Consider the following 72089-nt stretch of genomic DNA (forward strand, 5'->3'; position numbering starts at 1 on the left):
CAGATGCTTAAGGGATTGAGCCACCTAGGTGCCCTGAATTCCTTTTTTTTTTCCTTTAGACGTTTACTTATTTTGAGAAAGAATGAGCAGAGAGATAATTCCCAAGCATGTTCCAAGCGAAAACCATACAGCCTGACATGGGCCTCTATCTCATGAACCATGAGATCATGATCTGTACTGACACCAAGAGTTAAGGCTTAACTGAGCAAGCCACCCAGGGGGCCCCACATTGAAAGCTTTTGTTTCAATCATTATTTGTGCTCTATTGTATTTCAGGATTTTAAGACACTCAAACATGCTAATTATGTGATTTGTCTTTTTCTGAATATCCAAAAAGTAAATACAGGAATATGTCTGTGTCATGACTATGGAGTGAAATAAAAACCTATGGGATGAAGGAGCTCCTGGGTGGCTTAGTCAGTTGAGCGTCTGACTTCCTCTCAGGTCATGATCTCATGGTTTGTGAGTTCAAGCCTCACATCGGGCTCTGTGCTGACAGCTCAGAGCCTGAAGCCTGATTCAGATTCTGTGTCTCCTTCTCTGCTTCTCTCCTGCTCACGCTGTCTCTCTCTCAAATAATAAATAAACATTAAAAAAAAAAACCTATGGGATGAAGGTCTGTTTGATTTAGAACCTCTACTCCCAAAAGTCAATAGCTCTACTACATAAAGGTGAGGGGCTTCGTTGCCCAATGGAAACTGATGTGACATGGGCCAAGAGTAAATGCTCAAAGTATCTTGAGGCCTTTTTGCTGAAAGAGACTTTTTATTAAAGCACAAGGATAGGATCCAGGGGAAGAATTGCAATGTGATTGGGAGGAACCACTGATTATATACTTCTAAGGGAGAGGGGGGAGGGAGCTGTGGGGGAAGCCGAGCTATCCCAGTCTGATGGCAACGCCAAGGCTGTGGACAGATTGGTGACTGCAAGGTGGCCTGCCGACAGTGAAGCTTCTTGTACTCCAGGTTTTAGGTAATTTGGCCTTACTAAAAGTACCTGGGGTATTGTCTGTTGGGGAACTGCCCTCGACAGGCCCCCTGGGAAAAGAACCATTAGGAAATAAAACAAGGTTCTGCAAGAAATTGTGCAGCCCTATATTTAGCCCTTGCCATCCCCTATGGAGACTCCTCTATGTACAGGAAGGATAGCCTCATACATTTGCCAGCAAAGGAGGCCAATAAAGGAGAGACATGGATTTGAAAGCCTCACTCTGGCAACTAAGGACTGTATCTACAGGCACAAGTCACTCTAACCCTAGTCCCACTTGGCCCCCAGGAGGCATTCCAGATGATGATAATGATTGAACCTAGTAGGTTAAGGTAACAGGATGGTTCATTAGTTCCTAGGCTCATTGTCTCTCTGAGAATCTATGAGGCATGGGTTTCTAAGGCTTTTTCGGCCCCTTCCCCGCACCTCGGATGGAGGCAAACACATTGTTCTTCTGGCTTCAAGTGGTTCAGGAAAAACAACTAGGAGGTCATGTCCCTGTAACTGTTCCACTTGAGGTGTTGAGAGATAGATGACCTTTCATGAAAACAGCAAAGCAAATGCTTTATAGATTATAGATAAACATAGACGCATAATGGAATAATGTAAGAAATTAAACAACAATCAAAGGGTATGAGGGAACATTATGAGAAAATCGCCATGCTATTTCTTAAAGGTTGATCACACATAGGAACATTTTCAAAATTAGGTAATGTTAGAAAAACACAGATGACGTATGCTACAAGGAAATCACTAGCAAATATAATGCCACGTTTGCTACAATAAATCGGTCAGTTCAACATACTGCTGTTGTCCGTGTCCATTTTTATTTTTTGTTTTTATTTTAGTTTTTTATTTTAGTTTTGTTTTATCTTCACTTTCTCCCCAACGCCATTCATCCTTCAGGAACCCTGGTTGCTGGAGCTGGACTCCAGCAGTTGGGGGTGGGAGGGGGAAGGGGTGGAAATAATAGATGTTTCTAAAGGATTTTTATATGTTAAGGACTTACAGGATACTGGAAGTCTGGCTATTGTCAAGCTAAGGTTGCTTTTGCCTCTATAAAAGCATTAACATTAAAGCAGTTGTGAATTCCTTGAGGAATATCTTCCTCTGCCAGCCTCAAGTATTTGTCAATGGGTTGCAAGTTGTAAGAAAACTTATTTTTATCTGCATTTCTTTTGCCTTTGTTTTCCTCATCAGAAACTACAAAGAAGTGGTTCCTGGGTGGCTCAGGCAGCTAAGGGTCTGACTAGATTTCAGCTCAGGTCAAGGTCTCATGGTTTCATGAGTTCCAGCCTTGAGTCTGGGTCTGCACTGACTCTGTAAAGTCTGCTTGTGATTTGCACATTCTCTTTGCAACTCCCCTGCTCCCGCTGTTTCTCAAAATAAACAAACTTAAAAAAAAAATACAAGGAAAGAGAAACTAGGAGAAAGAAGGTTCCAATTTAAATGTGATGGTGTCTGGAAATCGCTCAGGGAATCTGCCTGAAATCATTACAACAGATAAGAAGGAAAATATGAACGTTGGGGGGGGGGGTAATCTGGCAGAAAGCCGAAAGCCAAGTAAAAACAAAAGGTAACATCAACTGTAAGGAAACAAATTGATATCAGTGCCTATAGCTCTGGACATGGAATCACTGGTATGTTCTTGAGACCCACAAACAGTAAATCAGAATATAAACAACTTTGAGGATACAGTGGATTTATACAGACTTCAATCACATATACTTTCCATTTCCTGTAATATCTAGTATATCTTAAATAGAGTATGTTTTCCACATATTAAAAAGCAAGAATTTCTTTTTATAGAATGTTCCAAGTTATTCTGTGCCTCATATCCACCTTGTGTATTTGTGAGTTTTCATAATCCTACTCTACCCAGAGCAGAGAAAGCATTCAGATTAGACCTAAATGGGAACTGTTTTCCTTGAGTGCTATCCCAGAACCAGCAAAAAGACACTTGGATTCAACACCTTCCCCTCTGGATCTGTCACAAAGGGAATATTTTCAATACTTGCAGGAATTTAATTCTAAGTGACAACTGTTGTTGCCCTACTGGAAGCCATGTCGGAGAGAAGGGAGAGAAGTCTATGGGATATGGGGGAGGAGTGTTCTAAAGACATAATCTAGATTATCATTTCTGAAAGGTTAAGTATTAGGTGAAAACATAAAGCAGAACCATCAGAACTAGAAAGAAAGAAAGAAAGAAAGAAAGAAAGAAAGAAAGAAAGAAAGAAAGAAAGAAAGAAAGAAAGAAATCATTGGCTTTTTTTTTTTTAATTTTCTTTCAGAGAGAGAGTGTATGTGCATGCAAACAGAGGAGAGAAATAGAGAGAGAGAATGGAATCTTAAGCAGGCTCCATGCTCAGCACTAACCCCGATGCAGGGATGGATGGCAGGATCCTGGGATCAGGACCTGAGCTGAAATGAAGAGTCTGATGCTCTCTGAACTGAGCCACAAAGGTGCTTTGCAATTTCTACATGCATGGAATTTCCTGAGAAAAAGACAACTGGGCCTCTAGCCTGGGAAGCAAGGCTTACCTGAGAACAGGCCATTTCTTCTTTCACCTCCTCCATTAAATTTCTTTCTCAGAAGATCTTTGTGGAGAAATCGCGGCTGAATGAGATGTCTTTAAAGCCACCAACACAGCCTCTGCACCTATAAACTGCTCACCTGCAGGCAGCACTTTGAAATGCAAAAAAAGGCCCAACTTCCAGTCCTTTGTGTCCTGAGCTATTCAGAAACTATGAGCTTCTACTTGGGGACAAATTTCTGAGTTTCCCTTACCTTCTTTCAGGGGACCTCCCCTCCCACAGATGCCCACAAATTCTGCTTGAGCATAGGAACAGTGTGTTACATGGACCTGACCCTCCCCAACTCCTATGGAGGAGACCCTGTTACCTCCCCTTGAGCAAAAGCCTGCACTCAACTCTCATAAATTAATGGGAAGACTTCCTGCTTAACTCTGGGCCTAAGAATTATGATAGGAAAAGATAGGATTCTGGAAGCAGAAAGGGAAAGATTAGGACATGAGGTCCCTGGGTGGGGAAAAACACATTTTAGAACAAGGCTGGGAGTGTCCAAACACAGCAAACCCCTTCAGGCATAAGGTTCCTTTTAAGACTGTAACAAACACTACCTACTCACCCCCAGGTTTCCCTCAAGAGTTTGACTAAAAGACCTAACTAAAAATAAGTAATAGACCCAAGACTTAGAACCCCCAAGAAACACTATGGCCATAAACCACACCTCATACAATGGAAACACACCAATAAAATGTCCCCTCTCTCTAAACAGAGATTTTCTACTACACTTACTTTCTTATATTCTAATAAATTTTTTCCTGTTGCTCATTTTGTGTCCACCTCTTCATTCTTTGAAGCGAGAAGACCAGGAATCCCGGGTAGTGAGGGAAAAAATCCTGCAACAGAATTCCCTGGAGCACTTCAATAGAACAACACTGTGGTTTCCACCCACTTAGTTGAGGGAATCTGGGGGGGGGAGGGCAGCAGCAATGATCCTTCTTGAAACTCCACACGTGATCCTATTGGGAAGCATTTGGGGAAGTGACCACGCAAAAAACGGTCACCAAGTCTGTGGTTGTTATCCAGATTTAAATCCTTTCCCTCTCCACTGATCAGTTTCTGGAGATTTATACATTCTCCCTCTTTCTGCTTCACAGAGAAAGAGACCCTTCTAAATGGCACTTTCCGGCTTTCCCTTATACATGCAAATGTCTCTTACAAAAGGAAACTATACTTTTATAAGTTTCCTTTGTAAGTACAAAGTCGAACGAAAATCAAAATGGCAGCATTAAACCATCAGCGAGGCTTGTTATTAAATGTATAACTTCTTTTTCCCTTTTGAAAACCGGCCCCCCTTATGTCTTCTTAGCCTTAAACAAAATGTTTTTTAATGTTTATTTATTTGTGTGTGTGAGAGAGAGAAAGAGAGAGAGAGAGAGAGAGAGAGAGAGAGAGAGAGAGAGCTGGGAAAGAGCAGAGAGGGAGATATGGCTCCAAAACTGACAGCAGAGAGACTGATGTAGGGCTCGAACTCACTGTGAGATCATGACCTAAACCAAAGTGGGATACTTAACTGAGCCACCCAGGCGCCCCTCTTAGCCTTTTTTTTTTTTTTTTTTTAATGAGAAATCGAGGACCACACTGAAAACATGATGAACAAGGCTGGTAGGGCATACACAATTCCTGTCAAAACCGGATGGATCCTTTATTTCCCTACACCCCACTGGCCCCTTCCTGGAGGTGGGCTTGCAGTTCTGAAGGCCCTAACCTGCCTCAGCCCCCCAAAGCAAGAAAGCTACTCTTTCTTTTTATCCCAAACTCTGTCTTCATGTTTTATGTTGACTCTGAAGCACCAAGGTCAGTTTTCAATGGAATGAATGTGTAAGAGAGGAACATATTTTTTTTCTTAATTTGTTTTCTACTCTTTGGCTAGTTTAATAATTCAACTGACAAGACAGTTGCACAAGAGAAAAAGTATTCTTAATTATAGGAACATCAATTATTTGAGGCTCAAAGACAGGGGATTGATGTTTATGTGCCATTGTGACTTAAGGAGAAGGGGGTAGGGATTCAGAATTTCAAAAAGGGTCAAGTACATTCACAAGAAAAAGGAAAGAGTAAAATTTGCCAAACAAATATTTGCCATGCCAGGCCAGTAGCTCTTTATAAAAAGTTCCTCTCTGGTATTAGCTCTTTTCTCAAAAGAGGTCCCTCATCTAATTTATATTTGGTATAGCAGGCTCAGAAATGGAAGACATCTCCCTTTGCTGCAGCAGAATAATCCTAGAGAAAATTCTGTTTTCACACTGGGTTCCTTCCAGCTTGTCTCTTGGCTCAGGAGGGAGACCCTGAGGAGAAAGCAAACCTGAGGGGAACAGGAACTACCCCCTCAAGCCACAAGGACTGCCCTGAACCAGAAAGACCCCACCCCTGATCGAATCCTAGACAATTACATATTTAATCTGCACTGTCTACCTGCAGGTACCCACTCACTTTTGCTCCCGTTTCCCTTATATAAACCTGTGTCTCCAGCACATTGGAGACAATCTGTGAGACATTAGTCAGCCATCTTCCCAGTGTTGACCTCTCTGAAATAACTTCCTTTCTTAACTCACCACTTCTCATCTCTCTGCCTTTGGATTTTTGTATGTCAAGTGGCTGAACTTGATCTGTTTGGGACCCCAGAGACAGGCGCTCTTGCACCCCTTCCTGCACACCAGGTAGCAGAAGAGAGATGAGTGGTGGCAAAACCAGAATAGGATTTTTGTCAAAGGCCAATACTGAGAAGGCAGTGGACTAATGTCTCAAACACGGTCTCCAAACTGCTGAACATTCTTCCAGGTTCATACAAAGAAAATGTAGGACAAAGGGTGGTGGTACATGCAGATGGTGAAGGTCAGGCCGATCACTGCATTGTTGTCAGGGATGTGGGGTCTTGCTCTTTCAGGGCAGTCCCTATTGCTGGGGGGGAGGGGGGGAGTTTCCTTTCCGATCCTGGGATGCTTTGCCTACTGGGGCTTCTACAGGAGCTAAAAGATGAGCTGGAAAGGAGTGAATCAGGAAATATAGATGAAGGTCAAAGTGGAGACAGTTGAAGGCACTGCTGGGTCCTCTTTCCATTTCACAAAGTCTATGTATATTTATTTTTTAAAACTTGAGTGACCATTAGATGTTCAGAAATGGAAAACAGGGGGCTCAGTGGGTTGGCTCTTGAAGCTACCATGGCATAAATTTGGAGAGTCCACATACACATGGACATTCCAAAGTCAGGCAGGCAAAATGAGGTATAGCTCTCATCCTGAACTAAGGAGAAGGGAGTAGGAGTCTGGGATTTCAAAATAAAGAAATGCATTGACAGGCTGAATAGGAGAGGAGCAGGTGTTTGGTGAAGAGGTTCAGGACAGTCACTCCCATCCCCACCCAGAATGTCCCACTTTGGCATGTGGATTATTCTGAGCTGAAAGTACTTGAAAGCCCCCATGGTCTCAGGGGAAAGGTTTGTTCTTCCCCTCACCATACAGAAGAATCTAAATTGAAGGTCCTTTCCAGAATAAAGGTTATTAATGAATAAATTTTCTCTGAGCGACTCATCTCTATGGTAGGGCAAATGTCTCATCACTAAACTTCTACTCTTCCTATCACCCTGTGAAGTACATTCCTTTCCTTGAAATCCCAGGCACCTACCCCCTTCTCCTCAGTTCAGAATACCTGTATACCTCATTTTGCCTGCCTTAAAATGTCCATGTCTAGGTGGATTCCTTGTACACATGCCATTACACTTGATTTTCTCCTGTTAATCTGTCTTCAGTCAATTAGACCCTTGAAGGGGACATAAATTCTTGCCATGTGACATAGGTAATTAGATGTTTGCTCTGCCATACACATGGATCACTCAGATAAAATTTATCCTGGGTAATAATCCTTGTTTTGGAAAGGGCACACAATTTGGAATCCTGCATGTAGTTAAGGAAGGTACCAAAGTTTCTCTGGAGCCCACAGGGTCTTGACTGCCTCCAGCTCCAAATAATCCTAATATGCCAAAGTGGAACATTCTGGTGGGGCCTGTCCCAACCCCTTTCAAAGCATATTATGTAATGAGAAATTATGAGATTAAGGCACCAAAACATACAGCATTTCCTTCAATGTATCTGACTTGGGGTTTCAGCAAAATATTAGCGTCTACCATTGAGGCATGGGAGGAGCAGTGAGCCAAACCTCTGACCTCCTTTAATCTGTTCAGTGAGGGGAGAGCCCAGGGTAGGGCCAGACCTGGAAAAGCTTAACAACAGAGGGTTCTGGATGAGCTGTGGAGGCAGAGGGCTCTAGACTACTAATCTCCCTGCCTGTGGGATATTGTCAGTTTTGTCTCTCTAAATTTGTCTAAAAAAAACTTTGTACAATTCTACTCTACTTAAGTCAATCCCCTATTTTATGACATGAAATGATAAGTGATTTAACAAACACTTAGAGGTTTCTGGGACAATACTATAGTTGGCCCTTGAAACACAGGTTTGAAGTGCATGCCTCTTTCTGCATACAGTTTTTGTTTGCATAAACACAGAATACTGTAAATGTATTTCCTTATGATTTCATTAATATTTCTCTACCTTACTTTTATTGCAAGACTGTGTGTGTGTGTGTGTGTGTGTGTGTGTGTGTGTGTGTATAAAATACAAAATGTGTAATTGACTATGTTATCCATAAGGTTTCCAGTCAACAGTTGTCGGTTAAGAATTATGTTTTCGAAGTGTCATAAGTGATACAGGGATTTTTCACCTGTATAGCGGTGTTGGTGCCTCTAACCACTACATCGTTTAAGGGTCAACTACATTTTATTCTTTACAAGGTAAACAAATACAAGTATTACTACTACTAACAACTAGTTTCTTTGTGGATGGCCTTCAGGGGCCACCTTTGTACTCACAAAACCACAGAGAAAAGAAGTCATAATCCCCCATTAATCATCCCTTCCTTGCAGTTACCCCAAAACCTTAAATTCAACCATTTAAACATTTGCTCTGTGAGACTGGAAGTCTCTCAATTATAGAGGTCATGGCACTTCATCTATGTTTTTCTAATAACCATATTAAATATAAACCATCACTTTCTCTATCAGTTTGCATCTCCAAACCTCCTCAGAGTTTGTCACGGTACCTATAAACACATTTTAATCCTGACAAAAACATCAAATTCCATATTACAGATTAAAAAAACAAAAACAAAATAAAACAAAACAAACAAACAAAAAAACCCACCAAACCAGGGTTTCTCAAACCTGAATTGTATAGAAACTTGGGAAAGAATGAAAAACTGATACAGAGCAAAGGATATTGCAGGGAGATAATGACTATAAATTGCTATTTTGGATAACATCCTTGTGGAGGAAAAAAAAATAATTGAAATTAGTGAAATAATAATTCTGTAATTCTATAATATTAAGGTGCCTTGTTAGTTGTATGTTTTGTCAAAAGTACCAGAGCAATGTCTGACGTCAAGAACAGGGAACAGGATGAGGAGTATATGAGAACTGTGTTCTCTCTGCCACACTTCTGCAATATTAATTTCTTACATAAAAAAAATTCACATTAGGGGCGCCTGGGTGGCTCAGTCGGTTAAGCGGCCGACTTCAGCTCAGGTCATGATCTCGCGGTCCGTGAGTTCGAGCCCCGCGTCGGGCTCTGTGCTGACGGCTCGGAGCCTGGAGCCTGTTTCAGATTCTGTGTCTCCCTCTCTCTGACCCTCCCCCGTTCATGCTTTGTCTCTCTCTGTCTCAAAAATAAATAAACGTTAAAAAAAAATTTAAAAAAAAAAAAAAAAATTCACATTAAAATTATAACTTTATAGGGTCCCCTGGACTGCCCAGTCTATTAAGCCCCTGACTCTCTTTTTCAGCTCACTTCATGATTTCACAGTTCAAGAAACAGAGCCCACCCTGGGCTTAAAGGCTTTGTCATAGTCTCTGCACTTGTTGGGTTTCAACCCAAGGATATACACTCTGATGTGAAGGAAAGTCTGAGCAATGGTTAAAGGCTTCAGCAAATTCTTTACGTTTCCAAGGTTTTTTCCCAGTATGAATTATCTGATACCCATGAAGGCATCAACTCCAGGTATAGACTTTGCCACATTCTTTACATTTGTAAGGTTTTTCTCCAGTATAAACTCTATGATGTGAAAAAAATGTAAGTACTGGTGAAGGGCTTTGCCACATTCTTTACATATGTAAGGTTTTTTCTCAGGTTGGAAACTTTTTTTTTAATGTTTATTTTTGAAGGAGTGAGAGACAGAGCGTGCGTGGGGGAGGGGCAGAGAGAGACACAGAATCTGAAGCAGGCCCCAGGCTCTGAGCTGTCAGCACAGAGCCCAAAGTGGGGCTCCAGCTCACAGACTGCGAGATCATGACCTGAGCAGAAGAAGGACTCTCAACTGACTGAGCCACCCAGGTGCCCCTCAGGTTGAAAACTCTTGAGCAAGTTGTGAAGGCTGCTTAAAAACTTTGCCACATTTACTACATTTCTAAGTGTTCTCTCCAGTCAGGAAAGAATGACATTTAATAAAGTTTGAGCTTTGATGGAAGACTTCCCCAGATTTATTTATTTTATACTCATTCTCTAGAAACTGAATGCTCTGCTGTTTATTAGGATTTGATGCACAGTTAACCTTTTTCCCAGATTCATTTCATTAAGTTGTCTCCATGGTAAACACCTTGGTAGTTATTGAAGACAGAGTCCTCACTAAAGATCTTCCCTAATTCACAATATGTGAAAAGTTGTTCCAAACTCAGTATTATGTGATCTTATTGAACAGCAATGCTTGGATAAAGACCTTCTCATAATTATCAAAATTAGAGACTTTGGAACAAAGAGGTATTATTTATTGGTGAAACAATAAAAAACTCTCAAAAAGAATACCTCAAACTGATCATATTTAGAAATTTTATCTTCACTTTTAATTTTTGAGAAATCAGAAATGTCGGAATAATTGATCCAATCCTATATTTGAAATGGTTGCAATGGTTACTTTTGGCATGCACTTGGTGACTTTCTAGATTTTTCAAATTTCCTGTCAGAGCATATACATGTTTAGAAAATGGACTTGGGTCTTTGTATTCATAAAGACATTGTTCCACAAAGATAGCTGTCTTAAAGTGGAATTCCCCCAAATGTTTTATATCTTCAAATTTTTTTTAATGTGTGTGTGTGTTTGTTTGTTTGTGTGTGTATGTATGTATGTATGTATGTATGTATGTATGTATGTATGTATTTAGGAAGCGAAGGCATAAAGAGAGGGAGAGAGAGAAACCCAAGGAGGCTCCACACTTTCAGTGCACAGCTTAACACAGGGTTCGAATCATAAACCATGAGATCATGACCTGAGGCAAAACCAAGAGCGATACTTAACTGACTGATCCCACCAGGTGCCCCTCATCAATTTCTTTAGGCAGTAAGGATTTCATTGTGGGTAAATGCCCAGTTTGGTTCTATCCATCATAATACTCCTTCTGCTCTTCCTTCTCCCCTTCACCTTCCCAATCTTTCATTAACTGTGAATTCTCAAAAGTCACATATCTTCCCAATAGCACCTCATGGAAAGAATCTCCTTTGCCTGTCTTTGTCAACAAGCCCAGGGCATAACTGAAAAATACCAAATAAATGATCCCACAACTGCACTTGCATCAATATACGGTAAGGTGCTAATGCAAAAACTTAATACCCATCACCAGACAGCAGACTTGAGAAATAAGAGGCACAGAGACTTTGCTCCCCCAAGGAGAAACAGACTGACCAAATTGCCTTTTCAAGTGCCCCAGAATCCAGTTGGGAGAACAAAGCACTTCCAGGCAAGGACAAACTGAAAAAGACTCACATCAAAGAGGAAAGAAAAGTTAGTGACACTTTCCCCCAATAGCTCTTCTAGTACTCTACCTAGTACTCCATGGCAAGATTATGAGAAAATGCTCAACTCTGTGCAAGAAATAAGACATGAGTGACCTGTGTAAAGATCTGGCTCTTTTGTAGCTACCTGAGGGGACTGGATCCTGTCATACAGGACACTGAGGGCTCAAGGAATGGAAGCATATTATGAAAGCATTATGCTGGCTGCTCAGAAAAAAAGCTGAGTATTTCTTCAAACACCAGAGACTGCAGAACTTAAACCAAACAACAGGAGAGAGAGGTGAATCATGTGCTCTAAATAAGACCCAACACACACTTTCTTAACTGGGAAATTACAAAAGCTCAGACTTTATACATCCTCAGAATATGTTTCATAAGACCCAGGATTTACTAGCACAGCTTTTATTTGTGTTCTCCTTTACAAGGCAAGTTCATAAAGCCTGGGACCAGAGGCTGGGTTTTAAATTCTCAATTCTCAGTGAAAAATCATAAGGCATAGCAAGAAACAGAAAAATGTGTTCCAATTGAAGGAATGAAGTAAAGCTCCAAAACTTACCATAAATTTATACATAACTATTCATTACCTGACAAAGAACTCAAATTAATCATCATAACCATGCATATGGAGAATGAAGAGAGAACAAATGGGGAACTAAATGATATCAGAAAAACTATGTATGGCCAAAATAAAATTCAAACTAACAGAAAGTATGCAAAACAATGAAACAAAAATTAGGAGCTAAAGAGTCCAGTAAATACATTTTAAAGACCAGTAAAAAGGGGGTGCACGACTGGTTCAGTTGGTACAGCATGCAACGTTTGATCTCGGGGTTCTCGGTTTGAGCCCCATGTTGGGTATAGAGATTACTTTAAAAAATTATATATTAAAGGGGCGCCTGGGTGGCGCAGTCGGTTAAGTGTCCGACTTCAGCCAGGTCACGATCTCGCGGTCTGTGAGTTCGAGCCCCGCGTCAGGCTCTGGGCTGATGGCTGGGAGCCTGGAGCCTGTTTCCGATTCTGTGTCTCCCTCTCTCTCTGCCCCTCCCCCGTTCATGCTATGTCTCTCTCTGTCCCAAAAATAAATAAAAAACGTTGAAAAAATTAAAATAAAAAATTATATATTAAAAAAAAAAATAGTAGGGGCACCTGGGTGGCTCAGTCGGTTAAGCGGCTGACCTCTGCTCAGGTCATGATCTCATGGTCCGTGAGTTTGAGTTCCATATCGGGCCCTGTGCTGACAGCTCAGAGCCTGGAGCCTGTTTCAGATTGTGTGTCTCCCTCTCTTTCTGCCCCTCCCCCGTTCATGCTCTGTGTCTCTCTGTCTCAAAAATAAACAAACATTATTTTTTTTAAATAGTAAAGGGTTAACAAAAGTCTTAATCAATCATAAAAAAAAAATCAGAGAACTTAAAGGTCACTTGTTTTAAATTGTCCACTGAAGGACCAAGGCAAAAACAAACACACAAAAATTAACAAAGGACAGAGTCCAATGAACTTTTGGAACACTAACAAGTGAACCAATATACATATTAAGAGGACCCCATATGAGAGGAGAGTGAAAGGGAACAGAGAGCTTACATGAAAAACTAATGGCTCATAATTCCCATATTTGTGGAAAGAAACAAGCCAGAAGCTCAGTGAATTTTTATGCAGGATAAATGCCAAGTCTTAAATTTATATCTTAAATTATAGTGACACACTATAATTAACTTATCACAAATCAGAGGTGAACAGAAAACTTTGAAACACTATGAGGAAAGCAACTCATCTTGTCCAACAGATCCAGTGTAAGATACTAGCAGTTTCCCCACATGCCTTTTAGGAAGCAGTGCATAGGATAATATATTCAAGTACTGAAATATCAAAAAATATCAACCAAGGGGTGCCTTGGTGGCTCAGTCAGGTAAGTGTCCAGCTACAGCTCAGGCCATTATATCAAGGTTCCCAAGTTCGAGCTCCATTGTCAGACTCTGTGCTGACAGCTCAGAGCCTGGAGCCTGCTTTAGATTCTGTGTCCCCCTCTCTGTCTGCCCCTCCCCCACTCATGCTCTGTCTCTATCTCTCTCTCAAAAATAAATAAACGTTCAAAAAAAAGAAAGAAAGAAATGGAGAAAGGAAGACTTTCTCAGGAAAAACCACTAGAAGTTTAGCAGTAAGCTGGCCCTATAAGAAACATTAAAGGGAGAGTCTTGTTAAAATACGATTCTAAAAGTAACTGAAGTGTAATGAACATATAAAACTCTGCTCAATATATTTAAACAAATATAGAAACCTGGAGTTCGTAATGAGGAACCAAAAATCAGTTTTATTTCTGTGACAGAGTATTTTAAACAAATAATAAAAGCATAAAATCACAAACCCATGTCATAGAGTATACAACATAAAAAGCAGAATTTAGGATATTGGTAAGACAAAGTAGGTGCAGTGGTGAACATGATATGTCTGAGAGATTTTAAGTCCTTCTCATGGTAACCACAAAGAAAATTCCTATAGAATACAGAAAGCAGATGAGAATGTCATGAAAGCATATTATTACAAACATCAAAGAAACAAAATGGGATACAGGAAGAGAAGAAAAGTGTCATAAAATAGCCACAAGTACAGAAAACTATTTAAAAATGGCAATAGTAGTGGTTACCTTTCAGTAATACTTTGATTGTAAATACATGAAAGTCTCCCAATGAAAAGATATAGATTGGCTGACAGTAACAACAAACTCCTACAATCTCTTGTCTATAAGAGATTCACCATAGATCTAAGATCACACACAGGATTCAAGTAAAAGTATGTAAAAAGACATTGTGTGCAAATGGGAGCCAAAAGACAGCATTGGTGTGTCTATAGCAATACCAAATGACTAATGCCAAACAAATACACATTAAAGGTTAAAAATTTTCATGACAGAGGCTCCTATGTGGCACAGTTGGGTAAGTGTCCATCTCTTGGTTTCTGTTCAGGTCATGATCTCATGGTTCGTGGGTTTGAGCCCTGCCTAGGGTTCCACACTGACAGTGTAGAACCTGCTCAGGATTCTGTCTCTCTTCCGCTCTCTGCGCCCCCCCCCACTCTCTTCCTCTCTTCTTTTCTCTCAAAATAAATAAACTTAAAAAAATATTTTAAAAAGTATTTAAAAAATTTTTTTAAATGTCATGACAGAAAAAGGACATAATATAAAGACTTGAAATTACAGGACACTATAACAATTATAATTATGTGGGCACCTAACATCAAGATCCCATACAGGTGAAGTACCAATGACAGAATTGAAGCAAGAAATAAACAGCATCCTAAGAGCAGCAGAGGTCAACACTCCAGTTTAACTGGATAGAAGGACCACATTCAACTTCAGTAAGAAGCGCCCTGAAGCAACATTAGAGACCAATTTCATATAACAAACATAAACAGATCGCTCCACCAAGGAAGAATATATTACACAATAATCTCCATTGAACATTGATCATCCTGTATAGATGATAGTATACAAAACCAGTGTTAAGAAATTTGGAAAGATTAAAATCATACAAGCATGTTTTTTGGCCACCATGGAATGAAACTAAGTTTTAAGAACAGATGGAAAATTGGAAATTCTACAAACATTTAGAAACTGAACAATACGCTCTTAAACAATCAATGAATCAAAAGATATTGAAGAAAAGGACCAGAAAATGCCTTGAGCCAAGTGAAATGACACACAATATACTCAAACATATGGAATTGAAAGAAAGTAATTCTAAGGAAATAGTGGAGTGAATAGGCAACTTGTGAAATGGAAGGAAACTTTTTACAGAGCATTTAAAGCATAAGGAGTTAATATCCAGAATATAGAAAGAACTTGTGCACCAACAACCAAAAAGCAAATAACACGATTTAAATTTGGAGGGAGGATAGAATGAGCATCATCCAGTGATGATATACAAGTGGCCAACCATACGAAAGAGACTCAAAACCATTATTCCTTAGAGAAATACAAATCTGACCACAGTGGGTTATCACATTACACCACTTCACATCCCACTATTAAGCAAATAAAAACAACACATGTTGGAAAAGATGTGGAGAAATTGGAACCTTTATGCACTGCTAGAGGAAATGCAAATGATGCAACCACAATGGAAAACAAGATGAGAGTTTGAGAAAAAAAAATTTCAATAGTATTATCATAAAATCCAGCATCCCACTTGTGGGAATATAACCAGAAGAATTCAAAGTTGGGTCTCCAAGAGAGGTCTTATTCAGAAAAGCCAGTAACAGGAGAAAGCAACAGAAATGTCCATGGGTGCATGAATAAAGAAAATGTAGCATATACACACAATGAAATAACATTCAGCTTTGAAAGAAAGAACACATCTCGTCACATTAACTATAAAACTTAAAGTTGATACAAAGTTATGAGTTTAAAAAAATTACCTTCAATGGGGCACCTGGTTGGCTCAATTAAGTGTCCGACTTTAGCTCAGGTCATGATCTCTCATTTTGTGAGTTCAAGCCACTCATCACGCTCTGTGCTGACAGCTCAGAGCCTAGAGCCTTCTTCAGATTCTGTGTCTCCCTCTCGCTCTCTGACCCTCCTCCACTCATACTCTTGTCTCTGTGTCTCTCTCAAGAATAAATCAACATTAAAACAAAATTAAAATATTACCTTCAAGAGGTATTTCTCTCACAAAGGGCATACACATTCATCCATAAATTATGACCTTAATTTTGTTGTAACAACTCACCAAGATAGGAAAAAACCACTGACCACTAACCAAGAAAAGAAACAAGGTAAGTCATGACCAAAGAATGTATTGGTAATATTTATACAGACAAATACAGAAGTAATTTTATTGGCAATTGACATATGGCAGATTCCTATTTGAATTAAACCCTAAACTGTCTTCAAACGTATTCAGTTGAAAATTGTTATCCACAAACATAAAATATAGATAAGAAACAAAAACGAAATTAAATTAATGTTGTGGAACCTATCATACAGGAGGAAGCATGGTTACAGAATTGTCAGACAAGAATAAGAGAAATTTTAACCTTCAAAATCCTGAATATCATAGATATTTATTGATAAAAAGGATCCCACTACAACAAAACAAAAACAAAAACAAAAAAACCCCTCCACTTCCAAATATTATTGATACAATAACAAGGAGTGGAGATGAGAATTTAAGAAGTAGTCAATACCATTTAATGTCACTATTTAGAGTTGTCACTCATCATCAGTAAAGGATGATGGTACCTTAAGAACGGGGACACTAAATATCAAGATGAAACATCGGGAGGACTTTTATCTCAACATCTACAAATTCCCACTTCTTTCCCCCGCAGCAGGGATCTGAATTCCAGTCATGCAACAAGTAATCTTCCAACAGACGTTCCTCCAAGGAAGGAAAAAACCCCCAGGTTTGGCCAGCATAGACCAGTTTGAGCTCTAGTATAGTTTCATGTAGGCGATGGACTGTAAAGTGTCAGACACTTGCCTGTACCTCAGTATAATGTTAAAATCTCCACCTATAGAGGGGCACAGCCTTCATTAATACAACATAGGACACACGTTTAGGCTTGTTTCCTAAGTACACATGGGCTTGAGCCTACCTTATTCCTACCTTTACATAGGATGACAAAACTCCCCTTTAAGATATTCATCCTAACCCTAAATAAAAAGAAGCCACTCACCCCTGCTCTTCAATATACAACTTTGAAAGTTATTTCCCTCATCTCCTTATTTGTTGAAAATAAAGTTTCCTTTGAGTGACAATTCCACCTAGTGTAGTCTCAACGTGTAACTCACCATGGAGGAAATTCGCGTTAGTTCAGATACAGGAAGTCAGCCCCACCCAAGAAGAGGAGGCTTCCATATTTTTGTAAGCTCACATCCCTGTACAATTCCCACTGAGGGAAGCTCAGGCATTCCCACTCCCTCTGAGGGAATTCTATGGCCACATCCCTGAATATCATCAACCCCTGCAATAAATGCTACAATTGCCAACTGGCCATTGGCAGTGTTCATTATGATACCTAAGATGAAAGGAAAGAGCTGGGACAAATGGTCCTGTCTTAAGTGAGTTTCTTGCCTTACTCAGTAAGATAATTTTTAACACAGCTATATACTTTCATATATTCTCTACCTTTGAGATAAGAAGATGGCATAATATTCACAGAACCACTATAAACACTCTATAAACACTCAGATCAGCTGTAAACTGAAGGCGTCAACAGAGACACATGCATATTTGAGGACTTGCATTTACATCATATAGTTTAAGTTGTATACATTTCTTAGATGGAAAGTTTTAGTGGGTCAGAAATGTTATCGAATTCTAATGAATTTCACAACAGTGATTTGGAGATGGTATTAAAATGCAGGCTCTGATTCAGGAGTTGGGATGGGAACTGAGTCTGCATCTCTAACAAGGTATTAATTAGCCTATGTGGGAAGGTATTCACTTTTGAATAACAAAGGAGCAGAAGAACCAGGAAAGAATTATCAGAGTACATGAAATGAATGGGTTCTATAGCAATTATAGATTCTACAGGTTAAAGCAAGAAAGGCAACACCAATACATTCTAAGCATTAATAATTACTAGATTCTAAAAGTTTTCATAGATCAACACACACACACACACACACACACACAAATAATCTAGGGGATGAAACATTATTTTTTCCCTTTACAGAATATTTTTTCATACTTCCAGTAAATGTAAAAAACTAGATATTCTTAAATTAACCATTTTATTTATTTATTTATTTATTTATTTATTTATTTATTTATTTATTTAAGTCAGAGAAAGTGGAAGTGAGGAGAAGGGCATACAGAAAAGCTGAGAATCTTAAGCGGACTCCACACTCAGTACAGAACCCCACGCGGAATTCCATCCTACATCCCTGGGATGACCTGAGCCAAAATCAAGAGTCAGACACTCAACCTACGGAACCACCCACGTATCCCATGAAACTGAATTTTAACCTGGGTTCCCTGACCTAGAATTTATCTAACAAAAAACATTAATCAATAGACACCAATGTAAAGTTACATTCATAGCAGGTTTCAAAACTGAGAATGGTGATAAAAACAAGAAGGTATCCACACAAAACTAATCTACCTTTTACATTTTATGCACATATGCATTTTATCTTCAAGAATTTTGAAGAAAAATATACACCCATGTGTGGCTTGAGCTTACAACCCTGAGATCAAAAGTTTCATGCTCTACTGACTGAGCCAGCCAGAAACCCCTGCACATATCTAAACTTTTCAAAAGGGCAATATACACATTGAAAGTGAGAGAGCAAAATGTTGTCTTGGTGACTTAAATTAAGAAACATTCTCCCAAAACAATACCTCAATGGCATAAAACTTATAATTCTATTTGTGGATGATTATGTTTCTGTCATTTAATCACACTACGGACACACACACACAGAGTGATACAAAGAAAATAGCTAATATTCCTGAGTCTTGTATTTCTCTGTAATTTTTCATTTCAATCAGCATTTGTGCTATATTGTATCTTAAGATTTTGACACTCTACCCTGTTAACTATGTGATCCTTGTTTTTTAGATTCAATGCCCTCCCCCACAGACCTCTCCCAAAAGGAACATTTTTAAAAGTTGCAGGACAGTAATTCAAAATGACAGTTTTCATGTCCTATTGGAAGCCACTTTGGAAAGAATGGCAAGAAGGCTCTAGAATAAAGCAAAGAAATGCTCAAAAGAGATAACATTCAATATCATGTTTTTAAAGTAGGTGAAAAGACTCATAAGACAGTAATATCAGAACTAGAGAAACAAATTTTTGCAATTTTTGAATGCATAGAACTTCAGGAGGAAAAAATGACACATAGCCTCTAACCTGGGAGGCAAGGCTTACCAGAGAACCAGCCGTTTCATACTCTTCCTCCTGTGCCCTAGCTTTCTTTCTCAGGAGATACTTGTGGGGAAGTCATGGCCTGAACGTGAGCATTTGCCTTTAAGGTAAAGTCTCTTCACCTGTTAACTAGTCAACTACAGTCAGGACATTGAAATACTAAAAAGGCCCAACTTCCTACTCTTTTCTGTGTCAGGAGCTATTCAAAACCTATGAGCTCCTACAACAAGATCAATTCTCCCAGTTTCTCTTTCCTGTATTCATACAGCCTCCTCTCCAACCGACATCCACACAATCTACTACAGCATAGGAAATCTGTGCTGTGTGGACCTGACCCCTCCAGACTCATGTAGAGGAGACAGTGTTATGTCCCTCTCCCTGTGTTGAGGAGCAAAGCCAGCACTCAACTCTAATAAGTTTCTGAGGGGCCCTCATGTTTTACCATAGCCTCACTTAGAATCACCTGGAGCACTTAATTAAAAGAACCCTGAGGCTCCTATGGAGACCTATTGGCAGAATCTGTGGGCAAGGTTACCAGTGATGATTATATTTAAAACACCATGTTATTCTAATGGAAAGACTGAGCTCAGAATCAAGTAACTAAGGCTCCTTGAGCTTTAGTGTGCATAGAAATTATGTATTCCAGAAATCCACTAGGTATTTATAATGTTGCAAGTTTGGGGTGGGAGCCAAGAAGTAGCATCCTAGAAGTTCCATGCTAGTCATAGTGTCGCACCACATAGACCCAGAATCAGTAGCACTAAGTGACAGAAAAAAGACCCAGCACACCTGAGCCCAGGCACTCACCATCTTGTCTCCACACAAGCACTCTTGGTTCCCAGTCCTGAAACATCACATTCCTTGCTGGCCGATTGAAAGTTACCAAATGGTAAAGAAGGCAATAATGTCACTCAAACCTGAGTTCAGTTGCTCCATGCTAAAAAGACAGTACTCGAGAGACAAGTGTTGGTGATGTTAACCTTAAAAATAGACACTGACAGTCATTTTATCAGCAAAATATGGGATTATTCAGGAATAAATCAGAATTGTGATCCTGTACAAAAAAGCTACAGCAAACCCTACTTATGCCTGGGGAACAAAGAAGAGACAAAATTTAAAAAAAGAAAAGAAAAGAAAAAGAAAGGATAAACAGAGTATGTTGTGAAGGTTGTAATGAACTAAAAGTCCTTTGGAGTAACCTGGTAGTTTGATGTGTGGTGGCTTCATTGTTGGTTCTATTGCCCAGGATGATGAGGAGAGAGTCTCTTTCTGACTGGAGAAGCAGAGTAGTATCTGGGCACAAGGTTTAGTCCATTTCAGGTCAAGTCCATTTTTTATTTCTGGGTATACAATTAACCACGAGTGGGAGGCCTTAAGACCTCCCCTTGCCAAAACCACCCAAATCGATTTTGGTGAGGTTTCCCATTACTAAGTTTCACATTCCCCTTTTTGATCAAGATCTTTCCTTGAAAGGATCACTTATCAACAGTCAGGTTCTTTATGTTTCATGGTTTTGTTCCTCAGGGCCAGGAAGGACCTTTCCTGGTTGTCATGTCTCAGGTCACAGGGAAAGTACTCGGCAGCTGGAAACCACTGAAGCCACACATGAGTGATAGGGAGGGTTAGAAGGGAAAAACTCTCCAGTGCTCCCATCTGAAGTTTGTATCTTCTCAAGGCTGAGTATTTAACCAGCATCAACTAATGCAACACATCTTTCTTGTAAAAGATTGATTAACAGCAATTACAGATCAAAAACAAATGACAATTTGCAACTGTATGTTGGATATAAACCAGGATCTTGGGTCTGAAAGTAGCCATCTGAAAATATTTATTAGCACTTATCTGGACTTAGGGAAGAAGCATTTCTTTCTATGAAGGCAAGAATAGTATGCCTCCTGAAAATAACCTTTTAAACTTCTTATGAGGCAAAATAGTGTAATATTATGTGAAGTACTGAATTGAACAATTTAGCATATTTGGGAACATATAATACATGTATAAACATGAAGCACCAGTTAATGAAAATTTGCAGGATTGCACATGGAACATTCTCCAGAGTAGACCACATACTGGGACACAAATCAGTCCTCAACAAGTACAAAAAGATTGAGATCACACCGTGCATATTTTCAGACCACAGTGCTATGAAACTTGAAATCAATCACAAGAAAAAATTTGGAAAGGTAACAAATACTTGGAGACTGAAGAACATCCTACTAAAGAATGAATGGGCTAACCAAGAGGTTAAAAGGAAATTAAAAAACTTCATGGAAGCCAATGAGAATGATAACACCACAACCCAAAACCTCTGGGATGCAGCAAAGGTGGTCATAAGAGGAAAGTATATAGCAATCCAGGCTTTCCTAAAGAAGGAAGAAAGATCTCAGATACACAACCTAACCTTAAGCTTTAAAGAGCTGGGAAAAGACCATCAAATAAAACCCCAAACCAGCAGAAGACAGGAAATAATAAAGATTAGAACAGAAATGAATGCTATTGAAACAAAAACAAAACAAAACAAAAAAAACAGAACAGATCAATGAAACCAGAAGCTGGTTCTTTGAAAGAATTAACAAAACTGATAAACCACTAGCCAGTTTGGCCACAAAGAAAAAGGAAAGGACCCAAATAAATAAAATCAAGAATGAAAGAGGAGAGATCACAACCAACACAGCAAAAATAAAAACAATAATAAGAGAATATTATGAGCAATTATTTGCCAATGAAATGGGCAATATGGAAGAAATGGACGAATTCCCAGAAACATACACTACCAAAACTGAAACAGGAAGAAATAGAAAATTTGAACAGACCCATAGCCAGTAAAGAAATCAAATTAGTAATAAAAAATCTGCCAAAAAACAAGACTCCAGGGTCCAATGGCTTTCCAGGGGGGAATTCTACCAAACATTTAAGAAAGAGTTAACACCCATTCTCTCGAAGCTGTTCCAAAAAAATAGAAATGGAAGGAAAACTTCCAGACTCTTTCTATGAAGCCAGCATTACCTTGATTCCAAAACCAGAGACCCACTAAAAATGAGAACTACAGACCAATTTCCCTGATGAACATGGATGCAGAAATCCTCAACAAGATACTAGCCACCTAGATCCAACAATACATTAAAAAAAAATTATTCACCACGACCAAGTGAGATTTATACTTGGGAGGCAGGGCTGGTTCAATATCCACAAAACAATCAATGTGATTCATTACATCAATAAAATAAAGGACAAGAACAATATGATCCTCCCAATAACTGCAGAAAAAGCATTTGACAAAATACAGCAACCTTTCTTGATAAAAATCCCTCAAGAAAGTAGGGATAGAAAGATCATACCTCAAGATCATAAAAGCCATATGAAAGACCCAATGCTAATATCATACTCAATGGGGAAAAACTGAGAGGTTTCTCCTTAAGATCAAGAACAACACAGGGATGTCCACTCTCGCCACTGTTACTCAACATAGTATTGGAAGTCTTAGCCTCTGCAATCAGACAACACAAAAAAATAAAAGGCATCTAAATTGGCCAGGAGGAGGTCAAACTTTCACTCTTCACAAATGACATGATACTCTATATGGAAAGCCCTAAAGATTCCACAAAAAAAATGCCAAAACTGATTCATGAATTCAGCAAAGTTGCAGGATATAAAATCAATGCACAGAAATTGGTTGCATTCCTATACACCAACGGTGAAGCAACAGAAACAGAAATCAAGGAATTGATCCCATTTACAATTGCACCAAAACTCATAAAATACCTAGGAATAAATCTAGCCAAAGAGGTAAAAAAAAAACTATACACTTAAATCTTTAGAAAGCTTATGGAAAAAATTGAAGATGACACATACAAAAAAATGGGAAAATAGTCCATGCACCTGGATTGGAAGAACAAATATTGTTAAAATGTCGACACTACCCAAAGCAATCTACATATTCAATGTAATCCCTATCAAAATAACACCAGAATCCTTCTCAGATCTAGAACAAATAATCCTAAAATTTGTATGGAACCAGAAAAGATGCTGAATAGCCAAAGCAATCTAGAAAAAGAAAACCAAAGCAGGAGGCATCACAATCCCAGACTTCAAGCTATACTACAAAGCTGTAATCAAGACAGTATGGTACTGGCACAAGAACAGACATTCAGATCAATGGAACAGAATAAAGAACCCAGAAATGGACCCACAAACGTATGATCAACTAATCTTTGACCAAGCAGGAAAGAACATCCAATGGAATAAAGACAGTCTCTTCAGCAAGTGGTGCTGGGAAAACTGGACAGTGACATGCAGAAGAATGAACCTGGACCACTTTCTTACACCACACAGAAAAATAAACTCAAAATGGAGGAAAGACCTAAATGTAAGACAGGAAGCCATCAAAATCCTTGAGGAAAAAACGGCAAAAAAAGCTTTGATCTTGACCGCAGCAACTTCTTACTCAACACGTCTTTGGAGGCAAGGGAAACAAAAGCAAAAATGAACTACTGGGACCTCATCAAAACAAAAAGCGGAGAAGATTTTTGCAAATGACATATCAAATAAAGGGTTAGTATCCAAAATCTATAAAGAACTTATCAAACTCCACACCCCAAAAAACAAATAATCCAGTGAAGAAATGGGCAAAAGACATGAATAGACACTTCTCCATAGAAGACATCCAGATGGCCAACCAACATCATGAAAAGATGCTCAACATTACTCATCATCAGAGAAATACAAATCAAAACCACAATGAGATATCAACTCACACCTGTGAGAATGGCTAACATGAACAACTCAGGCAACAAGAGATGTTGGCAAGGATGTGGAGAGACAGGATCTCTTTTGCATTGTTGGTGGGAATGCAAGCTGGTGCAGCCACTCTGGAAAACAGTATGGAGGTTCCTCAAAAAACTAAAATAGAACTACCCTAAGACCCAGAAATTGCACTACTATTTATCCAAGGGATACAGATGTGCTGTTGTGAAGGGATACATGCACCCTAATGTTTATAGCAGCACTACCAACAGTAGCCAAAGTATGGAAAGAGCCCAAATGTCCATCTATGGATGAACGGATAAAGAAGATGTGGTATATGTATACAACAGAGTATTACTCAGCAATCAAAAATAATGAAATCTTGCCATTTGCAACTACATGGATGGAACTAAAGGATATTGTGCTAAGCAAAATTAGAGAAAGACAAATATGACTTCACTCATATGAGGACTTTCAGACACAGAACAGATGAAAGTAAGGGAAAGGAAGCAAAAATAATATAAAAACAGGGAGGGGGACAAAACAGAAGTACCTCATAAATAGGAGAACAAAGGGTGATTGGAGGGGTTGTGGGAGGAGAGATGGGCTAAATGGGTAAGGGGTGTTAAGAAATCTACTCCTGAAATCATTGTTGCACTATATGCTAACTAATTTGGATGTAAATTTAAAAAAAGAAAGAAGGAAGGAAGGAAGGAAGGAAGGAAGGAAGGAAGGAAGGAAGGAAAGAAAGAAAGAAAGAAAGAAAGAAAGAAAGAAAGAAAGAAAGAAAGAAAGAAAGAAAGAAAGAAAGAAAGAAAGAAAGAAAGAAAGAAAGAAAGAAGAAGAAAGAAAGAAAGAAAGAAAGAAAGAAAGAAAGAAAGAAAGAAAGAAAGAAAGAAAGAAAGAAAGAAAGAAAGAAAGAAAGAAAGTTTGTTGGTTATTGGGTAAAATAGAAATGTTGGGCATTATGCCAATTGGAACTCAGCTTGAGGTATAGCTTTGTTTTGATACTTAACATTTTAGCCTCAGAGTCTGCATCAAGAAAAAAAAACATTGTGCTGAATTGCTGTTAACTTATAGATATTATTTATATAGTACCTGACACAAAAAAAATTATTGAATAAGAATTATTATGATAATAACATTGGTATTGACAGAGAAAAAATTTTGCAGGATTGGTAAACGTTCAAAGACATTTTAACATGGAATTGTTATCTCAAAATAACTGTGTTGAATCACATGTGTTGTCCATAATACTCTGAAAAGTTTTACATTTACAAACCATGCATTGGGATAAAAATCTATAGTTAGTTAATAGTTTCAGTAAAAGAAAACAGTTTGCTTTCTATGACATCTAATCATTCAATAATGCATACTAAATCATCATGAGGCTTTTTCTTAAAAGGTCATAATCCAAAGAGGGTTCCCACTTTTGCAAGAGAGTGGGAAGTGCAGGTCAAAGCCATTTTCTTTCCACACAAGGGACAGAAGAGGCAACTGGGAGAAAAGATATACAGGCCCTGTCCATACATCTTGGGAAAGCTGTCTTCCCAGATGTTGTCTGTTTCAATTCCAGGAAATCCACCCCTTCAGATCACCAGATGGTGTGCAGGCCCAGTTAGGCTTTGGTGTTTTCTTTAGACTTGTCATGTCAAGTCCATTCCCTGGGGTTTGGGAGCACAAGGTTATTCAACAAGACCCCATGATTATTTCTTCAATAGCTTTAACCCGAGGGCAGTGGCAGGAATGGCTCTGGGCCAGGGGGTCCCAAGAAGCCACAGAGTCCAGTTGATGGCTATAATACCCTATGGGGCAATGTCGGCCCCCATGTTTTTGGTTGAGCACTCCAAGGACATTCCCTTCCCTATCATATACAATGAGGATAAAGGGGAGTTGACAATTAGGATGTTCAAGGGTAGAAGCATTTTTTTTACTTTACTTTGAAGTCTCAAAGGCTATGTCATCCTCTCCTTTCCAAATAATAGGGTTAGGTTTGTCTATTTTAGTAAAGCATATACAGGCTGAGACCTAAAAGAGAAGTTTGGAATTCAGTTTTGGCAATAACCAGCAGAGTCTAAGAAATCCTCACCATGGGTGCTAGGCTTAGGTTTGGAGACATTAAGGATGGCTTGATGTCTACATGGATCCAAATCTAGTCCTTGCTCTGAAAGCAGGTACCCTAAATATCCAACCTGAGCATGAACAAATTGCAATTTTTTTTGAGACTTTGTCTCTTTAAGGGCAATTATTTTTATTTATTTATTTATTTATTTATTTATTTATTTATTTATTTATTTATTTATTTATTTATTGAGAGAGGGAGCTTGAGTGAAGGAAGGGCAGAGATAAAAGGGGACAGAGGATCTGAAGCAGGCTCTGTGCTGACAGAACAAAGCCCGATATGGGGCTCAAACTCACAAACCGTGAGATCATGACCTGAGCCAAAGTCGGATGCTCAAAGTCAGATGCCAGGTGCCCCAATGGCAAAAGTTTTAACAGATAGCTGATGTCTTCATCTGAAGAAGCTTGAGAAGGGAGCAGAGAAGAATATCATCTACACATTGTAACAAAGGAGAATCTACAGAAAACTTTATGTCATTCAAATCAGTCTTTAAGTTTTGTGACAAATAGGACGGACACTCTGTGTAACCCTGAAGATTACTGACCAGGTGTATTGCCATTCCTTCCAGGTAAAACCAAAATGATGCTGGCTTTCCTCGTCAACCGGAATACTTAGAAATGCATTTCATAGGTTAATTTCACCGAAACCTTTGGTTTCAGTGGGAATGGATTTCGCTAGAGAATGAGGGTTGGGAACTCTCTGTTATCTATTGCTCAGACTTTCTGGACAAACCACCCTCCTCAGACATCAGGTTTTCTCACAGCTAAAATACAGGCATTACAGGGAAAGCGTTAGAGCATAAGGAGGTACTTAGCCTTGTAATACTCTACTGTAAGCAAGTGCGCTGAAGAGTTTCTTTGTTTAGAAACCTTTTTTTTTTTAGGATAGTGATTAAGTCTAGACACAGATTTGGGGGGATCTGTTTGAATCTGGATGGTAGGTGCGCTGTGGATTGTGCCAATAACAGGTGAACATTTTCCTCATTAAGAGGATGGTAGCTGATCCAATAGGAATAAATGATCGGTACCGCTACCCTCAGCTAAAGTGCCACGAGAGACAACGCATAGAAAATATGTTGAAGGGTCATTATTTCACCTTGTTTCCACTTGTGGTTCCTACTGTAAAACTCTGATTACAGAGTATGGCGCTTTATTTGGCTTGGTATTTGAATAACACGGATATGTTCCTGTTTACATGTAGATATTGATTTACTTCCTCTGTTCTGGACATTAATTCCACAGCAGTTGTTATGAGTCCTTTGAAGAACGTTAGGCACCTGACCCCAATGTGCACCATTATAGGTCCACGTCCTTCATCTCCTCTGTACTCTCTTCCACATCTTTCCACTATAACGTTAACATACTTTCTCATTTATCATTAAGTACCTTAGGAGGACTTACTGAAAGATGTGCATCAATCATCTCACTGAATGTGGTAAGTCCCTCCTCTGGTCCATGTTGTTCATAGTCTGCTTTGGAAAATAAAGACTCTGTCCTGTGTTTGCCAGAGATACTGGTATTTGAAGTGGAGATTGTAAGTCAGGGCTCAGTCCTGCAAGTTGCCATTTTAATCTGCATACTCTTCCTTATCACCTCTCTGTTGCTGCAGAGAGACAAAACGTGCATATATATGTTCCACTCCCTTAAAATTGTAAAATATAACTCAGCTCAAAAGTTAAGTGAGACAAAAAAAAAAATTGAGTGGTAGAGACCATAAAAAATAGCTACTTTGGTTACATCACTGAGTGTGTTTGTGTCTGTGGTATGCTACAAGACACAAAAAACCTTTATCTACAAGCAGATATAGAAATTTTATGCCACTGAACACATTTCTTATTTTCAATGATAAAAAAAAAAGTTACTGTCTCATTTTTATTCTTTTCTAATTTAATGTGTAACTTTTGTGTTTTGTGTTTACCTTCACTTACATCTTTCAGTTGATCAGTTCTGTGGTTTAATCACGTTCTATTAACACTGTCACTTTAAAACCTGCTCTGGGCCTTCTTTTAGGACTATACTCTGTGTGTTCCTCTTAGATGAATTCAAAGTCTGACAATCTGGGAAAAAAAAAAACCACTAAACTATTACTGAAGTTTTGCCAAGATATTTTTGAAGGAGAGAACAGTTCTATGGTTCTCATAGGTTACTGGGCATTTATGGATGAATTTGAAAATAGTTAGAATGGTATATAGTAGTTAGTAAATGTTCAAGAAGAATTATTTCTTTTCTTGGTATTAGAGGTTGTAATTTCCACAATATTCTTTAAATTCATAGTCATCCATGATTTCTGCCATTTCATTTTTTTTAATTTTTGGAATTTAAAATTGTTGCTTTTTAAAGAACACCCTACTAAAGAATGAGTGGGTCAACCAGGCAATTAGAGAAGAAATTTAAAAAATATATGGAAACAAACGAAAATGAAAATACAACAATCCAAATGCTTTGGGACGCAGCGAAGGCAGTCCTGAGAGGAAAATACATTGCAATCCAGGCCTATCTCAAGAAACAAGAAAAATCCCAAATACAAAATCTAACAGCACACCTAAAGGAAATAGAAGCAGAACAGCAAAGGCAGTCTAAACCCAGTAGAAGAAGAGAAATAATAAAGATCAGAGCAGATATAAACAATATAGAATCTAAAAAAACTGTAGAGCAGATCAACGAAACCAAGAGTTGGTTTTTTGAAAAAATAAACAAAATTGACAAACCTCTAGCCAGGCTTCTCAAAAAGAAAAGGGAGATGACCCAAATAGATAAAATCATGAATGAAAATGGAATTATTACAACCAATCCCTCAGAGATACAAACAATTATCAGGGAATACTATGAAAAATTATATGCCAACCAATTGGACAACCTGGAAGAAATGGACAAATTCCTAAACACCCATACTCTTCCAAAACTCAATCAGGAGGAAACAGAAAGCTTGAACAGACCCATAACCAGCGAAGAAATTGAATCGGTTATCAAAAGTCTCCCAACAAATAAGAGTCCAGGACCAGATGGCTTCCCAGGGGAGTTCTACCAGACGTTTAAAGCAGAGATAATACCGATCCTTCTCAAGCTATTCCAAGAAATAGAAAGGGAAGGAACACTTCCAGACTCATTCTATGAAGCCAGCATTACTTTGATTCCTAAACCAGACAGAGACCCAGTAAAAAAAGAGAACTACAGGCTAATATCCTTGATGAATATATATGCAAAAATTCTCAATAAGATACTAGCAAATCGAATTCAACAGCATATAAAAAGAATTATTCACCATGATCAAGTGGGATTCATTCCTGGGATGCAGGGCTGCTTCAACACTCGCAAATCAATCAACGTGATACATCGCATTAATAAAAGAAAAGATAAGAACCATATGATCCTGTTAATCGATGCAGAAAAGGCCTTTGACAAAATTCAGTACCCTTTCTTAATAAAAACCCTCGAGAAAGTCGGGATAGAAGGAACATACTTAAAGATCATAAAAGCCATTTATGAAAAGCCCACAGCTAACATCATCTTCAATGGGGAAAAACTGAGAGCTTTATCCCTGAGATCAGGAACATGACAGGGATGCCCACTCTCACCGCTGTTGTTTAATATAGTGTTGGAAGTGCTAGCATCAGCAATCAGACAACAAAAGGAAATCAAAGGCATCAAAATTGGCAAAGATGAAGTCAAGCTTTCGCTTTTTGCAGATGACATGATATTATACATGGAAAATCCGACAGACTCCACCAAAAGTCTGCTAGAACTGATACATGAATTCAGCAAAGTTGCAGGATACAAAATCAATGTACAGAAATCAGTTGCATTCTTATACACTAACAATGAAGCAACAGAAAGACAAATCAAGAAACTGATCCCATTCACAATTGCACCAAGAAGCATAAAATACCTAGGAATAAATCTAACCAAAGATGTACAAGATCTGTACGCTGAAAACTATAGAAAGCTTATGCAGGTAATTGAAGAAGATATAAAGAAATGGAAAGACATTCCCTGCTCATGGATTGGAAGAATAAATATTGTCAAAATGTCAATACTACCCAAAGCTATCTACACATTCAATGCAATCCCAATCAAAATTGCACCAGCATTCTTCTCGAAGCTAGAACAAGCAATCCTAAAATTCATATGGAACCACAAAAGGCCCCGAATAGCCAAAGTAATTTTGAAGAAGAAGACCAAAGCAGGAGGCATCACAATCCCAGACTTTAGCCTCTACTACAAAGCCATAATCACCAAGACAGCATGGTATTGGCACAAAAACAGACACATAGACCAATGGAATAGAATGGAAACCCCAGAACTAGACCCACAAACGTATGGCCAACTCATCTTTGACGAAGCAGGAAAGAACATCCCATGGAAAAAAGACAGTCTCTTTAACAAATGGTGCTGGGAGAACTGGACAGCAACATGCAGAAGGTTGAAACTAGACCACTTTCTCACACCATTCACAAAAATAAACTCACAATGGATAAAGGACCTGAATGTGAGACAGGAAACCATCAAAACCCTAGAGGAGAAAGCAGGAAAAGACCTCTCTGACCTCAGCCATAGCAGTCTCTTACTCGACACATCCCCAAAGGCAAGGGAATTAAAAGCAAAAATGAACTACTGGGACCTTATGAAGATGAAAAGCTTCTGCACAGCAAAGGAAACAACCAACAAAACTAAAAGGCACCCAACGGAATGGGAAAAGATATTTGCAAATGACATATCGGACAAAGGGCTAGTATCCAAAATCTATAAAGAGCTCACCAAACTCCACACCTGAAAAACAAATAACCCAGTGAAGAAATGGGCAGAAAACATGAATAGACACTTCTCTAAAGAAGACATCCGGATGGCCAACAGGCACATGAAAAGATGCTCAACGTTGCTCCTCATCAGGGAAATACAAATCAAAACCACACTCAGATATCACCTCACGCCAGTCAGAGTGGCCAAAATGAATAAATCAGGAGACTATAGATGCTGGCTAGGATGTGGAGAAATGGGAACCCTCTTGCACTGTTGGTGGGAATGCAAACTGGTGCAGCCACTCTGGAAAACAGTGTGGAGGTTCCTCAGAAAATTAAAAATAGACCTACCCTATGACCCAGCAATAGCACTGCTAGGAATTTACCCAAGGGATACAGGAGTACTGATGCATAGGGGCACTTGTGCCCCAATGTTTATAGCAGCACTCTCAACAATAGCCAAATTATGGAAAGAGCCTAAATGTCCATCAACTGATGAATGGATAAAGAAATTGTGGTTTATATACACAATGGAGTACTACATGGCAATGAGAAAGAACAAAATATGGCCCTTTGTAGCAACGTGGATGGAACTGGAGAGTGTTATGCTAAGTTAAATAAGCCATACAGAGAAAGACAGATACCATATGGTTTCACTCTTTTTTTTTTTTTTTTTTTTATTATTTTATTTTTGGGACAGAGAGAGACAGAGCATGAACGGGGGAGGGGCAGAGAGAGAGGGAGACACAGAATCGGAAACAGGCTCCAGGCTCTGAGCCATCGGCCCAGAGCCTGACGCGGGGCTCGAACTCACGGACCGCGAGATCGTGACCTGGCTGAAGTCGGACGCTTAACCGACTGCGCCACCCAGGCGCCCCTTATGGTTTCACTCTTATGTGGATCCTGAGAAACTTAATAGAAACCCATGGGGGAGGGGAAGAAAAAAAAAAGAGGTTAGAGTGGGAGAGAGCCAAAGCATAAGAGACTCTTAAAAACTGAGAACAAACTGAGGGTTGATGAGGGGTGGGAGGGAGGGGAGGGTGTGTGATGGGTATTGAGGAGGGCACCTTTTGGGATGAGCACTGGGTGTTGTATGGAAACCAGTTTGACAATAAATTTCATATATTGAAAAAAAAAAAAAAAAGAAGTGTGGCTCTTAAACCAAAGAATGGTATTTAGTACAAGCTTTGGAGAAGTGTAGAAACTCAGACCGTTCTGCTTATCAAAATTAGAATATGAATTTTAACAAAATCTTCAGTTCTTTGTCATAACTGGAGAAGTACACATCCAGCTCAACATCTCTTTTCCATAATCCTATGCCTGTCTTTATGTCTGTAGTACATTATCTTGTTATATGGCTTCATAGTATGCTTTAAATCAGGACATGTGGTACCACCAATATACTCTTCATTTCCAAGATTACTCTAGTTATGTGTTATACTGTGACATCCATATGAATGTTAGAATGGGTTTTGATCTTTCTACCGAGCACAGCATTGGGAATTTGATAGAGATGTATTGCTTTCAATGTTATGTTATTGTTTATTCTGATCTCTATATTATTTATTTCTGATTTTTCTTTGTTATTTTCCTCCTCTACTAAATTTCTGCTATGATTATTCACTTCCTAGTGACTTGTGGTATAATTTTAACTTTCTTTTTCTTAACTCAAGGTTTTAGAGCATAAAAAAACCTGGAAAATGGAAAGTCCAGTAGGGAAAAATAGCAAAAATAAACAATACAAGTGATGACCAAAAATTAAAACAACATAAAAATAAAAATAATGATTCTTTATGGTTTTCTATAAACTACATCATCTGTGAATAGAGATAGTTTTACATTTTCTATTGGATTCCTTTTGTGTATTTTTTCTTGCATAACAGTTCTGAGTAGAATATCCAGTACTATTTTGAATGGAAGTGATGAAGTCCTTTCATTACTTTATTTCTGATCATACAGGAGAAGCTTTCAGTCTTTTGCTATTGAATTTGTTTAATTTCAGCTTTTCCTACATATATGGCCTTTACTAGGTTGAGGTAGTTTCCTTTTCTTCCTATTATTCAATATATATATATAATTGTTTTCAGTTTATTTATAGAGAGGGAGAAGAAATACAAGGGGCAGAGAGAGGGAGAGAGAGAGAGAAAACCCCAAGCAGGCTCTGATGCAGGGCTCAAATTCACAAACCACAAGATCGTGACCTGAGCTGACATAGAGTCAGAAGCTTAAGAAACTGAGGCACCCAGGTGCTCCTATTGAGTGTTTTTAATCACGAAACCGTGTCCAATATGCTCAATTCTTGTTCTGCACTTATTAATACAATAATGTCATGTTCGTTTTTCATTCTGTTCATGTATCATCTTAAATTTATAGATTTCTGTATGTTGAAACACCCTTGAATTCCAGGAAAAATTCCCACTTGATTATGTTGTAAAATAATAAAATGTACTTTTAATTGTTTCCTTTATATTGCTGTGAACTTTGTATACTATTCATCACAGGTAGTAGTCTGTACTCACCTTTGCTTTTAATGTCTTCCTTTGGCTTTGCCAACCGGGTAATGCTGATGTCCCGGAGAACGTTTGATAATTTCTCTTCTCTTCACTCCTTGGAAATGTCTGAGGAGATGTGAAATACTTTCTCATTAAATGTTTTTTGAATTATTCAGTGAATTCATCTAGCATAGGACTTTCTGTGTTGGGAGTTCATTTATTACTTTTTCACTACAATTACTACAATTTTATTACTACAATTACTTAGTAGTTGTAGATCATTTGAAATTTTTTTCTCTAATTTCTCCATGATTGAGTCAGGTAGGTTATACCTTTTTTGAAACTTATATACTCCCTTTGATAACTATTTGTAGGCATAAAATTATCCATCGTCACCTCTTATAATTATTTTTCTTCCTAGGGTATTAGTGATACTGTGTCTGCCTCCACTTCTTCACTTCTGCTTTCAGTTGCTCTTCTTTCATTCTTACTTGATTTAAACATAAGTTTTGTTGATCTTTTCTGAAAACCAACTCTTCCTATTGTTGATATTCTCCTGTTTCTGCTGTATCCTACTTTGTTGATTTCTATTTTATGTTACTATTCTTTCCTTCTGCTAATTTTGGGCTCCCATGGTACTTTTCCTGATTTTGTGAGGTATAGGAAAGTCATGTGTGCTAGAGCATGTCAACATTATAAAACTGTCTATTGGGCCATGAGGTCAGTACATTGTGTGCAAGTTTATGTGTCCATGGAGGAATGATGTCCTCTTGTGAGGTATAGGAAAGTCATGTGTGCTAGAGCATGTCAACATTATAAAACTGTCTATTGGGCCATGAGGTCAGTACATTGTGTGCAAGTTTATGTGTCCATGGAGGAATGATGTCCTCTTGTGAGGTATAGGAAAGTCATGTGTGCTAGAGCATGTCAACATTATAAAACTGTCTATTGGGCCATGAGGTCAGTACATTGTGTGCAAGTTTATGTGTCCATGGAGGAATGATGTCCTCTTGATTATTTCTCAGCCATATTGCTGAAGTTCTCTGATTTCAGTTTTGTGTATAAGAAATTTTAATATTTATCTGACAGTAAAAAAGTGGAATGAGTTTGCTTTTCTCTTCTTATCTTTCAGTTCTATCTTCAAATGGCATCCAGAGCCTCCTTCCAAAGATGTGCATAGAAACTTCTTTCCAAAGAATGTCAGTGGGTAGATATAAACATAGTACCCCTGAGAACTTACACTTAGTGATAGACTGGAAAAATGTTGAGATAGAATGGGGGCATCAAATATATCATAAATCACATATCCAAACAGAGACAACCACCCATAATAAGAATCTCACCGCCCATAATGGTGAAGGATATAAAACATTTTGGAACCCCCCCCTTTTAAGTCCATAACTTCTGCAAAACAGTGTATTTTTATTAGGAAAGGCTCAAATCAAATAGTCAACATACACATTTGCAGAACAAAAATTTGGAAAATCTGGAAAGTGACTTAGTCCATGCTGAAAATAATTACTTGTAACATTTGGACAATAGGATTGCGTTGACCTTTGAAATATTTCTGAAAATCAGAGATTTAAAAATGAAGAAAATAGTGGTAAGTGGGGTCCCCATCCATTTGAGGGGTCCTTCACTGAGCAGTTGACCTTCCAAGATAACCACAGCATTTTCAACGAAAACACAATTGCTCAATGCAGTGAATCTGAAAAAAAAAAAAAATTAACCAGGGTTCAAATGTTAATAAACATCTGAGGACTCATTTTCCAGAGAACCATTATGAATGTAATAAATATAGGGAAGTCTTTTATCAAAGCTCCAACCTTGCTATACAGAAGAGTATACATATGGGAGAGAATCCTAATAAATATAAATGGATGTGGGACAATTCTTAACCCATCCTCCAATGTTGGTGATTATCAGAGGATTCGTGTGGGAAAAAACCCATTCACATGTAATGAACCTGAGAACATGTTTAGTCAGACATCAAGACTAAATTTAAATACAACACTGGTACGGGAGAGAAAAGGTACATTTGTCAGAAAAGTGTCAAATCCTTTAAGTGTCACTCAAGACTAATTCAACATCAGTGAATGCATACCAGAGGAAAACCTTACAAATGTGAAGAAAGGGGTAAATCTTTAAGTATGGCTCATCACGATATGGACACAGGTGAATTCATCCTGGAGAGAAAAAATACAAATGTAAAAAATGTGGGATGGCATTTACCCAGCACTCAACTCTTACTCAACATCACAGAATTCATACTGGAGAGAAACCTTACCAATGGAAAGAATGTGACAAGGTGTTTAATCACTGTTCAATTTTTACTCAGTATCACAGAATCCATACTGGAGCAAACATTACATATTTAAGGAATGTAAGAAACCTTTTTGGACTGCTCACCCCTTACTTCACATCTGAAAATTTATACTGGAGAATGATCATTGAATTCTAAAGAGTGTGGCAAGGCCTTTAAGCAATGCTAAACCCTGATTCCTGATCAGAGATGGTTTAATCAGGAGGATTCTGCAAATATAAAGAATTTGGCAAGCCCTTTATTCAGACGTCAAGCTTCATTCTACTCTGTCACTCTTCTCTTCATTCACCCTATCACAAAATTCGTACTGGACAAAAGGCTTACAAAAGAAAGAATAAGGTAAAACTTTTAGAAGTAATCAACCTTACTCAGCACAGCACAGAGTTATACTGATGAGAAACATTACAAACGTAAAGAATGTAGCAAGCCTGTAGCTGGAACTCACAACTTGCTCAATATCATAGCTGTGTTACAGGAGAGAAGTTGTCATGCTTTTAAGTGGAATTGGATCAATAAATATCCCAAAGTGCACAAGAGATGTAAACCCTACAAACATAATGAATGAGGAAAGTCCTTTATGTTAAATGAACACTTTAGCAAACACCAGAGAGGGGATACAAAAAAAAAAAAAAAGTAGCTTGAAAGCTATAAATACTTATAAAAGTATTTAATTGAACATCAGATGTCAATAAATGTCACAGATTTCACAGTAGAAAGCAGTATGTCATTCACTCTATTCAGACATTACATCAAATACTCATTAAGGAATAATACCAAGCTAAATACTTACAAAATGTATATGTGATCATGTTTCAGAAGATTAAGTGAATCAATTTTTGCATGGATATAATTAATTTCAATGTGTGTTTTTCTTTTTCTCTCATCGACACTATGTGACACTTGTGGCTAGCAAATATTGATGCATTTCTACTCTGTTTACTTTTTTTTTTTAATTTTTTTAACGTTTATTTATTTTTGAGACAGAGAGAGACAGAGCATGAATGGGGGAGGGGCAGAGAGAGAGGGAGACACAGAATCGGAAGCAGGCTCCAGGCTCTGAGCCATCAGCCCAGAGCCCGACATGGGGCTCGAACTCACGGACCGCGAGATCATGACCTGAGCCGAAGTCGGCCGCTTAACCGACTGAGCCACCCAGGTGCCCCTCTCAGTTTACTTTCAAAATTCATTCATTTCTAGTGGGTTTGGAAAATCATGTGGCTGATTGTTGCTGCATTAAAGATATGACATGTCTTTCTTCTCTAGGTGGGACTCATGCGTAATTTTCCGTGGAAGATGAAGGAAAACACTACACACAGTATATAAAGAAAATCTAAATGCAGATGCTGTTTGTGGTTATAACACTGATGTGAGTTATCATGAAATAGGTGTTCCAAACATCATTCTTCTCCCTGTATTAAAACTAAAAATCTTCTTGAATATTATATATAAAATAATTTGCCAACTGGTCTTTAGGGAAAAGGTCGCAGTGCAGTAAAACATACTGGTGTGTATTCATCATAGCAATAGTTAGAAGGAGAAAATGCCAGTTGGTGTGGTTGAAATGAAGAAATCCTCACAGATATCAGAAAGAGGATAGCCAACTCTTCCCCCAAATGGGGTAAAATTGTATATACACGTTAAAAAAATTTTTTAATGTTTATTTTTGAGAGAGAGAGAAAGACAAAGTGCAAGTGGGTTAGGGGCAGAGAGAGAGGGAGCCACAGAATCAGAAGCAGGCTTCAGGCTCAGAGCTGTCAGCAAAGAGCCCAATGAGGGGCTCAAACTCATGAACCAGGAGATCATGACCTGAGCTGAAGTCAGACACTCAACCGACTGAGCCACCCAGGCGCCCCTGTACACATTGTTAAAGAATGATGTCAGGCCTGAAACTTATGGAAATCCGTATTCTCATATCATGCTATCAACAGACAAACAAATCATTTTGGAAGGCTTGTATTCTGTATTTTGAACAATAATAGAGTGATTTGAAATGCATAACTTAATCTATGTGTGAACGTAATACATTTTAATTAATAAACCATGATGGTTCTTAATGTGTTAACATGGATGTGTACAGAATGAAGTGTTATCCCAGCAGTGATAACCTACCTCATTTTATTTTGGGCTGTAGGAAAGGGATGGAAAGGAAGAAAATGTGAAGAACTGTTTGGAATGTAGGGAGGGGACCCGAGGTGGCTCCCTTTCCTAGCTCCATCACAGGCAGCTCTTGGTGGCATCAGATAATGAATAAATGTCATAGAGATAAGGAATTGGCAAATGTTTGGGGTTTCTAAGGATTAGGGAAGTCCCATTTATTCTTATGATTTAATTGAATTCCTGTGTGTTACTGAGGACAAGATGTCACTGGATGATTACAGTGATTGCCCAGGCCTTGATCAGTGGCAGTTATGGAGGAGGGCATATTGGATGATGCAATCATTGTGGGCACAGCTTCAAAATGTCATATGTTACGGTAGATATTGGAGATGAAGAAGCCTTCTGGACACAGTAATAGGAAGAATCAGCAAGGCATGTGCTGTGGTTCCATTAAGCATTGGTATCCCAGGAACATAACCCCACCATAGGCTGGATCCATTGGAGATGAGTGGCGTTTCAGGGAATGAGGCACTGCTGTGAGGGACCTTCCTTCCTTCAGTCAGGGCCAGAATACCTCTTCACATTTTCTTTAATAGGTATCATCTTTCATCTTTCTGAGGACATTGCCATCAGCATGTTTTACTTATATTTCCATCCCACAACACAGGCAAAGAGGTCTGTGATGCCTATGTAGCTGGAATCAAAAATGAGGAAAAATAGAACTGGAGATCTGGAGAGAACTAGGAATTAAAACAAGTAGAAGTTATTTTTCTAGCTCTAGGGAGTCAGTTCTATAACCTGGGACAAGTGTGTCTTGCTCCACATGCAGAATTCATGCCAATTCTTCATCCTGTTTTCTAGGTCTTCCCGGGGGCTACAATATCACTCCTATTGGAATGTTTCTCCTATTGATGGCGTATCTATTCCACCACCAGCACTGTCCCATGTGCCTGGTCACTCCATAGAAAAGATCTAAAGGACACCCCCCAGTGATTACTGGGGGCACATACCTTTATTAGGGGCCATGGTGGAGTGCTTTAGAGTCCCTGGGCTAAGTCCAGATTGGGCCATTCAAACTAAAACAGGTTTAGGTAAGTTCTGTGGGAGTCTTCTGTAAGGGACACATGAGGGGAAAGTCATGGGAACCAGGGGAGAAGGTTGATTACAAGGGTGGATTGGGTATGTCATTTCAGAATATATTAACTGGGGCACTGGGTGGCTCAGTTGGTTAAGCATACGATTTCAGCTCAGGTGATGGTCTCACAGGAAGTTTGAGCCCCACCCACACAGGGCTCTGTGCTGACAGCTGAGAGCCTGGAGCCTGCTTCGAATTCTGTGTCTCCCTCTCTCTCTCTCTGCCGCTCCCCTGCTCATGCTCTCTTGCTCTCTCAAAAATAAACATTAAAAGATATTTAAAAAATAATAATTTATATTAACTTGTGACTCTGCATGGTGCTGTCTAGGGAATGCACTAGTGAGAAGGGCTGGTGTCAGTTCAAGGTCCTTTCAAAACTTCTGGCTACAAAAAATAGATGCCACGTATCACCATCATGGAGTCCTTGAGCTAAAGGGTCAATAATACCCCTATATAATCTGTAATATATCCATTGTAATATCCCACTATTCCCAAGGATGATACAATAAATAAACTGGGGGAAAAATAATCACAGATTATTTGAACTTTAAGGTATACACTAAGTATATTGTTCTACTCCATTAGAAAACAGGTGATGGATACCATCCTTTTCCTACAACCTTTAATAAAATGAGATAGGTCGCATTGGTAGTGGGATAACACATCCTTCTGTATACATCTGTGTTAACACTTTAAAAAACATTTTTTTTAAATTAAAACGTATTTAGTTCACACGTAGACTAAGTTATCCATTTGAAATCCACTCTATTATCATTGTTCAAAATACAGAAAAAAAGGTCAAAAAGTATTTGTTGATATAATGATGTGGGAATGGTGATTTCCATCATTTTGAGGCCTGAGGTAATTCTTTAAAAACATGAATATACAGGGGCGCCTGCGTGGCTCAGTCGGTTGAGCGTCCAACTTCGGCTCAGGTAATGATCTCGCGGTCCGTGAGTTCGAGCCCCGTGTCGGGCTCTGTGCTGACAGCTCAGAGCCTGGAGCCTGTTTCAGATTCTGTGTCTCCCTCTCTCTCTGCCCCTCTCCCTTTCATGCTCTGTCTCTCTCAAAACTAAATTTTAAAAAATATAAAAAAAAGGTCAAACAATATGTTGGAAAAACTTCAGTAATAGTATAGTGTGATTTTCCCCCTAGAGTGTCTGACTTTGAATTCCTCTAAGAGGAACACACAGACGACTATCTACAGGCAACCCTAAAAGAAGCTTCAGAGGAGGTTTCAAAGTGATAATCATAATAGAACGTGATTAAACCACAGAGCTGATCAACTAAAAGATGTAATTGAGGATAAAACACAAAACAAATATTAGAAATTAAGTTTAAAAGTATAAATATGATAAGGTAATCTTTTTGTATCATTGAAAATAAATGTTTTCGGTGGCATAAAATTTCTGTATCTACTTGTGGATGAAGGTTTTTGTCTTATCAGCACACCACATAGACACACACAATGATATAAATAAATAGCTCTTGTTTGGGAGTCTCCTCTATCACTGAAAGTTTCTGTATCATTCACCTTTTTTTTTTTAATGTTTATTTTTGAGAGAAAGAGAGACAGAGTGCCAGCTGGGGAGGGGCAGAGAGAGAGGGAGACACAGAATCTGAAGCAGGTTCCAGGCTCTGAGCTTTCAGCACAGGGCCCAACACGGGACTCAAACTCATGAACCATGAGATCACTACCTGAGCTGATGTTGGCTGCTTAACCGACTGAGCCACCCAGGCACCCATTCGTTCATCTTTTTTTTTTTTTTTTTTTTAATTTTTAACGTTTATTTATTTTTGAGACAGAGAGAGACAGAGCATGAACAGGGGAGGGGCAGAGAGAGAGGGAGACACAGAATCAGAAGCAGGCTCCAGGCTCTGAGCCATCAGCCCAGAGCCCGACGCGGGGCTCGAACTCACAGACCGTGAGGTCGTGACCTGAGCTGAAGTCGGACGCTTAACCAACAGAGCCACCCAGGTGCCCCTCGTTCATCTTTTGTACTGAGTTATACTTTACAATTGTAAGGCAGTGGAACATATATGGTGTATGTTTTCTTTCTCTGCAGCAACAGAGAGGTGATAAGAAAGAGCATGTCTGTGACAGGAGTGCAGAATAAAATGGAAACTTGTAGGACCAAGGCCTGAATGACTTACAGTCTCCACTTCAAACACCAGTATCTCCAGCGAACACAGGACAGAGCCTTTATTTTCCAAAGCAGACTACAAACAACATGAACCAAGAAGGGACTTAGTACATTAAATGAGGTAATTGATGCACATCTTTAAATAAATCCTCCCAAGGTACTTTTTGATGAATGAGAAATTATATTACCATTTAGTGGAAGGGTGTGACAGAAAGCACAGAGGAGATAAAGCACATTGGGGTCAGGTGCCTAATGTTCTCCAAAGGACACATAATAACTGCTGTGAAATACATGTCCAGAGCAGAGTAAGTAAATCATAATCTACATGTAAACATGAAAATGTCTGTGTTATTCAAATAAAGTGCCCGTGCCCTGTAAGCTCTATTAGTGCATTCCGTCTTTGTCTTTTGCATGTGATCAGAAGCTTCATGGGCTCCTCTTTGCATTTTCATCAGCCCAATCACAAAGACTTGGTACAGAGTCCCTGCCATGGGAGGTTGACTCATGTACAAGAACTGGGGAACTCTGATCTCCAGGTTTTCCCAGAAGAATCCACGTCAACAGAAAGCTTTCATGAGACATGTGGCCATTATTACATACACTTTAATGGTGATGGGAGCACACTGCAGGAAAAACAATTTAAGAAGTTCTCACAGAAATTACTGCTGTTCCATGTATCCTCTGGGCTGCTCAACCTGTGAGGGCTCCAGACTCTGTTCTCCTATTCACTTCTCTACCCTGCTGGGCACACTCTCCTCCCTCCCATACTCTCTCCTTTCTCCAGCAAGTTTATTCCACTGTGTTACAGAGAAATTTATTTTCCTCAATCTATATCCTACTATAAATACCTAGGATGACCTTGATTTGGAGAGTAGGTTAGCTTTCTTTACAGGCAACTTCTTAAGACAGTAGTTGAACCTATACACGTATACGCATATTGTATCTATTTTGTAGTCTTTCTTTTCTATTAAAGTATACTTGACATACAATGCTATATTAGTTCGGGTGTACAATATAGTGATCAACAAGTCTGTAGGTTCTACCATGGTCACCACAAGTGTGGCTACCATCTGTCACCATACAGGGCTATCATATCATTGAGTGTATTGCCTATGCTGTATCTTTTATCCCTGGACTTATTAATTCCATTTCTGGATGCCTATACTTCCCATTCCCCTTTACCTATTTTGCCTATCCTCCCACCTCATTTATTTCTGGTAAACAGGAGCTTGTTCACTGAATTTCTGGGCCTGTTTGTTTTTTATGTTGTTTCTTGCCATTTGGGGCAACGTGGATAGATGCAGAAGGAAATTATGCTGTGTGAAATCAGTCAAAGAAAGACAAATACCATATGAATTAATTTACATGTAAAATCTGAACAACAAAACAAATGAATGAGCAAAAGCAGAAACACAGCTAGAAATACCTGTTTTGTTTTTAATACAATCTCAAGAACTATGAAAATTCCAAGATTACACGTTTTATAATGTAACAAGTTAACCTGTAACAATTTTCCAATCCTGTCAGAAGACAGGAGACTCCCAGATCAAAGTCCAAGGATCTTATGGCTCATGACACAGAAAACACCATAAACATCTTGATCACACTAATTTGACTTGCCAGTTCCATACCCATAATTCATACAGAAAGATGCTGCACATACAGTGGGTTTACGTCACATCTATGAGACTCCGAGCATAGGAAACCTGATATCTTAAAGGAACATCCAGGATATCTTCCCAAACTTTTGCCATTGGTGGAGACATCTCTGTTTTCTTATCCAATAAACACATCTGTTCTTTAACCAGGAGCAAGATACTATCACAATATTCCAAAGGTTTTTATACACAAATATTAATGGAAACACGATTAGAATAAAAACTTTCTATGTCTCTATCCATAACACATGGAGAAACTGAAACACAGAGAGTCTTCTCACAACAATATCCATCACTCAGTTCGGCCCCAGCTTGATGCCTGCCTAATTTTTCCATGTGTAAACCACCTCTTCAAATAGTCATTACTCTGACACAGGATGTGGGATAAAATCTGTTCAATTTAGGTCATGAAACATTTTATAAGGCTATGATCATCAGGGTATAGTAGAGTAGCATCAGGTGACCTGTAACATCCACTGCTGCAATTTCTCTATGGGTCTTGCATTCAACCAGGTAAAGAAATCCCAATATCCATGAGGGTATACTTTAAATTTCTATAGTGAGCTTTCTAAGGTAGATGGGTACAGAAACATTTCTGCAAAGGCAGACAATTTACATGTGTCTGATGAGAGGATTTTGTACACTTTTCCCAGACAATGCAGGTCCTCCATATGGTGGAATTGTGGCTCATTACAACAAAAAGTCTGAAAATTTGGAAACAAATGACAGTTGGGCAGAGAATTAGGGAAGAGGTGGTCACAAGCCGTCAAGGGGAATATTAAAAAGAGCAACATAGGCATAAAAGATGGAGGTGATTATGTCAAGTGAAACAGAGGTGGTCACAGGGAGAAAAATATTTTGGGTGGCTCTGAACTAAGGGGAAAATATGAAGGAAACACTGCTCCTATGAATTAACTTGGTCTACTGCTTGTGCCTGTACTGGATGTGAACTGAAGGAACTTGATCATGAGCTCATGACATGATTTCAAGTGATAACACCAATGCCGTATATAACAAATGTATGATTTTGCTGTGATATCCACAACAGTACCCAAAATACGTTTCTCTTCATGATGTTTTGGCTTCTCATTGGGCAGGGACATACAGAAGAAAATTAAAATCTCAATGTACTCGGAAGGTTTTATTTTAACATTCTTCCAATCACTGTCCATTAGGACTAATGTGAGTGGACTGGAAGATACCCAAGACATACACTGCAACACAACAGACACACCTTACCACTCTGTAAACATACCAAAGAAGTGTACATCAAAACTCATGGCAAAAATCTTTTCACCAAAAGCTGTCACTGTTGGCAAGACTCCTTTAGAGACCCATGACCTATGACTTGACTATACTCATGTGTTTGGCAATGAAATCCGTAGAATTGAAACTACACCCAGTGAAGTAAGATAATGGTAAACAGCTATCAGTTTGCCAAGACTCCAGGCTACATTCTGTAACATGAAGATTATTGCTATTGCCAAGCCCCTGGAGGCCACTCTGCTATGGGAATAAAGGAATCATCATTCATCTGAACAAATAAGGCCATCGAAGTTCTTTGACATCAAAACAGATACTGAGTGTGTGGTTCTGGGAGAGTGTTAAACATCACTAGAAGCAAGAAAAGATGGAGAGAAATCACAGAAGACTGCTCCATGATTATGATGTTATTAATTCATGTGAAGAAATGACTTGTGCAAGCAACTGAAAATAACTCACAATACAGTATTTTCAGAATATGTTTCACTTTCTAGTAAACTTATTGGGGAAAAAAAGAAAAGGAATAGAAAATCTCAGTCACTATACAAACCACACAACACATTGATTTTTAATAGATTTCAGATCGAAATTGTAAGGATAATTAATGATATTTTTAGAAAAACACAGTGGATTCTATCTCTGTTGTCTAAGTATAAGAGAAGACCTCTCAAAATGATAAAAGAGGGTCATCTAGGTGGCTCCAATGGTTGAGCGACTGACTCTTGATTTTGGCTCAGGTCATGATGTCACAGTTCATGAGAATGAGACCGGTGTGGGGAATCTGTTCTGACAGCATGGAGCCTGTAAGGGATTCTCTCTCTCTCTGTCTGCCCACTCCCCACTATGCTCTCTCTCTCTCCTCAAATAAATAATCTTAAAAATATATAATAATTCATAATCAAAATGTAAGACACACTAGCCACAATGGGGAAAATGACTAATTGGATTACATTAAAATAAAGTAGGTCTCTACATTAAAAGCTGAAGAGATAGAGGTAGAGTGAGAGGAGACAAAGGTCTCATTCTCAGCATATATATAGAACTACAAAGCCTGACAGAAAGGGTATCACAGCAGAACAAATGGGCACAGTAACTAACTAGATACTTTGAAAAAGAGATTACCTAAAAATTAAGGCCCAACTCCATAGTAACAAGAAGTAACAAGAAAAAAGATGCTCAACATCACTCATCATCAGGAAATGCAAATGAAAACTATGTTGAGATGTCATGTTACACCTGTCAAAATAAAAAACATTAGAGAAACAACATGTGTTGGTGATGATGTGGAGAAAGGGGGGCTCTCATACACTGTTGGTAGGAATGTAAACTGGTGCAGCCACTCTGGAAAACAGTATAGATGTTCCTCAAAAAATTAAAAATAGAAGTAATTACCCAATGATCCAACAATTGCACTACTAGGTATTTACCCAAAGGATACAAAAGTACAGTTTTGAATGGATACATGCACCCCCAATGATTATGATACATTATCAACAATAGCCAAACTATGGAAAGAACCAAATGTCCACTGGCAGCTGAATGGATAAAGAAGATGTGGTATGGTGTGTGTGTGTGTGTGTGTGTGTGTGTGTGTGTGTGTGTGTGTATTACTTAGCCATCAAAAAGATGAAATATTGCCATTTGTAATGACATGCATGGAGCTGGGGTCTACTATGCTAAGTGAAATAAGTTAGTCAGAGAAAGACAAATACCACATGATTCCACTCATATGTGGAATTTAAGAAACATAACAGATGAACATAGGAGATGTGGGAAAAAGAAAGAGGGAGACAAACTGTAAGAGACTCTTAATGATAGAAAAAAAACTGAGGGATGATTGAAGGAGGTGGTTGGGACATGGGCTAGATGGGTGATAGGTATTAAGGAGGGCACTTGTTGTAATAAGCAGTGGAGTTGTATGTTAAGTGCTGAATCACTGAATTCTACTCCCGAAAACAACATTGCAGTGTATGTTAACAAATTAGAATTTAATTAAAAATTAAGGGAGTGTGCCTAAGTGGCTAGGTCTATTAAGCATCTGACTTTGGCTCAAGTTAGGATCTCCAGGTTTTTGAGTATGAGCCCCACAATGGGCTCCTCACTGAAACTGCAGAGTCTGCTTATGATTCTCTCTCTCTAGTTCTGTCTGCCTCTCTCTTTCTCTCCTTCTCAAAATAAGTAAAGGTAAAAAAAACTTTACAAAAACTAAAGGAAATAATAAAGAAAAAAATGTCAACTTTATTATAGGCAGCAAGTTCTAAGTTTTAAATGTTCTACCTCCCCATGGCATTAATTTATATAGGAATTCTATGATACAAACAGACACATTAAATTATTTCAACATGGAGGAATGGAATACATAGAGGAGGAATTTCTACTTTTAGTTAATACAAGATAAATGAACTTTTGAAGTGAGGTAATAGGTTAGATTTTCTCATTTCAGGGAGGTGCTTTGTTATCTGATGAAATTACTGAGTCGTAATTTTGTGCGATTAAGATTAAAGCCTCCATAACATTGGAAAGCATAAACCAGAAAACACGATATCTGTCTCCAGTGTTCCTGGCATTTCTGCACCAAATCTCAATATGCCCACCACTACTTTGACATAGTTTCCAAGGACACAAAACAGAACTTAGAAAGGGCTTAACATAGAGTTCCTCAGAAATATGGAGATTCCTTCTGAGGCCCTCAAAACATGGAAAAGCTCTCAGATTATGGAGGCTGACACACTCCAAGGGGAGTCACCTGGCCCTAACTGTAGATGTGATGGACCATCATTGGAGCTGAAGGAGAAGCTGAAGGACAGATGTCCCTCTGTGAGAAGGAGAAAAAGAAAATGAGGCTTCTCAAACTAACTTCCATTTCAAAGAGACTACTTGAATCACATTTTAAGGTCTATCTTCCCCTTTAATAGTTGGACCTCACCTCTGTCATCTACTTCATTCATGCCCACGTACCTGGGTCTGTGGCCTCTGTCTCCTTTCCCTTTACATCCCGAGGCTCCTTCTTTTACTGCAAAAAGATGACCAGGGCTGGCTTTGACACAACAAGACTTGTTTATTAGAAAAAAGGAACATGTGTGTGGTTGGAAACTCCAACTTCTGATATACTATTGTGCTTCGTAGGGAAAAGATGACACTGTAGAATTCTATAAAATTATTTCCCAAATGATGATGCCCAATAGACCCTTTAGAACACGCAGGAGGGATTTCTGATGTTTAGATCTTGATCTCTACTTCCAAAGTATCATCACAATAATGAGTAGAAATTGGAATTTAAGACAGGGGAAATAACATTTTATGCCATTCAATATTTAGAATGGCCATTAATCTACAGAAATAAGATGTTACCTTAAGGAAGGCAAAGCTAAAGCAGAAAAGGAAACATCATGAAGGTATTCGTCTACATCTAACAAACCCCTACTTATTCCCCACAGTGCATGGATGTGAATCCCAGTCATGCAATGAGGAAAGCTTCCAAGAGACAGTCTTCAAAGGAAAGAACAAAACCCTTAGTGTGGTTTGGGACGTCTGGAAGGAGTTACACTCACCCAAGAAGAGGAGGTGTCCTTAGTTCTCTAACATCACATCCCTGTACAGTTCCCGCTGACTGTGGTTTAGGAATCTCCACTCCTCCTGAGAGAATTCTGTGGCCACATCCCTGAATGTCAGCAGTCCCTGCAATAAAAAACACAGTTACCGGGGCGCCTGGGGGGCGCAGTCAGTTAAGCGTCCGACTTCAGCTCAGGTCACGATCTCGTGGTCCGTGAGTTCGAGCCCCGCGTCGGGCTCTGGGCTGATGGCTCAGAGCCTGAAGCCTGCTTCTGATTCTGTGTCTCCCTCTCTCTCTGCCCCTCCCCCATTCATGCTCTGTCTCTCTCTGTCTCAAAAATAAATAAACGTTAAAAAAAAACACCACAGTTACCAAGTGGCCAGCAGTAGAGTTCATATTGGTACCTAAGATGAAAGAGGGAGGTAATGTCACCAGCTAGACCTCAAGATGTGATCTTCATACTAATCTCTTATGCCCAATGACATTTGTCCCACATTTTAGTTATCGTCTTCTTCCCATCTTATCTTTTACTTCAGGCAAAAGACCCCATGGGCATAGCCTCCTGTGGGAGAAATGGAAACTACATTAAAAAATGTAGTGACTGCCCTGAGGAAAAGCTTGGGCCCATTGGTTTCAGCTTAACCCTTGACTCAAACCTATGGGAATAGACCAAGGTATAAGCCAGGGAATGACAGACAGTTACACACACCACATTATAATACTAAACTCTCCACCCAAGGAGGAGAACAAACCTCATTTACATAAGATGCAAAGTATTTAAGTAACTGTTGTCTTAAGGTGCTTTTGCAACCTTGTACCCAACTCTTCATAAATGACAGAACACCTCTTTCTAAATATCCACCCTAACCCCAAGAAAAGGAAACCATCACCCCCTTTCTCTGTGCAATTCTGGTTTGGAAGTTATCCCCTCTGATCTCCTTAATGATTAAAAATCAAGTTTCCTTTCTGTGACGACCCCAGGTGGTATAGTTTCTATCTATGACTCTATTATATTTCAGGGTTTTAAGACATTCAAACATGTTTCTTTTCCTGAAAATACAAAAAAGTAAACAGAAAGGTTTTTCTCTCTCTGACCTGAGTGTGGAGGAAAATACAAACCTACAGAATGGAGATCTAATTTAGAACCTCCACTCCCAGAAGTCAATATCTCTACTACTCCAAGGTGAGAGGCTTCATTGTCCAATAGAAACTGATGTGATGTAGGCTGGGAGCAAAGTGTCAAGAAAGCATTCTTGAGACATTTATGGTGCAAAAAAGATGTATTTATCAAAGCATGGGGACAGGACTTGTGAACAGAAGACCAGAATTGTCCACATGAGAATCATCCATTATATACTTTAACATTGGGGAGGGGGGCTGGCAGAGATAAAGTTAGTGAACGGATTTTCATATGTTAAACAAGATACAGGATCCTGAAGGTCTGGCTGTTATCAAGCTAAAGTTGCTTTTTACTTGTAGCAAATATTAACATTAGGGCAGTTGTGAATTCCTTGAGGAATGTCATACTCTGGCTGTCTCAAATATTTTTCACTGGGATGCAATTGAAGAAAATTTACTTTTCTCTAAATATCTTTGGCCCTTGTTCTCAACGGAAACTACAAGCAAAAGAAACTGAGAAGTTCTGTGTAAACATGATAGTTTGTCACATTAGTAATCCACCTAAGATCCTTAGGAATGACAAGAGGGATAATATGAATTTTATAGTGGAGGAATCTAGCAGACAGCATCAAGCCAAGTAAAAGAAGGTAACAACAGCTGCAAGAAAATGAATTGATATCAGTGCCTAAGACACACCGAAGGACACATTATCACTGGTGTGTTCTTATGGCCGCCAAACATCAAATCAGAAGATACATCAAATTATGAGAATACAGTGGATTTATACACCCTTCAAACACATATAGTTTCCATGTCCTGTAATATCTAATATATTTTAGTTTTTTTTATTTTAATGTTTATTTTTGAGAGAGAGAGAGAGAGACAGAGACAGAGACAGAGACAGAGAACAAACGAGGGAGGGGCAGAGAAGGAGGGAGACATAGAATCTGAAGCAGGCTCCAAGATCTGAGCTGTCAGCACACAGCCCAATGCAAGGCTCGAACTCACAAACCATGAGACCATGACCTGAGCTGCAGTTGGAAGCTTAACCAACTGAGCCACCCAGGTGCCCATTGAGAATGTATTTTAAACAGACAATCATTTTAAAATTTGAAAGAGCAGGATACTGCATCCCCCACTCCCACCTTTTTTTTTTGAGAACTTTCTGAGTTAATCTGGCTCTCATACCCATTGTATTTGTGTATTTTCTTAATCTTGTCAACACAGAGCTAATAAAGCATACAGACAGTACCTAATTAAGAACTTATTTCCGTAGCCATCAAAATCCTTGAGGAGAAAGCAGGCAAAAACCTCTTTGATCTTGGCCACAGCAACTTCTTACTCAACACGTCTCCAGAGACAAGGGAAACAAATGCAAAAATGAACTACTGGGACCTCATCAAAACAAGAAGTGGAGAAGATATTTACAAACGACATATCAGATGAAGGGTTAGTATCCAAAATCTATAAAGAACTTACAAACTCAACACCCAAAAAACAAATAATCCAGGGATGAAATGGGCAAAAGACATGAATAGACACTTCTCCAAAGAAGACATCTAGATGCCAACCGACACATGAAAAAAAATGCTCAAAATCACTCATCATCAGGGAAATACAAATCAAAACGACCATGACTTAGTACCTTATATCTGTCAGAATGGCTGGTATAACATCGTTAACAACAACAGATGTTGACGAGGATGCAGAGAAAGAGGATCTGTTTTGCATCGCTGGTGGGAATGCAAACTGGTGCAGCCACTCTGGAAAACAGTATGGCAGTTCCTCAAAAAATTAAAAATAGAACTACCCTATGACCCAGCAATTGCACTACTAGGCATTTATCCAAGCGATACAGGTGTGTTGTTTCAAAGGGACACATGCACCCCATGTTTATAGCAGCACTGTCAACAATAGCCAAAGTATAGAAAGAGCCCAAACGTCCCTCGATGGATGAACGGATAAAGAAGATGTGGTATATATACACAATGGGTATTACTAGGCAATCAAAAAGAATGAAACCTTGCCATTTGCAACTACGTGGATGGAACTGGAGGGTATTGTGCAAAGTGAGATTAGTCAGTCAGAGAAAGACAAATATCAAAGACTTCACTCATATGACGACTTTAAGACACAGATGAACCCAAGGGAAGGGGGGCAAAAATAATGTAAAAACAGGGAGGGAGAAAAAACATAAAAGACTCATAAATATGAAGAACAAACAGAGGGTTCCTGGAGGGGGTGTGGGAGGGGGGATGGGCTAAATGGGAAAGGGACACTAAGGAATCTACTCCTGAAATCATTATTGCACTACTAATATTAGTATGCTAATTTGGATGTGAATTTAAAAAATAAAAAATAAAACAAGCTAAAAAAAAAAAAAGAACTTATTTCCTTGACTGAAATCCCAGGAACAGACCCCATCAGCAATAGGAATGCTTGATTCCACAACTTCCCATGTGGATCTGTGACAAAGGCAATGTTTCTAATAAGTGCAAGACTTTAAGTCAAAGTGACAAATGTTGACGGCCTATTGGCAAACAGGTGGGAGACAAGAGAGAGAAAACTCTGGGCCTTTAGAGAAGTGCTCTAAGTATCATTGAGTATTGCATATCATTTATAAGAAGACTTTTTAAAATTAGGTGAAAATATGAGACAGAAACATCAGAAGGAATCAACCTTTGCAATTTCTAAATGCATGGAATTTCAGGAGAAAAAAATGACAGGGACTTTTACCTGGGACACCAGCCTTACTGTAATAGGTCAACTTATAAGATATCAGAAAGCTTATTGTATATAAGTTCGGCTTAAACTCACCTTTCACGAATAATCGAGATAAAAGGCTTATGTAGTTCCCTATTAGGGTTATCAGAAATTACCAACCACCCTATCTCGCTTCCGTGACCTCGCCTGCTTGCTAAATAGATAACTTAAGGTGCAAAATGCTCCCCCACACCTTCTACCAAGATCTGGCCTAGGCAAGACCAACATATAAAAAGTCACCTACTCACTGCCCCACGGTATCTCAGGTGTCTAACTATGATTGGTCATTTTAAACCCTCTTAGGACAAAGACCTTTAAATTGATAGTTTCCCACCAAAACTAATGTCTGTGTGTCACAATATAATTGGCTACCATGAAATGTTGTAAATTGTAATTGGTTAACCAAACAATGTATTCTGACTTGCTAAAATCCATATAAGCTCACTGCTACCTTTGTTGGGGGCCATTCTCTGCATTTTTCTCCTTAAGATCAGGAGATCAGGTTTGGCCGGGCCGTGAATAAAATCTTGCCTCACTTCTATTCAGCGTCTGGGGGTTTTTTCGACAGCACCCTGTTTCATTACCTGAGAACTGGCCATTTCTTCTTTCACCTTAACTCCTAGATTCCATTCTCAGAAGGTATTTGTGGAGAAATCACAGCTGCATCAGGAGAAAATGCCTTCAAAGCCACCAGCTGACTCTCCTCACGTGTAAAGTGCTCACCTGCAGACAGGACTTTGAAATGCAGAAAACGCCCAACTTCCTAGTCCTTTGTGTCCTGAGCTTTTCAGAAACTGTAAGTCCCTACTTGGAGAACAATGCCTGAGTTTTCCTTCTCTACTTTCAGGGGGCTCCCTTCCACAGAAGTTCACAAATTCAACTAAAGTATAGGAATAGTGTGCTGCAGGGACCTGAAGCTCCCAGACTCAAGTAGAGGAGACCCTGCCTGTTACCACTCCTTGAGCCAACGCCTGCACTCAACTCTCACAAATTAATGGGAAGTCTTCCTGCTTAACCCTGGCGTCACTTAGAATCACCTGGAGCACTTAATTAAAACAACACTGTTGTTTCCACCCAACAAGTTGAGGGAATCTGAGGGGGATGGCAGCGGTAATGATCCTTCTTAGAACTCCACACGTGATAGATCCTATGGGGGAGCATTTGGGGAAGTGACCAAGCGAAGCACAGTAACCGTGGCTGTGGTTGTTGTCCAGATTTACATCCATGCCTTCTCCACTGATCAGTTTCTGGAGATTTGCACATTCCCCCTCTTTCCTTTACACAGAAAGAAACACCCTTAAATGGAGTTTTTCCTCATGCTTGAAAATGTGTCTTACATAAGAAACTTATACTGGGTTTCTAGCTTTTTTTGGTCTGTTTTTTCCTCAAAATAACAATGTTGGGGGCACCTGGGTGGCTCAGTCGGTTAAGTATCTGCCGCCTTTGGCTTAAGTCATGATCTCAGGGTTCATGGGTTCAAGCCCCACATCAGGCTCTGTGCTGATAGCCCAGAGCATGGAGACTGCTTCATATTCCGTGTCTCCCTCTCTCTCTCTCTGCCCCTCACCCACTGGTGCTGTCTCTCTCTCATAAATAAATATTTTTTTTTAAAAATTAAATAACAAGACATATTTTTGGCTGACAAACTGCACCCCTTCAGTATGAATTCTGTGATAATGAGTAAAGGTTGAAGAGTGATTAAAGACCTTACTACATTCTTTACATTGTTAAGGTTCTGTAAAGTAGAAATTTTGTGATGTCAGGTAAGATGTCAAGGGTCCATTAAAGACCCGGTCACCTTCTTTACATTTGTAACGTTTCAATCCAGTATGAATTCTGTGATGTTTAATCAGGTGTGATTGTTGGCTAAAGGCCTTGTCACATTGTTTACATTGGTAAGGTTTCTCTCCAGTATGGATTCTGTGATATCAAGTAAGGTTTGAGTGCTGGGTAAAGGCCTTGCCACATTCCTTACATTTGTAAGGTTTCTCTCCAGTATGAATTCTGTGATGTTCAGTAAGAGGTGAGTGTTGGGTAAGGGCCATCCCACATATTTTATGTATGTAAGGATTCTCTCCTGTATGGATTTTCCCATGTCCATTGAATGATGAGTGATACTTCAAAGTTTTACCACATTCTTCACATTTGTAAGGTCTCTCTCCATTATGCGTTTGCTGATGTTGAATTAGTGTTGAGTGCCAGTTGAAGGCTTTGCCACATTCCTTACAAATGTAACCTTTCTGTCCATCAAGGATTATTGTGTTTATAGTGTTGATGACTGACTAAACATGTTTCCATGTTCATTGCATGTGTATGGTTTTTTTCCCACATGGCTCCTCGGATGATCACCAACATTGGAGGACCGGTTAAGAATTTCCCCACACTCAGTACATTCAGAAGGATTCTCTCCGAAATGTATTCTCTTCTGTCTAATAAGGTTTGAGCTTTGATAAAAGACTTCCCTACATTTAGTACAGTCACATAGGTTCTCTGGCAAATGAGTCCTTAGAAACTTATTAACGTTTGAATTCCTGGTTAAATATTTTCCCAGATTCACTACAATGAGCAATTCTGTTTTCACTGAAAATGCTGTGGTTTTGTTCTAAGGTCGACTGCTCAAGGAAGGACCCCTCAAATGTATACCACTTACCATTTTTGTCTTCCTTTTTCAGTCTCTGGTTTCGGGAATATTTGACTGAAAGGTTAATGCAATCCTATTGTCAAAATAGTACAAATAAGAATTTTCAGCATGGACTAGGTCACTTTCCAGATTTTCCAAATTTTTGTTCTGCAAATATGTCTGACCATTTGAATTGAGCCTTTGATTATAGAAACACACTGCCTTGCAGAAGTAGTGGACTTAGAAAGGGGGGGGTTTCCAAAATGTTTTATATCCTTCACTGTTTGGGGCAGTGAGATTCATATAGTGGGCAGTTGTCTCTGTTTGCATATGTGCTCCATGAGATCTTTGATGTCATTGTCTCTCTCCAAAACTGTTCCAGTCTATCATTAAGTGTCCATTCTCAAGGGCACTATGTTTTTCTCTACCCACTGACACTCTTTGGAAAGAAGTTTCTCTGCACATCTTTGGAAGGGGGCTCTGGGTATCATTTGAAGATACAGCTGAAAGGTAATGAATAAAAGTAAAATCATTCCACTTTCTGCCGTCAGATGAATACAATTAATATTTCTTATACACAAAACTGAAATCAGAGAACTCCACTTCAGGAAAAAAGAATCATTAGTTTTTCTACTTCACTCGAATTGTATCTGAATTTAAATCCAAATATTTTTTTTTTATAAACTTATTGTTGGCATATTTTACAACTTTGATGATGTTTGTTTATTTAGAAATGAAAGGTTTTAGGGTGTTTGGGTGACTCAGAGGGTTGAGCATCTGACTCTTGGTTTCAGCTGAGGTCATCATTTCATCCTTTGTGAGTTCCAGCCCCACATCCCGCTCTGCACTGACAGTGTGGGCCCTGCTTGGAATTCTCTCATCTCTCGTTGCCCCTCCTCCATTCTCTCCCTGTCGCTCAAAATACACGGAAGAATAAAAACCATAAATTAAATGAAATGAAAGTCTTTGCTTGTTTGATTTTTTTAAAAATTGTGTGTAATAATGTCTTCTAAGTGCTATATTCATAACGGTTTTCATTTAGAGCATTCCATGGTTGATATTAATGAATATACTTTACAATTTTACTGTCCATGAAGACATGCCAATAATTCAAAATGTTCCTTTTCATGGGTACACAGTCACAGTTTAGTATTATATCTACAGAGGTATCTACGTGGCTCAGTAGGTTCAGCGTCTGATTTCAACTCAGGCCATGAATTCATCATCCGTGAGTTGGAGCCCTGTGTTGGGCTCTGTGCTGACAGCTCAGAGCCTGGAGCCTGCTTCAGATTCTGTGTCTCCCTCTCTCTCTGCCCCTCCCATACTCACACTCTGTCTCTCCCTCTCAAAACTAAATAAAAAAAAGATTAAAAATTTATAAAAAGCAAACAATTTATAATTATAGCCACAAAAGGGCTCATGGGTGGTGGATTAGTTGGTTAAGAGTCGGACAGTTGATTTCGGCTCAGGTCATGATCTCACATTTCAGGAATTTGAGTCCTGCATGGGGCTCTGCAGTGACAGCGCACAGCATGCTTAGGATTCCCTCTCTCTCTCTCTCTCTGTCTCTCTCTCTCTCCTTCTCTCTGTTCCTCCCCTCCTTGTGCTCCCTCTCTCAAAACAAAAAAATAAAATTATACTAGGTTTCCTTTAAATAATTCACCTTATGTAGAATTTTTTGGGTTATATTTTGTCTTACTTTGGTTTTGCAATTCCATAATAATGTGTTTCCTTTTGTATAGGACTTTACACAGCATTCTTTTTCAACTTCAGCTTGAAGTGTGGTTTTGTTTTTACCTGTGTATTTTGTTACAGGGTGACAATTTTCGACTCATTACATTTTCAGACAATGTCAGTGTAACTCAAAAATGAATCAGCTGTGTGCCCTTTGCCATTAAAATGATCTAAGCATTCATGTGTAGAAATATTACCCATGATACTTTGTGAATCGTCCTGTGCTTTTCTTTCCTGGATTAGTCGTCAGTGAATGTTGTCTCACATCTACATGAGTTGTCATAATAATAGAATTAATTTCATTATCTATTTATTGGTGGATGTATTTTGTACATATTTTCATTGCAGTTTCTTTAGAGATTACTTAAAACATCTTAAAGGTGTAACAAAACATTATATTCAGCACAGAACTTAACAGAGGGGTTGAACTCACAAACTGTGAGACCATGAAATCAAGAGACAAAATCAATAGCCATACTCTTGACCAACTGAGCACCCTGACATCCTATGTACCCCTAATATTAAACTGTAACTGTGTACCCATGAAAAAAGGAACATTATCAATTATTGGCATGTCTTCATGGATGGTAAAATTGTAAACTATATTCATTAAAATCAACCATGAAACCTCTAAGGAAAACTTGTACAAATTAAGCAGCTAAAAGACATTAAATAGTGTATTATGTTACTATATCCCTCCAATGACACAGAATTTAAGGGCATAATCCATTCTTTAGAATCAAGCATACAAAAATCTTTCCTTTCTTTTAAGTTTTTTCAAGTGTATTGAAAGAGAGAAAGAGAGAAAGGGAGAGAGAGACAGAGACAGAGACAAAGAGAGAAAGTAGGAGGGGCAGAGAGAGAGGGAGAGAATCCCAAGCAGGCTCCATGCTGTCAGGACAGAGCTTGATACAGGGATAGAACTCACAAAGCATGAGATCATGACCTGAAGTGAAATGAAGGGTCAAATGCTCAACCCCCTGAGCCACCTAGGTGCCTCAAAACCTTTCATTTCTTCTGTGATCAGACGAGATCGGGTGCGTTCAGGGTGGTATGGCCATAGACTAAAACCTTTTATTTCTAAATAAACAAACACTATCAATGTTGTAAACAGGCCAACAAGCACTTTACAAAAAAAAAAAAAATCTTTGAGATCAAATTCAGATACATTCTGAGGGAAGTAGAAACACTAATGATTCAGTTTTCCTGATGTAAAATTACATTTATAATTAAAACATTTTTCTCTAAATATAGGAATTTTACTGATAATCTACCTCATTTCTTATAAAGTACATACCCATGTCATATCAGAACTTTTGATCTAGGGATACCTGAGTGGCTCAGTCGGTTGGGCATAAGACTTCAGCTCAGGTCATGATGTGAATTGTGGGTTTAAGCCCCATGTCAGGCACTGTGCTGACAGCTCAGAGCCTGGAGGATGCTTCAGATTCTCCCTCTTTCTGCCCTCTACCGCTCATGATCACTTTCTCTCTTTCTCAAATATAAAGTTATTTTTTTTTAATTTTGATCTAATAAATCATAAAGTAATCTCATATATTAACTAGTAAGAAAGTGAAAACATATATGACAAAGTCACAGGAACTTCATATTATACAAGGCAAAATTATACAATGACTAAACTATTAAGAAATAATCTAACAATTGAGACTTTATTATAGGCTGTGAGTTTTAAATTCTAAATGTTCTATCTCCCCTATGGCATTAATTTGTGTAGGAATTCTAGGAAAATAATAGGTGCTTTAAATTATTTCACCATTGAGGAACAAAACAAATCTCTTAGTTTAGTTAATACAACAAAAAATGAACTACTCTTACTTTTTTTACGGTTATTTTTATTTATTTTGAGAGAGATAAACACCAAGTAGAGGAGAGGCAAAGAGAGAGAGGGAGATGGAATTCCAAGCTTGCTCTGTGCTGTCATCACAGAGGCCTGTGCGGGCCTCAAACTCACTAACTGTGAGATCATGACTTCAGCTGAAATCATATGCTTAACCAACTGATCCAACCATGCGCCCTCAAAACTGAACTTTTGAAATGAAATAAAGGGTTACGTGTTCTCATTTTAGGGAGGTGCTTTATTATCTGATGAAACTAGTGCGTCTCAATTTTGTACGATTAAGATTAATGCCTCCATAAATTTGGAAAGCATAAACCAGATAACATGTGGTATCTGCCCCAGTGTTCCTGGGATTTCTGTGCCAACCACCAATATGCCCACCACCACCCTGACACACGTCTCACACAAGGCAAATACTCAAAAATGAATTAACATAGACTTCCTCAGAAATGCAGAGATTTCCCCAAACACTCAAAACAATGGAGAATGAGTCAGATTATGGAGGACCTCACTGTGGACGTGAAGGACCTACAGTGGAACTGAAGGAGAATCCTTAGAGAATGTAAGAGCATGATGTGTTGGAAAGCAGAAGTCCACTGTGAGAGGAAGAGACATAAAACTAGGTTTTTTCAAACTAATTTCCACTCAAGGAGGGCTGCTCAAACCACATTTTCATGTCTATGTTCCTCCTGGACAATGGCACCTCACCTCTGTCATTGGATTCATTCCCACCTACCTGGGTGTGTAGCTACTGTCTCCTCTCTCTTGATATCCCAGAGCTCCCTCTTTTGTTCCAAAAAGATCACCAGATCTGGCTTTGACACAACAAAACCTGTTTGTTAGAAAAAAGGAATAGGAGTATTGTTGGAGATTTTACTTTTCAACTGGACTCAGTGGAGAAGAGAGGACATTGTACAATTCTGGAAAATGATTTCCCAAATGCTGTTGCCCAATGGCCCCTTTAGAACACCCAGGATGGTTTCCAAGGTTTACATCTTGATCTCCACTTCCAAGTATTACCACTACCATAACGAGTAGAAATTGGTATTGAAGATGGAAATACCATTTTATGGCACTCAATGTTTAGAATTGCCATTAATCTAAGAAATGATGAGGTTAGTCTAAGGAAGGGAAAACTAACTTGAAAGAAAACATCATGAAGGTATTTTTTTACATCTAAAAACTCCTACTTCTTTCCCTTATATAGGGATCTGAATCCCAGTCATACAAAGGGGAAGCTTCCAAGAGACAGTCTTCAAAGAAAGGAACAAAACCTGAGTGTGGTTTGGGAAATCCGGAGGGAGTTATCCTCACCCAAGAAGAGGAGGTGTCCATAGGTCTCTAACATCACATCCCAGTATAGTTCCTGCTGACTGTGGTTCAGGCATCCCCACTCCTCCTGAGAGAATTCTACGGCCACATCCCTGAAGGTCAGCAGTCCCTGCAATAAATACCAGTTACCAAGCGGACACAGAAGGAGGTCATCAGGATCCCTAAGATGCAAGGGGGAGTTCAAGGCACCAGCTGGAAACCACCTTCAGTGCTTACCTGCAGGTGCTCACTGACCTTAGTCCCTCAGTTTACTTAACCTCTTCTTTCCACCTTACCTTTTACTTCAGGCAAAACACCCCATGGGCATACTGTCATGTGGTGGAAACAGAAAGCATCCAACAAAAGGTAATGACTGCCCTGAGGAAGAGTTTGGATTGGCTCAGTTTGAGATTAACCCCTGACTCACACCTAAGCACATGGATAATAGAGTAAACCACAGCAGTGAGTACAGTTACCTTCACCTCATGTATACATATACATATATACGTATACATATATGTATACATATATATACATATATGTACAGTTACCTTCACCTCATTTATACATATACATATATACGTATACATATACGTATATACATATATGTATACGTATATGTATGTATATGTATATGTACCAACAAAGGTAATGACTGCCTTGAGGAAGAGCTTCCATTGTCTCAATTTGACCTTAACCCCCGACTCACATCTATGCAGATGAACATTAGAGTAAGCATGAAGTGAGAACAGTTACCTTTATCTCATTATATATATATTTTAAGTTTATTTCCTGAGAGAGAGAGCACAAGTACGGGTGGGGCAGAGAGAAGAAATCCCATCAGGCTCCATGCTCAGCATGGAGCTTGACTTGGGGCTTGATCTTAAGACTATGAGATCATGACTTGAGCCTAAATCAAAAGTCAGAAGCTCAAGGGACTGGGACACCCAGGAGCTCCCTTTTACCTCATTATAATGCTAAAATCTCCACCCAAGGAGGAGCACAAACCTCATTTACTATGTAACACACTGAATGTATAGAGCTGTTTTCTTAAGGCTCATGTACAACCTTATCCCCAGGCTCATTTTCTAAATTTCCACCCTAACCCTAAAAAAAAGGAAACCATTCTGGGGCGCCTAGGTGGCTTGGTTGGTTAAGCATCTGACTCTTGTTTTCAGCTCAGGTCATGATCTCATGGTTTTTGAGTTTGAGTCCCACATTAGGCTCTGTGTTGACAGAGCAGACAGTGCAAAGCCTGCCTGAGATTCTCTCTCTCCAACTCTCTCTGGCCCTCCCCTGCTCTCTCTGTCTCTCAATATAAATAAACTTTTTTTTTTTTTTAAAGGAAATGATTCCCCATTCCTCTGTGAGTCCCTGCTTTTGGCATTATTCCCTGTGATCTCCTTATTTCCTGTAAATCAATTTTCCTTTGTCTGACATACCCACTTGGTATAGTTTTTTTGTGATTCACCAAGGACTGTATTCCTGTTTGTTCAGTTATATTAGGAGAACTGGTTCCTGCTTAGATGAGTTTCTTGCTTTCTGCAGTAAGATAATTTGTAACACAGTATTATGCTCTAATATATTCTTGAATTTGAGGTATGAACCGTTGTAAATATTGTGTTTATTCAAGAGAATTTGTAAAATAAAGGCATCAACACAGGCATACACATTTTGGAATCCTGTATTTCCATCATACAGTACATGTGGTGTCTATTTCTTAATGGGAAGTATCAGTGAGTTACAAATATACTTAGTATATCCTAATCTGAATAGAACTCACAACAGTGCCTTGGAGATCTTGTTAAAATGCAAATTCTGTTCAGGAGTTCTGAGATGGGGTAGGTTTTTGCATTTCTAACAAGACATTAGTCTATGGGACAAGGGATACAAATACTTCAATAATGAAGAAGTAGAACTCAAATTCGAAAACTCTTTGAGGACTCGAAGCTGAACAGGTTTTATAACAATTACAAGTTCTTCTAGAATAGCAAGAAAGGCAACAAGGCTTTCCAAGCATTTCCTGGTCAGTAGAGAGCATCTAACAGTTTCTCATAAATTCATGGAAAATAAATAATACTAATCTAAGAAAGGAAACACATTATCCTTTTTAGTGAATATTCTGTCAAGCATCCAGCACTTGGTATGGATCAGATTTTAACCCAGGTTAACTGACCTAGAGTTGATCTAAAAGGACACACAGATCAATATACACAAAGGACCCTAAATCAATGTTCACAGCAGGTGTTAAAACCTGAGAAGACTGATGGAAAGAAGAAGGTATGCACACAAAATTGATCCACGTTTATACATTCCATGCACACATCCATACGTTTTGAAAGGAGTTATATAACATTAAACGTGATAGAATAGAAAATTATCAGGATGACTAAAAACCAATTTCAATGAGCAGTGACCGGGTGGCTTAGTCAGTTAAGTGTCCAACTCTTGATTTCAGCTCAGGTCATGATCTCAAGGTTCGTGAGTTCATGCCCCACCTCAGGCTCTATGCTGACAGTGTGGAGCCTGCTTGGGATTGTCTCTCTCCCCTCTTTCTCTGCCCCCCCTTGTCTCTCCCAAAATAAATTAAAAAAACAACCAACCAAAAAACATTTTGATGGTATGAAACTCCTCAATCTAGTTGTAGGTGATAATGCTTAGGTCTTTTACTCACACTACGAACACAAACAGAATGATATGAATATAACAGTTTTTTTTTTTTTTTCTGACTCTACTATGATGAAGGATACAAACAGAAACATGTTCACCTTCACCACAGAAGTCTGACCTAGGGACTGCATAGTTTGGATAAGCATCAAATAAAGACTGAGTCGTGCATTCAATTTTTCTTTTTCCATGTTTATTTATATTGTGAGAGAGAGCATGGTGTAAAAGGGGGAGGGGCAGATAGAGGAAGAGAATCAAAGCAGACTCCAGGATGTGACTTAGCCACACAGGTGCCTCTGTATGCTGTATTTTTAAAAGTGTCTCCTGAATGTTGGTATGTCTCACCAATAGTTATTATTGAACTAAATGATAGCCACCAGAGAAATCTTGCAGTAGTTTTGCAAGTATCAATTTAAAGAAATATTTGCAATTGAACACCCTGTGCAACTACCCTCCCCCATGAACATATAAGCTTCATGCAACCAAAGTACATTTCTTTCTGCCCACGGGTCCTGTGCCTGTACTATTTTGGTAAATTCCCTGTCTTGTACCATACAGTACCTCAAGAACAGTATCTTGACCATAGTGCTCAGTGATCCCGTAACATAGTATTTCATGGAAACCTTTTTTTTTTTTTTTTTAGATTTTTAATTTATTTATTCTTTACTGAGAGACAGAAGGCATAAGTAAGGAAGGGTGGAAAGAGAGACGGAGAGAGACAGAGAATCCAAGGAGGCGTGGAGATGGAGAGGGAGAGGGAGAGGGAGAAGGGGAGAGAGAGAGAGAGGGTTAGTTAGTTGTGGGACGCGAACTCATGCACTGTGAGATTGGTGACCTGAGTTGAGTCAGATACTTAACCAACTGAGCCACCAGGCACCTCGAAAGCCATTTTTTAATTTAATGTTTATTTATTTTGATAAAGAAAGAGTGAATTCAAGGGAGGGACAGAGACAGAGAGAGAATCCCAGGAGAGCTCCCACTGTCAGCATGTAGCCTAACATGGGGCTCTACCTCACGAACACTGAGATCATGCATGATCTGCACCAAAATCAAGAGTGGAGACTTCATCGACTGAGCCACCCAGACACCCCTCATTGAAAGCTTTTGTTTCAATCATCACTTGTGCTCTATGGTATTTCAGGATTTTAAGACACTCAAACATATTAATTATGTCATTCTTCTCTTTCTGAAAACATAAACAAGTAAATAGAAAAGTAGGTCTGTGTCATGACTATGAAGTGAAATAAAAACCTACAGGATAAAGGTCTGATTGATTTAGAAACTTTGCTCCCATAAGTCATTACATCTACTACACAAGGTGAGGGCCTTCAGTGCCCAGTGGAAACTGATGTGAGGTGGGCCAGGAGTAAATAAATGCTCAAGAAACTATTCTTGAGACCTTTTTGGTGAACGAGGCTGATCTTATTAAAGCACAGGGACGGGGCATGTGGGAAGAATGAGCTGCAGTGTGATTGTGAGGAGACATTCATTATATACTTTAAGTTGGGGGGGGGGTTGGAATAAAGATTCTGAAGGGATTTCATAGGTTAAAGAGGACTCACAGGATCCTGGAAGTCTGGCTATTGTCAAGGGAAGCTTGCTTTTCCCCTCTAGAAAAGCATTAACGTTAAAGCAGTTGTAAATTCCTTGAGGAATATCTTCCTCTTCCAATCTTAAGTATTTCTCAGTGGGTTGTAAGTTGTAAGACAATTTAATTTTACCTACATTTCTTTTGCCTTTGTTTTCCTCATCAGAAACTGCAAGGTAGGGGTGCCTGGGTCCTTAGTCAGTTAAGCGTTTGACTCTTCAGCTCAGGTCAAGGACTCATGGTTTTGTGAGTTTGAGCCCTGAGTCATGCTCTGCACAGACCCTGTGGAGCCTGCTTGGGATTCATGCTTTCTCTGCAACTCCACTGCTCCTGCTCTGTGTCTCTCAAAATACATAAACTTAAAAAAAGAAAGAAACTACAGAGAAAGAGAAACCAGGAGAAAGAAGGTACCAGTTTAAATGCAACGGTGTCTGGAAATTGCTTGGAAACTCTACCTAAAATCATTACAACTGATAAGAAGGAAAATACGAACTTTGCTGGGGAGAAATCTGGCAGAGAGCCAAGGCCAAGGAATAGAAGGTAACATCAGCTGTAAGTACACCATTCATGTCAGTGCCTAAGGCACACCTCAGGACACACGATCACCAGTGTATTCTTGTGACCCCCAAACAGTAAATCAGAATATAAACAACTTTGAGGATACAGTGCATTTATACAGCCTTCAGTCACATATAGTTTCCATGTCCTGTAATGTCTAGACTATTTTAAAGTATATTTTCCACATCCTAATGAGCAGGAATATTCCAGGTTATTCTGTGCCTCATATCCCTCTGGTGTATCTGTGCATTTTCATAAACCTTCTCTACCCAGAGCAGAGAAACCATCCAGATCAGACCTAAATGGGAACTGTTTTCCTTAAGTGCTATCCCAGAACAAGCAAAAGGACACTTGGATTCAACACTTTCGCCTCTGGATCTGTCACAAAGGGAATATTTTCAATACTTGCAGGAATTTAATTCAAAGTGAAAACTGTTGATGCCCTACTGGAAGCCAGGTTGGAGAGAATGGTGCAAAGTGTCTGGGATATAGGGGAGAAGTGTTCTAAAGACATAACCTAGAATATCATTTCTGAGAAGGTTAAAACTTAGGTGAAAACATAAAGCAGAACCATCAGAACTAAAAAAAAAAAAAAAAAAAATCATTGCCTTTTTTTCTTTTTTTTAATTTCTCTTAGAGAGAGAGGATGCATATAAATGGAGGACAGGGAAACAGGGACAGAGAGGAAATCTTAAGTAGGCTCCAAACTCAGAAGGAAGCCTGATGCAAGGCTGAGATCATGACCTGAGCCCAAATCAAGAGTCTGATGCTCAAATGGCTGAAACACCCAGGTGCCCTGCAATTTCTACATGCACAGAATTCAGGAGAAAAAGATGACAGGTCCTCCGGCCTGGGACGCAAGGCTTACTTGAGAACTGGCCATTTCTTCTTTCACCTCCTCTTCAAGATTTCTTTCTCAGAAGACCTTTGTGGAGAAATTCCAGCTGAAGTAGGAGAAAATGTCTGTAAACACACCAACACAGCCTCTCCACCAGTAACCTGATCTCCTGCAGGCAGGGCTTTCAAATGCAAAAACGGCCCAAGTTCCCAGTCCTTTGTGTCAAGAGCTATTCAGAAACTGTCATCTCCCACTTGGGCACCAATCTCTGAGTTTCTCTCCCCTGTTTTCAGGGTGCCTACCCTCCCACAGGAGCCCACAAATTCTGCTACAGCATAGGAACAGTGTGCTACATGGACCTGACCCTCCCCAACTCCTGTACAGGAGACCCTGTTACCTCCCTTTGATGAAAAGCTTAAACTCAACTCTCATAAATTAATGGGAAACCTTCCTGCTTACTCAGGCCTAACTTAGAATTTTGATAGGGAAAGATAGGATTCAGTAAGCAGAAAGGGAAGGATTAGGACCTGAGATCCCTGGGTGGGGAAAACACTTTTTGGAACAATGCTGGGAGTGTCTGACCGCAGCAAACCCCCTCAGGTGTAAGGTTCCTCTTAAGGATGTAACAGTTACCACCGACTTCCCCTCAGGTTCCCATCAGGAATTTGAGAAATAATTTTGTATATCTTTTGTAATATGCTGTCTTCTCTGGTAAACATAATGCTTGAGTTGAAATCCTAGATTCTCCAGCAAGACTCATGTTTTTTGCTTTGTTTTTTGTTTTGTTTTGTTTTGGTTTTTTTTTTTTTTTTTTTTGTAAATAGGTCTTGCTGTCTCTGGATCTGGTCAAGATTTTTTGAAAAGGAAAGAGCCCTGGCATGTGAAGAGAAAGGAGACAGTACCCACACACACAGGTAAGTGGGAATGAATGCACCAGATGACAGAGGTACGGGACAAAGATCAAAGGAGAAAACTTGACCTTAAACTGTGGTTTTGAAAGCTCTGCTTCAGTGGACTGACTCTGGAAACCTAGGTTTACTTCTGTGGTGTGTTTATTTCTCTGGTGAACAGAGGTGGTCACAGAGGGACCTATCCTGTCTCCCTCTTCTCATGTTCCTACATCCTCTAAAGAATTCCCTTCTGTGCCAATGTCTTCCATGGCATTCACAGTGAAACCCAAATGCCTCTCCATGGCCAGTGAGGGTCTGTGTGATCTGAAGGCTATTCTGTTGCTTTTGGGTGGCAGGTGAAAATCTCTACACATAGGCAGTTTCTAAGTGGAGGCCCCAATGTGATTTATTCCTCTCCCACTTTTGGGTACCCTTGTCTGTTGCAGACATGCACAAATACTGGTACATCAGGAATGTGTGGGTAAATTGAATCTCCCATGTCAAATAGTATATAGAGCAGCTTTCCCCATAGAGGAAATTGACCAGACCCTGTCCCCCATCCTCAGAAATCTACCTGGGAGCGTGGTGCTTGGGTGGCTCAGTCAGTCAAGCGTCCAACTTCGGCTCAGGTCATGACCTCATGGTTTGTGGGTTCGAGCCTTGCTTTGGACTCTCTGCTGACAGCTGAGCCTGGAGCCTGCTTCGGATTCTGTCTCCCTCTCTCTCTCTGCCCCTCCCTGGCTCACTTGCTTGCTCTATCTCTCTTAAATAAACATTAAAAAAAAGAAATGTACCTGGGAGCCTCAGTGTTCACATTGGCCTCACAATGGAATACGTTGAGCCACTTCATTAATACCTAATTGATGCTAGGCCCCATCAAGAACTAAGTGCCAAAATCTTTGGGGTGGGACACTGGAGATGGTTGTGCGAGAAACTACACAGGGTATCCCAACGGGAAGGCAAAGCTGAGAACTTTTCTAAACGTTGCTTGTCAAAATTTCATGTATATACCAATCACTTCAGGTTACCATTAAAAAAGATTCTAGGGCCCCACACTCAGATATCATGACTCCCTAGGACTAGACGAAGGTCATTAGTTTGTACTTTTAACAGTCATTGAGGCTGGTAACCCAAGACTGCATTTCCAGTAGCACTAAGCTACAGAAAGCAGAAGAGCACACCCGAGCCCCTTACACCCAACCATCTTATCTCAACATAAACACTGCTGTTGCCAGTGTGAAGATTAACAGCTTCTGGAAAGATGGCCTTTTCTGCTCATCCCCTGCAAGTTGGAAAGGGACTAGATAAGGCAGGGATGTCTGAGCAAGGCTGTTTGGGGTACATAATAGGTACTCATTCTCGAATGTCTACTGAGCATCTTTTCCATGGTCTAGGTATAGGAGGATGCAGTCTGTCCAAGATACTGTGCAGGGAATCAGACATATATTACATGGGTTAATCTTTCTAAAACCTTGGGAATTGGGTACTGCACATTCCTTTATTCCAGGTGGGTTTTGGATGCTCGGTGAGCCTTCCTGGGTTTAGAGATGGCTTCTCTTCTTTTGCATCATCAGTAATCTTGAAACAATGTTGGATTTAATGGCACAAATATAGAGAAAAGATTGGGAAACAGAAAAGAAGGGTGGATTAGAGGGATATTTAATAGGCCAGTAATTTTCCTTACCTATTTGGTTAGTTTTATTAAAGAATTCTTTTAATGTTTATTTATTTATGAGAGAGAAAGAGACAGAGAGAGAGAGAGAGAGAGACAGAGAGTGGGGGAGGAGGGGCAGGGGCAGTGAGAGGAGACACAAAATCTGCAGCAGGCTCCAGGTTCTGTCAGCACAGAGCCCAAAGTGGGTCTCCAACCCACCAAATGTGAAATCAAGACCTAAGCAGAAGTCAGCGGCTTAACCATGTGAGCTGAGCCTCCCAGGCGGCCCTAGGCGCCCAGTGTTTGGTTAATTCTAAACGTGGACTCTCAAAGGATGTCCCGGGAACGTAAGATGGGATGCTTTGGGTTACCTTGGAAGCACTGTTTTAACCAGATAGGTGAAAAGGATTCACCAAGTTGTAAGACTCTCCTCTGAGTCTGAGCCTCAAGAAATTTTGAGCATCAACTTGGGCCACCCAGTAGGTGGAGCTGCCGGAAACTCTGTCCTCTGAGCTGTTCTTTGAAAGGAGGATCGGGGCCTGACTGTAGAGGCATGGAGGGCAATATCAGGGCCCAACAGGTCATCTTTGACAGAATCTGAAGGGAAAGTTCTCTGTTGGGCTTTGCAAGCTGCATTTAGGCAGAGGGTCTCTTCCCAGTGCAAATTCAGGGGTAGCTGAGCTCTGTGCCCAGTGTTAGGCCCGAAGTATGGATCAGAAATGGCGCTGGGGGTGGTGTGTCAGAAGGGCCACTGGAGGTGGGATTGATGGGTCTGGTTGAGCCAAGATGCAAGGCTGGTGCTGGGGAGCCCTGGGCAGGTGAAAGGAGAAGCCGGTGACTACAGGTTTAGTCCCAAGAGGGGAGGTCTGTGCTACAAGTCCCCTGTGCGCATGTGCTGCACTTGGTGGCAACCTGTCTGCGCAGGCGCGGTGGGGAGCCATTACCAAGAGTGAAGTCTGGGCAAGTGAGGGCACTTTTATTGAGGTCTTAAGCGCACATGCAAGAGTGAGCATCGAGGGGCAGGGAAAGTGGTCACACTGACTCTTAGACCCACAATGCAAGTGGGCAAAATGGAAGGTGATACTGTGTGGTGGTAAATGATGAACTGATGTACATTCACATTTTCAAGGGTTAATTTGACCGTTTAATTGATCTATTCAGATGACTGAGCATGTCCACTTGTAGGAGGTAGTGATAAGGGTTTTACAGAGTAGGTGGAAGCAAAGGAAGGAGAGTGTTTTATTGCATACACCTTAAGCATTTCCTTGATTTTTGGAAAGCCTAGTTGACTGTAATTGCTTGTTCTTAATTTTTGTCCTCTCCAGTGCAGTGACTGCGAATTACGTCAAGGTTTCCCTACAGAGGCTTTGGTGGCATTAGAACCACCGCAGGCTATGGCTTCCCTATTTCATTTAAGTGTGGAAACATGGTTGGTAGGATATTATGTGGTGTTTGTTTTAAATCCATTAGCAAGGGACATTTAGAAATAGTCCATTCAGTATAAGAGTGCAGTCATGATGATGCAACAATCTCCATAACCACCCAGTTAAGTCACATGTGTTCACCTCAAAGATCACATTTCGTGATGTGTGTGATAGGAGGAGACAGACACATTCAACTATGTAAGCGTATAAACAAGAAACTGTTGGAACAAGGACGTTTTCTTTATAATTACCGTGGTATATGATGCGTTTTGGTTTTTGTGAAATCAATTTTTACTGGTGCGAAAATACCACCCTCATGTAGCATTAAGAAAAGCAATTTGAGAATAAGTTTGATGTGACAATATTTATAGAAACATTGAACCAAGCACAAGATACTTTAGTGCCTGTGTGTTGCTCAATTTCAAGGGCAATTTCACATACACTCTGAATTTGCCTAAGAGGGAATATCCACCTCTACTTGAAAAATAGTTATCTCCGAAGGTCTAGCTATTTTTGATTGACAGGAATTAATGTTACTTTTTATTTAAATATTTTATAAGCGTATACTTTATAATTTTCATATTATAATTCATGATATGCCTAAGGTAGTTGTTTTCTATCACTACCATAACCAGTCATCATGATTTTATGACCGAATGTTAACACAATTGTGTTGTTGTTAAGTGTGAATTTCAGTGGACATGGCTTTGCTTTCTGTTCAGGGTCTTGTGAGGTTAAAAATCAAGGTTTCATGAGGAAAATATCTTCTGGGTCACCACATTCATTCCCTTATCTTTATGTATGCACAACCACTAGTCTGCTTATTTACGTTTTTTTTTTCTACTTTTATTCAGAGAGAAGTGGTACACCTTAGCCAAATATAATGTGTCACTTAAGGATTTGATACATGTATATATTGCAAAGTATCTACAATAAACCTAGTTAACATCCATCACCTCACAGTTAGAAATTTCTTGGGTGTGATAAGAAACCCAAGAAAGCTACTCCGTTTAGCATCTTTCAAATAGGCAATACAGTATTGTGAATTAAAGCTAGCATATACCTTATATACATACCACATTATCTACTTTTCTGACAGGGGCCACAAATGTTTTTCAAGCCTTGGCTTTTAGGAATGTTGTGGGTTTTTTTTGAGTTTTCACACACCTTGAGATTTTTATTTTGTTTTGTACTTCTAATTGGCTTTTGGTTTTATGGCATTGTGTTTGAAAGAGATACTTCCTGATTTTTTCTTTTAAGTTTGTTCCTTTGGAGATAAAGAGCACCATAGTAAGCATATGAGGAGGGGAGGGATAGAAGGAGAGGGAGTGAGAGAGAATCCCAAGCAGGCTCCACCCTGTGATTGTGGAGTCTGATGGGGGGCTTAAACCCAAGAACTGTGAGATTGTGACCTGACCAAAGTCAAGAGTTGGACACTTTTGAGCCACCCAGGCACCCTGCTTCATAGGATTTCAATCTTAAATTTATTATGATTTTGTGACCCAACATGTAACATATATATGACAGTGTTCCATATGTACATGAGAAGAATGTGTTTCCTGCAACTGTTGGATGGAATGTTGTAATACACCTACTTAATGGCATTGAAGTCTGATATTAATTGATTTTCTGTCTGGATACTCTACTCATTATGGGAAGGTGCACAATTGAAGTCCCCTGCTAATATATCTTGTCTTTTTCTCTATTCTTGTCTGTTAATAGTTGCTTCATATTTAGGTGCTTTTGTGTGGGATGGACAAATATTTACCGAAGTTCTATCTTTGTGTTGAATTGATTCTTTTATTTTCTATTAGTTTTTAAAAAAATTATGTTTATTTATTTTTGAGAGCAAGAGAGACAGAGCTTGAGTGGGGGAGGGGTTGAGAGAGAGGGAGACACAGAATCTGCAGCAGGCTTCAGGCTGTGATCTGTCAGCACAGAACCCGATGTAGGGCTTGAACTCAGACCGCGAGATCATGACCTGAGCCGAAGTCAGCAGCTTACCTCACTAAGCCACCAGGCACCCCTCTATTTATTCTTTTTTTAGGGAAAGCTGGTTATATTTCTTTAAAAAAACTATAAAAGATATATATATACATATATATGTATATATATATATATATTTAACAAACAAAACAAGATTTTAAAAATAAATAACTCTAATGTACCAAAAGTTGGCCACATCAACACAATAATCGTATGCACAAAAAGATTATTAAGTAGCTCAAGGAGTAAAAAGCAATAAACACAATTAAATGTCTTGTCAATGCAGACACTACATGGATATACAAATCTATCGCTTTAAGGTAACACGGACAAAATCTAAATGCATGCATTAGCTACCTTTCTCCAACATGAAAGGATTCATGTTTTCTATTTGGTGAATACATATATAATGTATAAAACCTTTAGTAACAGGTACGGAGGTCTACAAAGTGTGAGCCAAGTAGAATGTAAGGTTTTCATCTATCATTTCAGAAAGAACCCAACATGAAATAAATCCACCAGCACAAGTATTGCAAAGGTGATCCATAAAAAGTGATGATTGGCAATTTCATACAAAGAAAAGTCCTCAGAATTGAATATTAGGAATTTTACAGAGAGGTATTCTGGTAACCTGCCTGAAAAGACCAATAACTTATTTGGGGGCTTAAAACATGAGATAACAATGTAAAGTAAATGACATGTGAGATGAAAAAAATGCAGTGTTCTTACAGCAAGAGGTTAACAAATGGAATACTGTGGGAAAGATTTATTAGCCTCTACAAGTTGGTTTTCAGAAACCATTGGTCACTTGTTAGAGTACAGTACCCACATTTTCAATGCAACAGTTGTTTTTCCACACTCATCAAAACCTGGAAGCAATAGGTGTTTTTCAAAGTGTCATTCAGAGTTCTTTTTTTTCCCCCAACCCTCAAATCACAGGAATAGGTCTTTGAATATCAACTAGCCATTTAGGAGACTCCTAAGATACAGATGTTCATAAACATTACACAAGCTACAATTCAGATACCTGCACAAACACCACCAACATTAATAGAAAAATGTGTTGGTTTTTAAAGTGTTAAACACTATATGAGTTACACGAACACACTCTTGGTGTCCTTCCCAAACAAAAATGGGTGAACACCTTATGGTCATTCTGCCAAACACCACATAACTAAAAACGCTGCATGAGGTGACCCCTCTATTTTGTAAGGACATGCACTGTGACTTCTTACAGTCTTGGGCTTAAAGTCTGTTTTGTCTGATGTAAGCATGGCTACTCCACATTCTTTTGTTTTCCATTAGCATTGAAGATCTTTTCCACACCTGTGCTTTCAGCCTGAGTGTGTTCCTACAGCTGAAGTGAGTCTCTTGAAGGCAGTACATATCCTTTGTTTGTGTACTTCTTTCCCTTCAGCCAATGTATCTTTTGGTTGGAGAATTTAGTCCCTTTATATTTAAAGTAAGTATTGACACAGGTATGGATGGAGTTACTCTTGTAATTGTTTCCCATGTTTTTAGGTCTTGTAGAATTACTTGCCCCTTT

The 72089-nt window shown here is 39.2% G+C and overlaps 1 pseudogene; it reads right to left on the minus strand.

Moving 5' to 3' along the window:
• Nucleotides 1–9368: 9368 nt before the first annotated feature.
• LOC131500127 (zinc finger protein 879-like) lies at nt 9369–58656 on the minus strand (annotated as a pseudogene).
• Between the last annotated feature and the right edge of the window lie 13433 nt (nt 58657–72089).

This window comes from Neofelis nebulosa, chromosome 17 (assembly GCF_028018385.1).
Source record: "Neofelis nebulosa isolate mNeoNeb1 chromosome 17, mNeoNeb1.pri, whole genome shotgun sequence".
NCBI lineage: Eukaryota > Metazoa > Chordata > Mammalia > Carnivora > Felidae > Neofelis > Neofelis nebulosa.